This window comes from Pleurodeles waltl, chromosome 8, assembly GCF_031143425.1.
Source record: "Pleurodeles waltl isolate 20211129_DDA chromosome 8, aPleWal1.hap1.20221129, whole genome shotgun sequence".
Lineage (NCBI taxonomy): Eukaryota > Metazoa > Chordata > Amphibia > Caudata > Salamandridae > Pleurodeles > Pleurodeles waltl.
In genome coordinates, this window is record NC_090447.1 from 1133809845 (window position 1) to 1133881933 (window position 72089).

The following is a 72089-nucleotide window of genomic DNA, read 5'->3' on the forward strand; positions in this document are numbered from 1 at the left end:
CACTACTCTCCCGGTTGTATGCCCTTGCAAGAAGTGGTGGGCAAGAAATGGTGGTTTCCGGCGGTTGTGAAACCCAATGAGGAGAGGAGCTAGATTTGCAACAAACTATCTCTGGTGAGCATTGGCTGTTTTGTTGCTCCACCACTTAATATTTTCAGTGCACTCTCAGAAGAAATATTCCACAGCATTATCATTGCAAGCTGACCATCAGGTTTACCTTCAGTTCCAGTAACTTAAAAAATGTTTAAAAATATCCTTCGCACAACCTGAGCTGGGAATGTAGCCAGATGTTTACTTGGAACTAAGGTATTTTCCACCTGAGCTGAAATCCTCCTACATTACAACACTCTTTAAAAGAAAAACCTCTGCTTATCTTACACAGCAAACTGCAGAATTTTTTTTGATGGTATGGTTCTAGGTAAAAAAAATTATAGAGCAGCGTTTCCTCAACTTTCCAACTTTATGGAGAAAAATAGATTGATGTCAGACCAACAATCCAGATTCAGACCAGGTAGAGGCACAGAGTCAGTCTTTGTATCCATTGACGTAAAACTCCCAGAAGACCAGAACATAGTGGCCACCCTATTACTTCTGGACCTATCAGTGGCATCTGACACTATCCACCACCACTGACTACCAGGATTGGACTGCGGCAAAAAAATAGTCCCGGACACCAAACTAAAAGTGCCACCCCCCCCCGTTAGCAAATTAAAGAAACATAGTTAAAGTTCTTAACCATAGTTGAAGTACTGAACCTCTCACTCTCCTCGGGGGTAGTTCCAAAGAAATGAAAACATGCAGTAATTAGACCCCTGTTGAAGAAACCCCACTTAGAACCCTCTGCACCGGGCAACTACCGACCAATCTCTCTGCTGCTTTCTATGGGAAAGATCCTAGAGAAACATGTTAATCACACGCTCTCGAGCTGCTTTGAAGACAACTATCGTTTACATCCCATGCAAATAGGTTTTCGTGCACAGCACGGAGTCAGCTCTTCTAGCAGTTACAGAGGAGTATAAAATTATACTAGATCAGGGAGGTGCAACCACAATCATTTTGCTGGATCTAAGTGCACCATTTCATACAGTGGATCAATCAATTGATCTTGATCAAGAGACTTTAAGACATAGGAGCCCAAGATAAGGCGCTGGAATGTCTCACAGCCTTTGTGAACAACAGAACTGTTCAAATCACTGAACACTCATGCTTCTTGGATGTTATGTCATCCAAGTGCGTGGTACTACAGAGTTCGGCACTTAGCCTCATCCTTTTTATTATCTAGATGCGACCTTTGACGGACATCGTCCATGAGTATGGGCTGTATATAGTCTCCTATGCGGAGGATACGCAATTAGTGATATCTTTTGCTAAGGGCCTGAATCTGGAGCATCATCAGCTAACTCACTGCTTTGAAAACGTTGCTAGATGGATGGTGAATTGTTGCCTAAAACTAAAAGGTGACAAGACTGAGTTTGTGATCCTGGGGAACAACCCATTCCTTAAGCTAGTGATCAGCTGGCCAAACTGTCTGGGGAACCCTCTTGCCCCCAATTCCCCTATAAAGAATCTCGGAAGGTGGCTGGACAAAGCCTTGGTCATGGACGCCCAAGCAAAAAAGCTTGCTGCCACCTGCTCTGGGCTACTAAGAACCATTCGTAAGATTCTGGATCTCACCCCGGCGTGTTCCAGAAGAACTGTAGTACAATCCCTGTTTGCTATCCCACCTGAACTACGGCAATTCACTTTACCTTGGCTCACCAAAATGCGTCACAAAAAAATTGCAGGTATTCCAAAATGCTGCAGAATTCTTCTTAAAATGTCAAGATCTGAATCAGTGAAAAAGGCCACGAGAATGCTACAGTGGCTGCCTTAAGGGCCCTACCGAGATTGGAGAACTCGTCTCCCCACACTTTCTGACTAGATCCCTACGCTCCGCCCACTGCCACTTACTGAGGATTCCAAAAATCAATAAGGCCAGATGGGGAGGCAGATCATTCCCATACCTGGTTCCCAAACTTTGGAATTCCCTGCCCCCGAGTTAAGACATCTTGATGATGAACCCCGTTTCAGGTAAAAGCTCAAAGCTTGACTCTATCCACAATAAACTCCTTCAATGGACCTCCTGCATCGTTCCTTGCTGCTTTGCTCACTCTCTCACCTAGCGCTGGGAAGCTTTAGGGTAGCCATGTGCTCTATAAATACATAAACATAACCAGCTACAAAAGTGGCAAACATTTGGAAATCAGCCCAGATTTGAACGTGTAAAGACACACTGTATGGGTATTTTCCAATGTATGGGAGACTGCATGCATTTGTATTTACTTCAGGCAATATTTGTGGCACTCTTGGAGAAATCAACAGTAAAAACGGGCCCACCTGGCCATACAATCGGCCCACAAACTGTTACCAAACCAGCCCAAACAATAATCTGTCAGAGCAGCCCATCGGGTACTGCCGGATTGCGATACAGGCGAGACGTTTACGATTACTACAAAGACTCCATCATCTTGGAATGCGTGGAAATGCTCAAAGATGGATTGTCGCTTACCTTAAAGGCAGACAAAGCTTGGTATACCCGCCGATGTTACCACTCTGTACTCCGCCCTTCTGGGGTATGGTAAGCCCTGGCACCGCTCATTACGCCCTTCGGGGCATTGATATTAGAGCTCAAACTATTTTATCATTTCAAGCATTAGTTTCAAACGTGAGTTACTCATGTAGGTAAGCGCTTCAGCGACTCGCACGGGGATAGCAAGCGCTAAATAAATGTTACAATACATTATTGCACGCTGCTGCGTGGAGAGGGGCTTGCTTTCTGCAGACAAGTAGGCTAATTCTTCTGCACACTTGCAGACGAGGCAGTCAGTTTTTACACTTATAGACATTTAAGATAAGACGCCTGATCCCAGTGTCGCAATCTAACAAAAGTCTGTTGCAGAAGTGACACACTCTAATGACCCCTAGGGCATCACACTTGCGACAGAACCGATTCATGAATTTCCAATTGCGGTCTGGCAGGAAAATCGGGATGTTGATACCTGTGACAAAGAGGATTCGTTGAGCTCCTCCCCTCGTGTGCTGCTAACATGTTTCCAGCACTGACTGGTGTGTAATAATTAACTGTTTTGCCAGCCTCCTCCCGCAACCTGTTTTTTGAGTTTACATCACAACCCCAGCTGGCTTAAAGGCAGTGGATCAAAATTTCATCTGTCAAATGGACTGTTCCCGGAGCCAATGAGCGAGTTCCTCGTTTTGCTGCGCATCCGTGGGTACCCGAGGTAATGCGTCCTACCAGGGAGTCTGGGCTACGGGAGGAAGCGGGGGTGAAGGGGTGGGGGTGAATGGGGAGGTGCGCTGTCATTGTCTGCAGACTGCGCATACACACATAGCTTAAAGCCAGGTGTTTATCGTCTCCGGCCGTTCTCAATCACAAGCCGGAGAATCCAAGGGCCAAGGGAGCGGGTGACGATCTGGGACAAGATCAAACAGTGCGACAAATGGAGTAATCGTATCGTCCAAGTCAGTTTAACTACTAACCCGTGTTTCTATTTCAACCCTCCGCCCTTCTTGCTCCCATGTGTATAGAGTAGTATTTATCGATAACATTTATAATTGTACATTTTCTGTACTGTTTATTCATAATATTTATAATTGTACATTTGTTGTATTGTTTATTGATAACAGGTATAATTGTACATTTTTTGTAGTAATTTATGATATTTAAGTCACATGTAAGAGAGAGTCCCGAGGGCTTTTTTATCGAGCACTTAAGCCCTCCCTTTTGTGATGATCGACGGTGTGTGAGGTTTGCTGCACTGTCCGGTCTGGTGATGTTGACTCTCACACATTGAAGCACACTGCACAAAGCTGAGTCTATTCTCTGGCTGTTTTCATTCGACCGCTCCTTCCCTGGACCGCCTTCATTAGGAATGCACCCGAGCCCCATGCGTCCAACTAGGAAAACAAACAGCGTCCGATCACAGATGTATCATATTTGAAACATCAGTATGTATGCAGGGGCCTGTTAATTTAAATGCGGCAATTTGGATCGGCGCTTGTACTGACCGCCCACTGTCAAAGCACATTGCCGTCGAAGCAAACTAAAGATTTGAACCGGTCGGTAGGTGAAAATGTGGGTGAAAATTTGATGTGCACTGCAAATGTATGCAACGTGTACAATTACATTTTCAATACAATCCATATCCAACAATGCAGTTGTTGTCATTTCCTCAGTGCTAACAATCCCTTCGTCCACGTAAAAGAAACCTGCAAAGGTGACAGTGTTGTTATAGAAGTAAATGGCCTTTTTTTACAAATACATGAAATATAACTGTTACAGAGTGAATCTGACTTCTAAAAACATATAGAAGAAAATATTATGAAAAGTGGTTATTTAAAGATTCCACATTGCTGGTCTCTGCAGTACACTGGGACTTCTCAAAATCTGAGCACTGACTCAAGATATTGACTTAGGTTTATGAAATAATTTAACACTTAATGAGGCAGCTCTACAGCATTACATATACGTATCCCACTGCAGTCTGGTAAAATGCTTCAGGCATGCAGGTGGATTATTAGGTGGGTTAGACAGAGAAAGTGATTACCGGTCCAATTATGCACCCAGCATGCGAGCCCCCTTTCACTTTTAGAAACAGTGTTTATTTTAGTTTTGTTTTCCTCATTGTTTATTTTACGGCACGTCAATTTCCAAATATGTCTCCTACAAAGTCACTTACTCCACATGCAGCCCCGGTGAAAAATACCCTACAATATTTTAGGGCCTGGCATGATACTAAGGGGTGTTATATCTTCACAGAAAGAGGACATGTATGTGTTTATGTGAACACTAGGCTACACCCAGAGCTGGATGGGTGGAAGATTATTGAGTCCGCTCGGCCCTAAAAGCAGTGCACTCACCCACAGCCCACCAGAGGACTTCCTGTGACAGCGACCATTGAGACAGTCAGTGGCAGCCCCTGCAGTGTTGGGGTGGGATGAGCTCCATGGGGTCCTCTTAGCATAGCACCCTGGCTGGAGAGCTCCTGAGTGAATGCAGAGGGGGCCCATGTTCTTTGCGGGGGAGGGGGGCTCAGTTTCGTTACACCACTGAACACAGGTCTGCCATTATGCGGAAGAAGAATAACTTCTGTTTTTTAATATTTTATTTTATCCAGGAATACGCCACCCGCTCGCTTCCCCACCCCATTCAGAAGAGTGCTGACTGGAGAGTCTTGAGAATGGTGGGCTGACCCCGAGCCCTATCTGCACACTTCACACAGCCACGCCAAGCCAGCTGGGGAAGGGCCGGCAAAGTACTCAGAAATCACCACGATGGGCTGTTTCACACAAACCAGCCTGGGGCGGTGGAAGAAGGACCTGGCCCAGTGTGCACCTGAAATCCACGACATGGCCAGACCGGGGCCTTTGCTCTCCTCCATCTCTCACCAAACGGTGGCCCTGAAAACCCTCAGGCATCTGCAGCAGCAGAAGGGCCTGTGCCCTGAAGGCTCAAGTGTGCCTGCAGTGGCACTAGATGGTGAAGGTACACCTCATACGGATCGAGGTGGAGTTAACAGGTCAAGCGCGGTCTGTGACACGGTCAGCATCTTCGCCAGGGCAGAGAGCGACCCAGAGCGGCAGTGCAGTGCCATGACACCCCAGAGGAGCGCCCAGGAGGAGCTGCGGGCTTCCGCGCCCTCTAGCCGCCAGAGGACGCTCACAGATCGGCGCCTGGCTCAGCGGACTTCATCTCACCTAAGCGGCTCCAGTCCAGTGACCAGGACCCTGGCAGAGAGGGCCTCAGACAACAGACTTTCCAGGGTGACAGAATTAACATCCCAGCTTCTGTCAGTGGAGCAATGCTTGCTGAGCCTACTCGCGGAGAACCAGCCTTTCAGCGTTCATCTGAAGGTAGGGTCCCTTGCCACCTTGCTTCTTGATTTGTGACGTCGGCAATTTATCACTAGCGTGCAAAGAGTGTTCGGATATGCAAGCACACCCCCTTGCAAATAATTAAATACTGTCCACTTGCGTCTACCAGAAAATCAGTTTGCTTTAGTAGCTCGGGTAAGATTTCAGAAGGCGTTAATGATTTAACAAGTCTTCGCGATATTTGTCAGTAAGTTGCCATCTTTTCTTGTAGGCTTCTTGTACTTAACAGACTATTGTTAAACACTTAACTCACTATTAATATTGTCTTTCTTTGGACAGGCGTGGTTTAATGAATTCTTAGAACACTAATGAGAAGCTCGATGTTGAGAATTGGAAGCTAGTAAACATTCCGCATGATACACGGGCATGTTCGCCTGCCCTGAGTGCACAATTGCAGGAGTATCTGATATCCGACTTTGGCCCTCGTGTTACGCTAATTTAAGGGTGTGTGAAGACAATAGAGGCCCAGGCCTATCCATGATGTGAGGTCCTTCACCTGTCTTGTGACCATGAGGGATGCAAAAAGCGTGCCCTCTTTATGGGTATTGGACGGCTATCTCTGCCCTGGGCATAAGGCAAAAAGCGGTGGTGGCAGCGTACCAGGTTTATAGAAACGATCAGTAGTGTGGCCTGACTTTTTGGTCAGTGCCAAACGGAGTGAGGCCTGATGGCCCACTTCATTCCAGTATTGTGTGCATGCTCAGAGGCTCATGCTGGCATCTTTTATTTATGTTGAGTGTGTATGTATATGTTGTGCATGTAACACATGAATGGTGTATGTGAATGAGCCTGAGTAATGGCGGCCAGTGGAATCCATTTTGGATGCCCCTGGCAGAGCACAAGATGGAGGGTGAGAATTGTTCTCCCAGACAATGCAAGTGTGTTGCCTCCAGTTCTGTTGCTGGAGGGAGGAGAATCAGTCACTGAAGCAAGGAGAAAGGAGACAGGGCTACCTTTAGAAATTCCATGAGGGATTTTGCTAGCATAGAGCTGGTGATTAGTCTTCCTGAGCACTGCCATTTGTTGGATAGTAGAGGTGAGGCAAGAGATTTCATTTTGTCCGGTGTTAGGTGATGAAGTTTTTAGGTGTGAGTTGCTCTTTTTTCTGTCTCTGATTCCTCCTTCAGTTGAAGGTGCATAAATCTCAACTTCATTATTCCTCTTATGTGGGCGCTTCAAGAAGGAGACATGCTTGTGAGAAGCATCAGTCTGCTCAAGGCCTGTTTCTGGAGAGCAGCTTGAAATGGACGTTCAAAAGAAGAAGCACTCTAGATGGATTCTGCTGTTTGAGAAAATGGATCCACCCACCCTGTCTAGAAGTTTTGTATAAAAGTTGGACCCAAAACCACCCCACTGCACCAGTTCCAAGTCCTTTATGGGCATTGCAAGAAAGCGTTTCATAGAGTTCTCAAATGACTATAATGCAAGCAGGGCTGGTGTCTACCTGACATCCAGCCTCCCAGAGGTTAGGGGCTATCACCTGAAATTGCACTTTCTGCCGGAGACAGTGTGGATCTGCCTGAAACACCTAGTCACCTGCCTGCTGATAGAGGGATATAGTCTGCCTGGCCCTGCAGGAGGAGAAACCGTTCAACATGGCCTCAGTGGCAGAGGGACATTCAGAGGATCATGTGTTGAGGAGACTCCCCTGGTATCTCACCTCGGTACCTGGTTGGAGCTGCAACCTCCTTGACCATAGTAAGGCTGGACGGAATCTGCAACTGTTGTGATCATCAAAGGTTTGGAGTGGGCCTGCAACTACCATGACCATCAAATGCCCAGATGGGGGCTGCCACTACTGTGATCATTGTAGGCATGGGCTACAACTATCGTGAACATTGTAGGACCAATCATGTCCACAACTGTTGAGACCACCGTTGGCCCAGTCTGGGCTGTGACAGTCCTGGACCCAGATAGGTCCACATCACCGTAACCATCTGAGACTTCTGTGGCCGTGTCTGCACATCTGCTGTCAAGGCTAAAGAGACGGAGGCTGGGAAGGCTCACATATGGACAAGGCCCACACCCAGATTTTCTGGTGGCCAAGCACACTTGCTCCATGGCCTCCATAGGAGATGTGCAGGAACTCGTCCAACCCATAAATAGACAATCAGGACTGAATGATGTCTACCAAATACACTGAGGAAGTAAGACTTGAAAATGAGTGCTTATTTGACTGTGAGAGATAAGAGGTAGCACTTATGTTCAATTCACACTGTTACCCTGTTTCCCAGAAAGGAGGTGGGGGACCCATGGTTAGAGGGCCATCCAAGAGGGATTAGTGAATGGATCTGGTAGGGTGTTGTGCCTCTAAGAACAATTGCACCCAAGGACTGTAACTTGAATATCCAATTGGATTGTGTAGTATTTAGTGCAATTGTATATTTAAAAATACTTTATTTTCTCAAAAGACAAGCACTGGGCTATTCATTAGTGTTAACGTGTTGGTGAATTGTTGAGTGCCGTGCTTGAGCACTCCACACTACCTCTCTGAGAAGCTTGTGACGGCTCACCCCTGCTACACTTAGGGTCAAGGGTGGATGAGATTGTACTGCAGAGTCATAGTAGGAAGGTGCCAGGTTTACCAGTAGCAAACATCCTCTACCAGTACGGTTGAGGCACAGTAGCCCCTGCTTGCCCTGTGGCTCCTCAAACAGGGTCTGACAATAAATGCTGTATACGGTTTTATGTTTAATAGACTACGGTCTCAATAGACATGTTTGAACTGAGCTGACAATTCTCAGCATCATTTTGCAGATGTATGTTTCCCTGTAAACAGGAAGCAACCGATTAATTTTTTGGTGTATTTTCTTTGCTCTGTAGACCTTCTGATGAGGAGAATGACAACCTTAAAGGGAACAGGGACGGATCTGCCCTACAAGCCACAGTATTGGGTGACCTCTCTACGGAGGTAGATGTTTTTAGGTGTGCCAAATTGGTGTGGCAGTTTTTGTGATGGGGAGTGTACTGTATTCAAACAGGTACACCGTGCTCACCTGGATCATGGCTGAGAACATCTACTGTCATATATGTAAACAATATAATTGATGAGAGCGGTCAGTCTCAAACCTGCAGTTATAGAGCTAATGGCCTCACAAAACAGTGCTAGTTCAAGGTGAGTCACGTAGTTCCACGTGGATGTAATTTTGAAGATAGTGCAATTTACTGCTTACAGCCAAAAAAGGAATTAAAAGTCAGATTTCCATTTTCAACGTTTTACAATGACACAGTAATGAACCTTACAAGGATGAATTGCCGAATTGACCCTGTCGACATTTGTGTCTGTAACTTACAGCCCTCACACATGTCAGTAGAGAGGGCATAGGCCATTGAGCAGTCTTATTGGCAGCAATAGAATATTTTGAAGCTACAGTCTAGCTCACTTCACAAAATATTGACCCACTCGAACGTATAAAGCAACTTGAATAAAGGGAGTATAGGTCAGGAAATACGTGCCTGTGTGGAACGAAAATGGCTTGGAATAAAAGCACAGAAAGTGATAGCTGGAAAAATTGCATTAATCTCAGCTTCAAGCAGCATTCCAATCCATTCTTTTATGGCTCGACTGTACCATATGATGTAAGGTCCAACCACGTGCAAAACAATTTTGGCTCTATCCTGCACAAGGTGGTTCTCAACGACTTGCCAAACCAGATCCTTTCTAAATAGGAATGCAAGCAATCCAAGACAGGTTATGGTCTTGTTGGGCCTCATCAGTGAGGTGCAGTTTGAGTCCTATGGCACAACCCAAATCTTGGCCTTCCCATTCCATTTAGGGAGACTCACTTATGCAGCACAAAAACGGATTGATGGAATACTTGAATACATCTCTGCCACTGGTAATTGCTCTGGGCCACATTTCAGCCCATCATTTTTTAGCTTGTCTATGCCTTTGCATATAGGGGCCAACCATGTGAGAATCATTTGTGGTTCCACCCCACATTGGACTATCTGGAGCAAATTACCAGACCAGGTCTCTTCTGATTGGGAACCCATTTAAACCCAAACTGTTTTTGGCATTGTTGGGCCACATTAGTGAAGTACATCTTGAGTATTATGGCACAGCAGGCTCAAGATTCTTGTGTAGGCATTTCTTGTGTTTCCATTCCTTTAACTATACTGATACATTGCAGTGTATCTGAATTATGACTATACCTAGCAACACGGTTCTGTGATCGTAAAACAATATTATACACCTAGATCGTCTTCCTGACTTCACCCAGGCTGGATGAATGCATTAGAGAAGTGCCATATCAAAGAAGCAGGAACTCTGTGAAAAGTGTTAGATTTCTCATATCTTGGTGGGAAAAATGACAAGAAGCATTGGCAATGCAAAAAGTCTAGGTTATGAATGGACTGTCAAGCCAGACATAAAAATCCTCTCCTAGTGATTTTCACATAACAACTGCACTGTTAAGTCAGACCATAAAAAAAGAATACAAATGAGATTTTTATTACCACTGAGACACAGAGATAAACTCTCTGGACTATCCCAACAGTTTACCTGTGTAACACCCTAAAGTTTGAAAGGAAGAGTTCACAATTTTCTGCCAAAAATATATAACTAAGATTAGACAAATTTGTAACAGCGAAATTCAGATTTTTTTTTACACTTACCATTCCTGACAGGGAATTCAAACTTTAAATCATTTGTGTTATTTTATTACCACTTGTATAGCGCTATATGCCATTAGTTTTGCTGTGTACTACACCGCAGTGTTTCGGGATACAGTCAGTGACACAGCTTTAACGTAGTGTAAAAGGCCATATATTTAGGACAAGTTTGCATCAAGCAAAATAACTTTTAACATGATCAAATTAACTCCAACTTTTCAAAACCCCACCCTTTTGAAACTTCTCCCCAATCTTCCTTTTCACTCATTCCCCCACTTTTCCTCTGTTCGCCCATCTTCCACTTCCATACACTCACACATCTCCCTTTCCTTTCATCCCCAGCCTGCTGCGGTCCTCCCCCATGCTGTCATCCTTTACCTGCTTCTTTTTTCCCCCGGAAGGGTAGCCAGACCCGCATCTGACTCTCCACCCTCCCCCATCCACTATGACCTAAACCCCAATAGCAACCTGCCCTAACTGGCACACTCTAAACACCCTCACAACAACACACATCCTTTCCTACCCCTTCTAAACTCCTTATAGTGTAGGGCGGGTGGGTGGCCAAATTTCCGAGCGCGCGATGGGCAGGCACGGAAGAGGCCGTTCCCTCCCCTAAACCTCCTATATATCCCCACCCAATGATCCCTCCCCCACGTACCTACCCACCAATCCCGTCCCTCCTGTCCTCACTTCCCTCCCGAAGACTCCCGTGGAGAGAAAAGACTGCGTCTCGCCCTCCACGGGGCCCTCCATTCTTAAAGTGGGCACCTTTTTATACAGTTCTGGGATTTCCAACTGTCAGTGCTGAATGACTGTTTAGTTGTGTTATGTGTTAAAAAGTCAATCAAACAAAGTGATAAATCCATAGAGACAAAAGCGTACACTCAAGATGTAGTGTGAAGAAAAATCATAGAGTGTTTTAATAATAAGTTGAGTTTCAAAAACAAAACTGGAAGAGCCTGAAACAGGAAATAGAGCCTGTGCGTTTATGAGCAGTAGCAGGCCGGTATCTGTGTACATAGCAGGAAAACTGCTTCACAAATTTTCGGGATTGCTCATTATACATTCAGAGGTGGTTGTTCCTGGGCGCGGGTGTGGAGGCTAAATGCGGCACGCCTGGAGGGTGGAAGGCACGTGGCCTCAGAAAGCACTCCGAGTGCTTATTATCGTGTGTCTCGCTCGCCCTGCCATGTTTTTTTGCTGATTCACACATTTAGTTTTGAAGTTTCGTTTCTTTTTTCTTCAATGGACGGTGTGTTTGATATGTTCCGGGAGCGCTGGTTTCAGCCTGTTACTTCACAAGACTTGAGCAGTATGTGTTATTTTTAGGTCTTCATTTACTAACACAGTTGTTCTTCAGCGTTGCTGGGTAATTTTTTTTTTTTAGAGAACTGGGGATGGCCTTCTGGACAAACCCATTGGAGGGTTGAAGGATAAGGGGTGGAGAATGAGATGATGAACTATGGTAGTACTGGCACTCAGTATGTCGCACCATAAACCCACAGGACAGGGTGTCGTCACTCAGGATCGGGGTAGCTGGATTAGGAACAGGAGAGGGCAAAAATAAACGTCACTACCAGCAAAAAAGAATTCTATTGGAATCAGAGTAACATTTTAAAATGCGATAGATATTGGAGTCACCGAGTCCCAGTGAAGCGCACAACCCACGTTCTTAAAATGGATTGAATTGGCTGATAAAGATGAAAGGTCTTCCGCTGGCGAACCTCATTTTAGGTCTGGTTTGATCGTTGCTGTCGGCATAGCTTGTCAGCAAAACACACATAAAGGACCTTTGGCTTCTTTGGGTCAGTTGCCTTCAGGCATTAGTTCAGTGGGGTGTCCATCATATTTTGTAATTAGCCGTGTCATTTCGCAGATTTCTACATTTGTTACCATTCGTTACGTTGTATGTTAAAAAGTAGTTTGCACCCACGTGTGAAGCCATTCATCTTATCACAGAAATACACATTGCTTATATTATAGTAGCAGCATGGAGACACAATGAAAAATGTGGATAATGTGTGAAAACAGCTAACTGAAAGCTGGTTGAGTGTGCATTTGTGGTTGGCAATTTCTCATACTGTGCTCCTGATTTTGCTAGTCACAATAAGGCATGTTACCTACTGCCCCTGGCTGCCGGCTCCACTGTAGGAAGGCAGGGGTGGGGGAGCGGTGGGAAAGCTCTCCTAGGGATGTTAGCATGGACCTGAGGGATCCAGAGGAGAGCAGAGTATGGGCTGTAGCAGGAAGCTCAGCACACCGCTCTGTGATCAATGTACGTCACACACTAGATCCTTCTGAAGTATCTGGATGTCATGCAGCCTTGGTCTGAAGGCGACATACTTCGATCAGTGTCCCCCAAGAGGTCAGCCTGAAGCTCAATCAGTGGAAGTGACCTGGATGACCCATAGTTTGAGCCCGCTTAGCTGGGTGGCTCAGAAGAGGGTCCTGCCACTGGGCCCATTTTGGGCAAACCCCTTCACATTGCCAAAGGTTTCAGCCAGTTTTAGCTGGCTCAGCCAAGTTCTGTTGGGGGGAGAATTTCTTCCACCAATAAAGAATGTGCCTGAAGGTACTGGAGAATGTTTGAGATGTAGGTGATGGGAAGCTTCACGTGCTAGTCTTTCATTAAATGGGGGTGGGTAAGAGGATGTAGAATGATCTGTTGGCCTCTGTTCATAACACCCACCTAAAACCGCCCGATCCAGAAGTAGTGGCAATGTGCAGTCTTTTCTAGGAGTGTGCAAGGGCAGTGAACTGTGGATTTCTCTTATTATGACTCATGTCCAGACTTACATATGCAGACAGAGCACCATTTTGAAAGTGATTATTTCCTCTTGCCTGTCCTAGTCTTGGTTCCGAGGTCTTTTGTAACTTTCCACAGATGTCCTAATCATTCTCTTTGAATTACCACTTCTTTAGGTTTCCTGTTAACCAAACCCCTTTGATTTATACTAAATTTATATGTATAATGTACTGACTGGGGCTCTCAGCCAGCACTCTTCATCCATTGGTCTGTTATGGAGTCTTTCACATTTTCTTCCTCCTACTAGAATATTTTGTTTGGAGCAGTGGTCCAATCCTCTTCAGCTGTTGGCTAACTTTACTGTGAGTGATATCATTCTTTTCTTTCACAGGGAGCGCATCCACACAATAGGCAATGTGGAATTTTTGAGACTAAAATAATATTTTTGTTTTTAGCCATTGTTTGAAAATTGATGAGGGCTCGACAGCTTCCACAACAATAATATTTTGAAAAAAACACAAAGACACCAAAAAATAATTGATAGGTCGAAAAGACTGCCAGCCAATGCCAGTTTTTCCAATAGAAAGTTTGAGGGATGCATTCTTCAGTCCACTTGATCTACCATTGACCAAACACTTTTATTAACGGCTTAGAAAGTTTTAGAACATTCTGTAGCATACTTAGCATTCTGAAAGAAGCTTGCACATTCATTCAGTCTTCCTTGCCCCCTGGAACCTACAATTTCAGTTGAATGGATGTGGTAAATTTACTGAATTTTCTGACTTTACTGATGAGTAGGTGAAGCCTCACCACAATCAAAATAGATTATTTACTGCTTCTTTGCAGAACGCTCCTTTTAGAAAGACCCTTTATTTGGAACATCTGCAAACTTCATACGGCATTATGATATAGGTGGTTCTAATTAATCTCAGTAAAATAGAGTTCAAGCATCTGGGGCTTGGAAAGTCATCGTGCCCCACGGACATTGTGCTTCAAGAAGCTATCAATATTTTTATGGGTCCCAACTCTGCTCAGTCAATGCCGGAAATTCAATAATAATAACACAGATGATATTCTGCGCATTTCAAAGTTATCAGCAATGTTCAGAAAGGTTGCAAACCTTTTCAGGGTTGTTTATTAACTCAACTTTGGTCAAATACAATCAGGGCAGCGAGGTGCACACCACAAAGAGCCCAAACACCCCAGTCCACTGATTTTTATCGATTCCGGCCAGCAACCCCCTTGCATGAGGTGCTAACTATACATTTCTCGAAGTGCTCAAGTATACTCACTAGTCTGGAATCAAGCTGCATGAACTATAATCACTACCCTCTTTAAGTTAGAACCGAGGACAGACGGAAGCTTCCTTCTTCAGATAAATATGCCACTTAACAGGCAATGGATTGTGGTCCTTGAGATCTTGAACCATTGGCTAAAACGTCTACCAGTTCTCACCATAGCAGGAAATCTCATGTACTTCCATGAAAATTCACAGCTTTGCATGGCTTTATATAATTTAATGAGTGGACTATTTACCTCTGTTTGGTGCCCTAATTTAAAACATCCTTGCTAATTGTGCCATATATGGCACAACATTTTTTCAGATATTCCGTCCACATATTGTCCATTGAAGAGTAACAAACACAGTCCTTTATTGGGCACAGTTGCAATGTTCTCCAGGTGTTTTAGTGTATTTGATCGTCCTAATCCTCAGTGAAATATTGTTCAATCTACTAAGGAAGGGCTTCATACCATACAGTCCCACTGTACAGACAGAAAGATTGCATTTCATTTCAGGGTGAGGTGCTGTTCCTCAGTTCAGTTTTGGTGAAATATCATCCTGGTAATGAGGTACGATCCAGCATATTACTATTTAAAGCTATGAGCTGTGAGCTTTGTTTTCACTTTCCAGATGGTATTGCGTTAATTTGGTCAAGACCCTGCCCTCTGAAGTTACCGATTACTAAATGTATTCCTGACGCTAAAACAAGAACACTTTAAACTAGAATCATTTCAAATCTATGATTTAATGGGAGTAGTATGCACACACATCTTGCCTAAACCAGCACTCTGCCAAATACATCATATTTTGTGAACACTGCACAAACAGCTAGCTGTTGAGCAAGAGTTGAGAAAAGGACACTGGGGAATATATCCTGTAATGAGAGATTGTAATCTTAAATTATGTTGTCAAAGAAAATTGAGCCCACTTTAATTATGCAATTTTATCCAGGAATTAATTGGCGATAGAGAAAAATGAATTGATCTTTCAGAGAAGATGAAGTAAATTGCTGTGTTTCAAGTTTACTGTGTGTCTGTGGAACAGAAGGAGAGTAACCGATCACCTTAATGATGCAATTGTTCAAACAAAGTATGTTTAATAAAGTAGCCTCTTTATTCTTATTTGTTATCTTATTTCATTAATTGTTTGGTCTGAAACCACACGGTCATATCATGCTGTCTTGAAAGCCCTCTAGAGAGTTTTAAAGATCAGCCTGCAAAAATCTATTCCTCCTATCTAAGGCACTCCATTGTCATTCACCGAACCACCTTGAAAATCTGATTAACTTGTGTCTACTGAACAAAAGCTTCAGGCCTTCCAAACAGTGTCTTTTGTCTGCCTGACAAATCAGATATGAAACCTCTGCTGTCTGATTCTTCCGTGATTGGATCTCCTCCCCGTGTGTCACCCTACTAGCACATATGAAATTAGGAAGATCCTTAAAGACTCACCTCTTCACCTTGGCATTTGGGTTATCCTGACTTCGTCTATTCAGGTCTGTTAGTCTCTTTCCCTTCCCTGGTCAGAAGCATCAGACCAGTCCTGCTTTTTACGTTCAGGTTTTGCAGAACTCTTTTCTTCAAGTTTTTGTAAGAATTTGGGGATCATTTTAATTGAATCTCTCTCCCTGCCAATCGACAGATCAGCTTCCCTGTGCCAGTCTCCAGCTGCTGTTCTATTTTGATCCTTCTACTATGTTCCTACACAAGGAAGAGCTCTAGCGCTACCATAGAGTGGTTAATGCCACTTTATGAAAAAAAAGTACAATTAAAAAAAACAAAATAAGCACCTGGTAAATCCCCTGTTGAGAACGTTTTAAGTTCAGAAAGGCTTACAATCTGTCTCCAGACCTTTTCTGAGTATTTCTGGGTTAGGGTCCAGCACTTCTTGCCCAGATCCTTTAGTGAGGAGTATCACTTTAGCATGAACAGGAAAACTTTTCTATAAATGTTGTCTATCTTTGTTTAGTTTTTTCGTGCTATAATCAGCTTTGTGTCCAAGAATGTTCCCACTGCTTTCGTCATTGTTCAGATTCTTTTTACCAAGATATCTGCTCAATCTCTATGCCACCCAATTCACTGCATGGGGTGCTTACTATACATTTCTTCAAGTGCTCTTGTATACTCCCTGGTCTGGAATCAATCTGCATGGCCTATAGTCACTACACCTTGAAGTTAGAACTAAGGACACCCCAAAGCTTTCTGCTCCAGATAAATATGTCACTTGACAGGCAATGAATTAAGGTCCTTGAGATCTTGAACCATTCCCAAACGTGCCTACCAGTTCCCACCATAGCAGGAAATCTCATGTGCTTCCCATGAAAAATCAGAGCTTTGCATGACCTCATATCATTTAATAAGGTCCCTTTTAACTCAGTTTGGGGCCCTAAATCAAAGCTTCCTTGCCATTTGTGCTATAGATGGCACCACACATTTCCACAAATCCCACCCACACGTTGTCCATTGCAGAGGCCATAAGCAGTAACTCGACCAGTATGAAACTACACTGCAGTGCATACCCTGTGTGGAATATTGCCACAGCACACACTACCACAGACAGATAACATCTGTTGTCACTAGCATTCTATGACTGCCCAGATACAACCATCATCCATTTGGCTACCGGTTAAATCAATTTTTCAATAATTAGCCCAATGTAAAAGAGCTCTGTACGTTACTGAACATTTTACTGGAGACCAACCCAGTTTAAAAATAAGTAGATAAAGCCAATAGGTGTGACATATTTTAAGGAGGAAGTATTTTTTGTTCAAGTCATTGTAGTGACAGCATTTTGTTTTGTGATGTTTGTTTGCATTAGTTTGCAACTCTTTGAGATTAGTATGTTAGTATGTAGCTCAATTGAAGGGAATCACCACGGAAATACAACAGATACCTCATGTTTTGAAGAAAAACAGAACTAACTTTATATCAGCGTACAAGGTGGTAAGCCTTTTGGCATAAATTAAGCACCCAATGTACTGTATATATTAATGACGTAAGCTTGCACCACCCCATGTGAGGGAGGCGTGACGTGAACATCAGAGGTGATGGAGTGGCTCTTCATGCTCTTTGTAGTTGTGCTGAGAAATGCACATATATAAATAATGTCAACACAGCTCCCTGGCTGCTAATGGGATAGTCGAAACTTCTCATGTTCTAGACTTTAAAACCCAACACTTAGATAGCGTACTTGACTACTGACCCATTTCAAATGTTCCCTTCTTAGGTATTTTTATAGGAAATGTCTTGCTTCAACAATGCTGCATCCACCACATTTCCCACAGTCTACTCAACCATTAGCAGTTAGCACTGCACTCAGTGGTGACTATGGGAATGTTTCCACAAACATCATTGAGAGTTAATCGACTGGTGGCTGTCTAGAGCTTAATTGCCTTGTGGAAAAGGCGTAATTCTAAACCATCAGGTCCTTTTTTCTGTATGGCAGCCACTCACATCATCACTGCGACCTGGTCTTCAGAGATGAACACTGGAGAATTCTTGATGATGTGACTGCTGGTTATAGGAGAATAACGATCTCAGCTCTATTAAGCCACACTGGAGAAACCTAAAGAGAAAAGGGGGCAAGATTTTTGTCCATTATTTCATGGAATTCTAGAAGATTCCTAAAAGGGGGTGGTATAACTAGAAATTATTTATCCTAATCACGGATGGTGACATTTTACATGGCTAGCCCAAGATACCTAAAAGAAGATGGCAGATCCCTTCTGATATCATTTTCTGTTTAATACATTTATAAGGAGACAGGTTTCAAAGAAGGATGCATTACAACACATTTTGGAGCTGTTTTTCAATGTGTTAATTTATCTTGTTGTTGTCTTTCCCCAGTTACTTACAATCCAGCTTTTCTTCAGGACCAGTCTCCATTTTCTCCAGTAATTTCCTTCAGACTCTATTTCCAGTTTCCAGTTCATCAGAATCAAGTCTTCCAACCTTTTAGGATCTCCTCTAGCTCAGTCGTCAAACTTCCTTAATGGAGTTTTTTGCTTCAAGGCTTTTCCCCCATATTTGGTGTCTCTTCTGAGGGCCATCTATTACATGTTCATAATTCATGAGTTGGCATCATGGCTGATTCTCTTGGCTTTCTCCATATAATCTCATATTGGTGATCAATTTGGTGATTCTATTTTGATGAATCTCCTGGAGACAAATACTAGGGGTGAATAAAAAAGTGATTTGTGCTAAACCAAAAGTATGCCAATGGCGCTGTTATATTGTACAGACAAGGAATAAAAAAATATAACAGATCCACTAGCAAGTGCAATTTTGGACAGCTATGGAGAGGGGAAAGTAGACATTAAATAATGGATGGGGAAGTTGTGTTGCTATGTTGTGGTAATATGGGGAAGACATTGCTTGAGGTGGAAAGCTTGGGCAACAAAATGGGATGTGATGTGATGTAGTAAGCTAGACAGTCATAGGATATGAGGGACAGGACTAGATAAGCATTCTCAAGGAAGGCAGAACAAGTTAGCAGATGAACATGGTAAGAATAGACAGAGGGAAACTGGCAAAGGGGAAATGGGTGTACTGGGAGTGTAGTGGAGATCTGTGGAAATATGGCAGTTGGTTCTGCAGAACACATGATATTTAAGGTGAATGTAGAGTATCTGTGGGGAGCATGGCAGGGGAGCAGTAACTATTAAGAGATTAAATTAAATCGGTGCTGCAACATTGAAATTTGCTTTCCCAAGATGAAGTGGCATTTTGCATCCGCCTTCTATGGTGTATTTGTACAGGGGTAACCTAGAGCCCATGCTGGTGCAGCTATAGTACCCAGCCTTAGAGTAGCCTTGCCCTAGAGTCGGCGTGAATGGCGATGTGTGGTAAGAGGGTGATTTGGCAGGTCAATTGACAATAGTGCTGCATTGATTGGTGAAAGTCTGACTTAGAGGGTGCACAGTAAGAGGCGGAATTGTCAAGGTGAGAGGTGTAAGTGTACAATTGGAGAGTTAAGCTTTAGCTAAAGCATGTCAGACAACTGAGAAAACGGCATGTGTGCAGGAATGCACTCTACTTTTAAATATGGAACCTGACAGGTTTGGACAGCCTGAATTCCACTGGACATCTTGTCTTTCTATAACAAATATAACTATTGTCCTACATATCCATTTCACAATTACTTCTTTCTGAGTAGCATCTGACAGAGTTAATTAGGTCATATGCCAGCATACTGACTATGTATTGCATAATTAGGTTTAATTTCTTCAGTACATCCTATACGGTATTTTGAAAGTGCAGCAGGGTAATTATTAGTTGTAAGTGTACTACCATTTCTACAGCATTGTGTACACTTGAGGGGAGTAGGATACATGACTAATACATCTACTAACATACTCCATTGCATTTTGTTGTTAACCCTTGAAGTGATGGACTGAAATGAATAAGCATGCTTGGAAATGTTGTTGCTTGTTTATTCCTAACTAGTAATTATCTTGGGGTGAAAAGACTTTATCTCTGTGAGTACAGATCTCATTGTAGAAGATTAGAAGAGGGTTCTAAGTAGTGATAGAAGGCCAAAGTGAGTCATTATGCATAACATAGAACCAGTCATTAAAAATACCATTTTTAATTGGTTGAGCATCACATTTATTAAATACTGGTTGAGCTCAAGTCCTTCTGTGATGACTGCAGGTGGTGTCCCCACTATTCTCTTGGAAAGTACAACACACCCTCCCTTACGCTTCAGGATGGGGTCAGGGCCCCTGCTTATCTCTTTGTCTGAGGATGGAGAACCAAGAATGTAGGGAGGGTTGCGGGTGCCTCTGTAGAGCAGAGGGTGGGGACGGGGTCAGATGCCCATTGACAATGGTCCCTTTAAATTCTGCATGTTCATTTCTCTCATAACGTCTTCTCCTTTTGTGCACACTGAATCTGGGGCACTGAACACAGACAGCAACATTAAAACTGCAGGATGTGTGTTGCCTATCTACAGTCTTATGAAACTACAGGTGGAGGACTACCAGGGCTGAGCTTTGAGGTAACCCCTAGATGATGATGCACATTTTCTGGAGAAACTGGCCTAATTTAACTAGGTGACTGCAACTTTGTCAGAAGGAATCAAATCATTGCAGGGATGTACCACTGAGGCCCATTAATGTTGCCAGATGATCAAGGAACACTTTGTGATCAACAGTGTCAAATGCGGCTGGGAGATCTAGTAAGGCATAGTTGGTGCCTTAGTTGCTTGTGTTGAGTAGTTCTTCATTAATGTTCATAAGCATGATTTAATTTCCTCAGTGACACGTACATCCAGACAGAAAAGTATTTAACAAAACATTGGCCTAAAGATGTAGGAAGAATTTGTGGGTGACAACTGATTCTTGTGCTTTGTAAAATAATGTCAGTTGAAGATTAGTCAATCATTTACAATAGTGCTTCTTAACCTGTGGACACCTACTCAGGGGGTCACATCTGTTTAACAACTAAGTAAAAGCAGACTAATAAAGTATGTGTACATGAAAAATCAATACTTAACACTTTAAAACGCTTTGTAAATGTGAAGGAATTTGACATTTGTGGCTTTCTTTAGCTTGACTCGCGGGAGCAGGACAAGTACAGTAAACTGAATGTAGTATGGATTAGTGGTGGCCTCAATTGAAGCAATGGCAACAAAAGCAGAGCATGCTTTAAGAGAAAAAAGACAGACTGATATTCAAGAGTCTGGCATACTGCTTTTTTAAATTAAACCTCATTTTGAGAAGCTTCAACCTTCCCATTGAAATTAAAATTTCAAATCGTGTATTTTCTTGTCTGTAAATTAAATAAAATATTTCATAATTAGTATCTTTAGTTGATGTATACTTGTTTCTGTATTGTATGTGTATATTCTTTTGAGATTCAAGTTGCGGACATCACTTAGGCTGGGGTCCCTGGTTTCCAGTAAAGATTAATTAGGGGCAGAGATGTTTTAAATCATGGACAAAGTGGGCTGTGGCCCAGGACCCCAGCTTTTCAGGGGGGGGCTGATAGAGCCAGATCTGTTCTTCAGAGAGCCTTGCCCTGATGACTTAGAGTAATTCTTAATCAGATTGTTTTAAATACTGTTTTAATTTAATTTATTTTTAATGTGGGTGATATATGAGTCTATCACAGACATTTTGCAGAGCAATGTTGTGTTTCATGCAACATCCATAAAACAGCTTCTTTTAGCTCAAAACAGGACCTCATGTATGAGAAATGGGAGTGTGTCACAAAGATTACTTGCAGTAATATTAGTGAGCTGCTGCAGTGTTACGATATAAAAAAGTATACTATATAAAAATTAGACGTCACTATCTCTGAATATTAGATGTAAACGCATTTGGACTTTGGACGAGTGTGCCTGTGCACAGTCAGTGACCTGCCCAAAGGGGGTATGAAAGAGCTCAAATTAGATCATAAATTCAAAAGTATTCCTAACAGGGCCCCCAAACATATGTCTGGCCCAGGGCCCCCTCAATACTTAAGATGTCCCTGATTAGGGGCCATGGAAGCGAAAAGGTTAAAAAGTGCTGATGTACAAGATTGTCAGGACCAGTAGAAGGTTTCTTGGATGATTACATGTTTTAAAGCTTTAGGAGTGCCCACAGGGGAAAGGAAGGTAATACTTAGGCTCATGGGGATTGGTGCAAGAGCAGCAAGACCCATGTCGATGACTTTAATATTGCATGCGGTCCATGAGGTTGACGTTTTTTTTTAAGAAAGGCAAGGATTTCCTTATATCTAGTTCAGTGATATGTATGAGCTCATAGTGGATGAGAGTATAGAAACTGTACTGTGGGCAAGAGGAGGCAGAAGGTTTATTTGACATCTCAGTTATTCTGAATCACTGACACAGAAGAGGAGGTGAGCGCAATCATTTGGAGATGTGGGCACTCATTATCTGGAGCACCTTTGGAGCAGCATGTATTAAGCTTGGTTATGGTCCATCCGTACTCACGCTTGCTCTAAACTGCTAAAATGGTGCTGCACAGAAATGCTTCTTAGTAGCTCACATTTAACCGAAAAGTAGGCAAGACCTTATAACCATGCAGGTACTATGAGATACACCTGGAAGGCATTTGTTGGGCCTTTTGGCGTTTTTAAAGTTGAACATAAAGCTGCACTACCATTTGAATGCATGATCATAAACTGTTTCTTTTTTTCTTTTCATTACACTTTATTAGTTACATGTTGTGACAAATTGAAGTGCATGTATTCACAGAAGTGCACCTTAATTGCAGTGCATAATAATAACTGTGAGTCAGTGGGTATTTTCAGTTAATTAAATAAACAATGTGTCATTGTCTAACAGAATTTCTTTTGTTTTCTGCAGGATAGCATTGAATTTCGAAACATTTGCAGTCATATGGCTCTGCAGCTGGAAGGACAGCACTTCGATAGGGATCTTATAGCTGCACACCACTGCTTGAAGACCATAGTCACGAAGCTGATCCAGTCCCTGGCAACATATCCTCCAGACTTCCATGACGATGCACGCTCAGCTCTGAGAGAGATCTTGCAGAACATCCCTGACATCTAAGATGGCACCAAGCCCCACTGATGAGAACATCTGACCATCTGCATCAAGGGATGATGCAAAATCAAAAAGAAACATTTCAATGTATTTAATGTGTACAGAGGACACCTCCTCAACTCTTCTGACTCAGTATTACCTTTCCCGGGAGATCTGAATGAGAGCCTGAAACAAAGTTTGGTGGATAGGTTTCAGGGTTCTGCATACACATTTGCCGTGTACGTGAATCCTGGACCTCTGCTGGAGTTGCCTGGGGGGGCCTAGTGGCAGCTGATTTCAGCTGAGAACATACAACATGTGCATGTAAACAGTGCATTGATTTATAAACAATATGTAGATCCACACAAACTTTACTCTGAAGCTTTGCCACATTTCTTTCCGGTGGAAGGTTCTCGATCAATTCCTTTTCTGTTAAGCAATGTGCAATGCTTAGAAAAGCATGATTTATTAAAGCACATCCGATTCTTGGGACCCAAATGTGAAATGTCTCTCATTATGAATAGGGACATCACTGTAATAATTTATTACAAACAGTTCCCTTGTAGCAGAGGTGATCATACCTTTTTTGACTACTGACCTATACTTCTGAATTCCTGCTTCCTGCGTTGTGCATTCTATACTGCTACTGAGCTCATTCTGCTTACCTTCTTAGTTTATTCACTATGTTTTGCAAATACTCACCAGACAAAATCTTACAGTTCCTTTTGGCGAGACGAGCCTGAGTTTGAATGACAGATCTTGCCCGCACAGTACTGCTCTGTGAGGCATCATAGGGAATAACACGAGGGCTCTTTCTTGCCTGCACTGTGAATGTCTTTCTTTTTCAATGTGTGTGCGGAAGAGACCCACTACAAACTCTGAGATTATGTCTTACCACCAAGACACAATGGCCTCCTCTCACCTGTCTCTCCATCTCACTGGATAGTCGTGAAACTCTTTGCTTTCCCGTGTGTGGTCTCATGCAAGAAGGATGCTCTAATGTTGCAGATTATGTGCCGTGCATTCTAACATACTGACAAGCTGCCCACAAAGGGCAGGAAGCTGTGAAATTATGTTGGGCTCTTTTTGTACAATATAGTATGTAACCACCTTTACACAATATTCTTAGAAGCTGTCTCTTGCAGATCACAATTGAATATATTGGAAGTGTTACCACCACCACAACGTATTTGTTCAAGATGGGAAGACTAAAGTTTATCTTTCATTGTGTTTCCCTAAATATAACAACAGCCTCTCATTGGTGTCGTCAGGAGGTTTATAGGAAGATGTTCTTTTGCGCCAGATTTGTTTAAAAAAGTTACTTTTTCTCAACTTTATTGTTCCCTTGTTTTTATTGCCTCCTTGTTTCAGATATTGAAGGACAAAGCAAAACTATCCATTACAAGCTTTCCTTCCCTTAAATTAATATAACATTCTAAGCTTACACCCCTCATTACTAGCCAAAATGGTACTTAGACTTCCACCAGAAGGCTAGTATCATTTGCACAAATTTGCGGGAAAAGCCCTACCTCGTTAAGAAATCGCAAACACTGCAGCATTTCTGTAAGTGAAGATCAATCCATTTGTGCTTATGATCCATGTATTTTAAGAGGCTATAGGGCATGCTGGACGTTTTATAGAATGGCTGCACGACTTGTTGCTTTAAATTACTTTCATGGTTATTGTCATATCAGTTGGAACCGTTTATGAGCCAATATTTATTCATGTTTTTATGTTTACACATAGTAAAATTAATATTTATGTCTGCTTTGTCTGCATGTGGTCTCGTTAATCTATTATCTGTTATGCTACAGGCTAATTGTTTAGTTGCATGAATAATATAACTAAAAAGTGTTGTGGTTTGTTGTCTCAAACGGAGGTGTTTTAAACTTGGTAAAGTTTTGTTCTTTTAGTATCTCATAGTAACCATATTTATTGTGCAAGTTGTAATTCTTTATTTTAATGTTAACTCGTTGTTTTTAATAATAAACAACACATTTAGGGTTATATGTACACATAGTTTTTGCAGTCAGAAATGGGCCCATTTGCGACCACAAAAAAGCAATTTCTAATGTACATTTGCCACATTGCGATTCAGTAACTTGTTACCGAATTGCCATTTGGTTTAGTGAACCCGCATTTGGGTGGGATGTGTTTAGGGAGTCCCTTCCATATACAGAATCTAGTGGTATGTATACATTTTTTGCAACCGCATTATGGTCACAAAACATTCATAGTTTACTGACATCTCGAAGGAAATGCTAATTATTTGCAAATGGGAAGGAGTCTTCATTGGACTCCCTCCCCTTTCAGAATGGTCAACAAAATATTTTTTAAGAGCAGGTAGTGGTCCGACTGACCACTGCCTACTCTTAAAAAATGAAACTGTAAAGTTTCATTTTCTGTTTTTTTAAACACAAAGGAAAAATGGCTGCATTTAAAAAAAGGATATTGTTATATTGAAAAGCAATCACAGACATGATGGTCTGCTGACCCCAGCATGCCATTATCCCTGTAAGGCTACAATTCCTAATGGGTTGCAAACCGCGACTGACCTCATTAAAATTCATGAGGTAGGTCGATTTGCAGCCCACTAAGAATTGCTTTTTAAGACTTGGATATTTTCTTTCACTAGGAATTGCGATTTTCGAATTGCAGTTCAGTAAGAATCACAGTTAAGTAAGAATCACAATTAGGAGCTCGCAACCCTTAAGAACTCACAGTCCCTAAATTTTGTACATATGGCTCTTATTCTATTTGTACTGAAAGGAAGAAATCTGTAAATGAACAATCTTACTTCACTGATTATCCAGGTACTTTTCCCCATTCTAGGATTTCACAATCATGTAAATAACAATGCTGATATGGCAACATCAGTTATTATGAAACACACTGACGTATTAAAAATAGTATGTAGTAATTCAAAGCAAGTTCTCCACTTAAAAAAGTCACAGGTTTATGAAACACTTTTTGGTGTACGTGAAGGAAATTGTATTAATATTACATGAAGAGTGAGGAATCTGGGCGGTAAGTGACAATGCAGCATCACTATGTGCATAAGGTTGGTATACACTATAGTACATCAGTTGTCAAAGCTGTTGCACCTCTCTACTGCATCTTTGGCTCCCCACATTGGAGTGTTTAGAGAGACACTTTTTGTGTAATTTGCCTGGGTCGAATATCTTTTATGGCCTGATGAACCTACATCCCAAATTTGTCGACCATATTCATAATTCATTCTTTATACCTGGTTGTTCTCCCATAAAATCAAACAACTTATCAGTTTGTCCACTTGGATGGTTCAAGGTTTTATAACGGTGGCTTTGAAACTGAGGGCAAACCTTTTCAATGGCCTGAACGGTCCTGTTGACCCTTGTTAACTTACTTGCTGGTGTCTGTATTAAATTATCTGCAGTCAGACTTTTTTCTCCATTACTGGTGACACAGACAGGCGGTACATTGCTTGCTATATTGCTGTGACCCTCTATGGCTGCCTACTTCACTGGTTCTGTTGTACAATGAGATGTGGGGCTTGGACTAGGGTGACATTGCCAACCTGTAGTTTCTTAATTTCTGAACTAATATAACCCTCTGAGGAAAGTACTTGTATGTGCTGGTAATCACATTCAGAAGGTGACTGGTCATCTGTACTGGATACTCATGACAAAAGCTTAAGGGAGGCCAGACTGCAATTTATTTCCCACAAGATCTTGAGCAAGCAGTCCTGGGCCCCTCACAAAACCATTGGGTTAATATGTAAAGTGATGTCTAATGCTGGAGGTAAATCCAGCACATTGTGACCTAACACGTGCTGTGGACAGTCCCCTCTCTGGTCTACTATTGGTCTGATAATTGTCAGAAGTTTAATGAAAAACCGACTGTAACGGAAGCCTGGCGTGCTCCATGTTATTAGCAATGAAGCCAACAGATGATGTGAGCCATCATAGCAGGTATTTCCATGATAAAGGTGAATGGATAAGGGAGAGAGACACACACACACACACACACACACATACACAGAACAGCATGCATCTCTACGATCCTCTGGCAAATAAAGGAAAGTTTGGACATAGTGGAGTAACGGGTTAAGCTCAGGAATTTGGTTGTGTATGTTGTTACAAAAGGATTAGTACCATTTAAAGAGTACAAGCTATATCGCAGTAATGCCTGGTTCAAAACAACCACCTTCTTAGCGTACTTACAGGTTCTAGTTTGGCAGGGCACTGAGAATCTAGGCCTGCAGCAGACAGGAAGCGTCAGAAAAATCTCGTCAGGAGCAGATTTGTTTTGTGAATATATTTTGGAGCTTTATGGTTTGAAGCAGGAGTTGAGAGGAATAGGAATAAGTAGGAAGCAATCCTGAAATTAACCTAAAGGAAAACAGCGAGAAAAGGTGAAAACAAGTGTTGGAACACAAATTGTGGCAAGAGTGGACAAACTGCACAATGTGCAGGAGTGTAGCTTATGCAATCATTATCATTATCGAGGGGTGTGATTCGGAAATTTCCCTACAAGTAATGAGTTGTGCCAAACTACCTAGGATAGGCTTAGCTGGTGCCACTGGACCGGTGGTAATGCCCATGGTTAGGGTTATCTTTTTTAGTTTATTGTGAAAAGTAAGGCCAGTCAGCGTAGTGAGATAGTCCGGACTCTGTTCTTATGTTGTCCACTCTAGTCATTGTCCAGTCATTGTCTTCTTCACAGCAATGTAGGGCAGAGAGAACAAGAAGAGCATGTTACAATAAACCCCTCCCTAACATCAGCAAACCAGGCTTAGGATGGGTAGTGAAAGCAGACCTTTTAGGAGCCCAGGCCCAGCAACATACCACACTTGGAAGAAGAGATGAATCAGGAAGGGCAGGCCAGGTGAAAACTGCAAAATAGTAGAAAGAGCTCAAGAATACCTAGCAATGTGTAATAATGTAAGGCGCCTAAAGCATTGGTAAAGGAACTAGTGAGTCCCATGCCTTTCTCATTTTCAGTAGAAATTGTAAAATAGTATCACAGATTTTTAGATGTGAAGATTCTGTGCGTTGGTTCTTGTGCTGAAGGACATTGTAATTGTTTTCTTTTTACTTGGAGGGTACAACTCTTCTTTGCTCACCCTCAAGTAGTTATTTATTTTTGAGATATCTTTCGTAATTATGTGGCTTTGATGCCATTCTAAGTATTTGCGGATCTAGCATGTTTAATCTTACCTTTTCACAATAGCTATGTCGAATAATTATAGAATTCAATTTGCCAGTGCAACTTTAAAGGGTGCACCACTGAGGGAACAAAAGCTTAGAAAACGGTATTAATTTAAGCAGTATTGTGAATAAGATGGTTACAGGAATTTTATTTACTGTGTGCTGTTGTTGTAGGGTGGTGTGTTAGTGTGGCTTAGCACACAATCAGGCTGCCTAACTCCACACATTAACTTTTACACTATATTGCAAATTGTCTGTGTTATGCCTGGCATAGGTTTTATACTAGAAGGGTACCCTACTCGTACAAATTACTATGCTTAGACTAACTTTAAAGCTTTTTCAACTCTGGGTGTGTGCTGTACAGTGCAAAGCGGGAAAGGTGCAAAAAAAAGATTTCTCTTTTTTTACGCCAGCTTGAAAGAGGTGTTATTTTTTAGCTCTTAGCCTTGCCTACTACTGTTAGTAGAGAGGGCTTTGTATCTGAAACAGTGTTTGGTTGCACGGGAACGCTCAAGTACAACTGTTGGAATGTCGACTTGTTGCAAAGTAATGCGAATCATTGCGAACCACTATCAAGTGCTACTTTCAGGGAACTTTCCTGCAGGAAACATGTTTTGCACTGTAATTAAATCTAAAATAAACTTTTTTTTATGGAGGTTTGCATTGATTTTGTGATGCATACCCAGCACAACCTTTGTGCTGTAAACATTCCCCAGAAAATGTTATACACACTGCTATTATGGCCATTCCATAACAACAGCATGTACAGAAATGTTGAGTATTTTTCTCTGAGAAAGGTGCCAACCATTCCTGCGGGTCTTCATAGAAGACCAAGAATTATGGTCAGAACTCACAGCCAGATGCACCCCATTGCATCAAGAGACATGTACAAAACAGTGTGTGTGTGATTCATACTTCTGAAACATGACAGTAGAAGCTTCCTTTCCCCTTAGAATAAGTACAACATACCATCTGAGTGCAAGTGTCACTTACAGAACAGGCACAGTCTGGCTTAAACAGGGCAAGTTTCCCTCTCACTGAACAGATACCATGTGCAGCCGGTGACAAGCCTTCCTTCTTTACAGAAAAAGTACACCACAACATTCCTCACACAAAAGGGCCCAGCTTTGTATCAACAGCCTAGGTTTCCATTCCTCATAAAAGAGATACAGCATGGGTAGAAGTACATGCTTCTCTCTTTTAGGGAACCTGGCTATCATGGTAACACCAGGCCAAGCTTCTCTCCCTGACACTAGAGCAGTGGTACACGCTTCCTGCTGTCACAGAACAGATGAAGCTCAGGAAGTATCAGTGAAGCTTCCTCTCTCAAATAACAGGTGGAGCACAGTCTACAGCAAAAAACGTTGTCTATTAATCATATGTTTCATTATTGTTATGTATATGGCTGAGCAAGTGAAACTGTTAAGTATGGATGTTTGCAAATAAACATCTGTTATTTCAGCACCAAGATGGTCCAAGCAGTGAATGTCCACTTACAAATACACATTTCGTGTCATGTCATGTGTGGAGGGGTATAAGCTGTATTGATACATGAGTAAATGGGTGTAGAAGTGGATGGTCGTGTCAGTTGTGGACAGTTGGTTGAGTGGCAGGCTGAATTTATTTTTTGATGAATGCTGAATTTGTGTGGACAGATGAATGCTTAGATTAATGGAGAATGTGGGTGTAGTTTGTGCGTGAAAGGAAAAGGTATGTGGATTTATAGTTATTTGTTCAAGGCTGTTTGATGGTCAGTTTGTGTGTGTGGGTGGAGTAAAGGCCACTTTGTGTATATGATATACGTGTATGCCTATGGTGTGTGTATGGATGTCTGTACGTATGGATGGTTCTTGAGTGTGAGTTTTTGTGTGCGCCCAGATGAATGTAAGTGGATGTGTGCAAATGACCTTGATACTGTTGCAATTGGAGCTGGCCCCCTTGTGCACATGCCGAGCTGTAAAAAAGGGCTAGTGACTTTGAAGGGCAACAAAGCACATAAAATCTCTGTGATGGGGAAGCACTGTTCCAGAATCTCATAAAAAATCCTGATACTTCAATTACTTGGAGTTGCCTTATGTGCACATAGGAGAAATACCCAGGCAATTTAAGATTGTACAATGGCAAACACAATGTTTTTGATATGACACTGTGACTTGGTCACTGCTGGCTGTTAGAGAAGCCTATAACTGAAAGAATAGCAGTGAGCCATCTCAGAATGATGTACATTATGTTATTGTGGGGCTGTCAGTCAGCAGTCCTCGGAGGCGATCGGACCAGGCTGTGGTGCCCTCCTGCAGTTACTGCCAGCCCGTCTGCTCCACTCATGCATCTATCGAGGGTAAAGGGAGTGGAATGGCCTGAGGCAGAGGCAACCACAGGCAATTCAGGAAGGAGGTGAAATGCCACACCTCACCAGTTGACATCATGCAGCTTTGATTGCACTTGGGATTTTTGTATTGTGGTTTCTGTCTAGCCTGCTCTCGTTGTCCATCGTTGCCAATTTTCCTGGCTACACACCATGGCCATTCAGATGCACCCCATTACCCCTCATCACTCCGGCCCCCTCTCCAGTTCTTGGAGCAGTACAGTCTCACTGCCACCCCGACTTGATTCTAACAAAGACACGGACTGTCCCCAATGACTTTTGGAAACACGATCCAAACAAGCTCAGAAAAACGTGCCCCGAATATAATAAAGGTCACAGCAGAATTAAAGGGAGCGGAGAGCCGGTGAGAAACATACTAATATCGAGCGCTAATGCTGGCGAAGGTCTATTAATTGAGACTGCGCTAATGATCGCCGCCCCCAGACATGATCTGCTCGGAATGATCGAACATCAAGAGGAAGCCCTGCCTTAGGGAGCTGCCCACATACTGGCAGAGCAGGAAATACCCAACATGGAATCCGAGAATCGATGACTCAGCCGGGACGCCAGGCCCCAAAGCCCGTGCACCTGCAAAGAACTACGACGGGTGAGTAAGGGGGAGAGGAAGAGGCTGTGTAAAGGCAGGACAAGGTATCCAGCATCACTCATGGAAAACAACACAGGAAAGTTATTCCCAGTTTTTAAAGAAGAAAATCATAAGGATACAACATCAAAGTCAACGAAGGGCCAAACCATCAGGAGAAGAACAATATTCAGCAGTGGCATGATGGCTAGAAGGCAGAGATCAATTCTAGTAATCAACCAAGTTGGAGACAATCCATAAAAGAAGGAGTGCTTACAGTGGTAACAACTGGATTGCAAAGAGGCTAGGTTAAGCATGCAACCAACCAAGGCGGACGTCATCTACAGCTTCGCCCGGTGGTACCCATAAAGTAGAGAATTATCTGAGTAACCAACCAAAGCGGAAGGAATCCGTAATAGAGGGAACACTCATAATGGCAACAACTGAGTCCCAAACTGAATGGGCCAACCCTTGGGAGTTCACAACATTCGCTGGCACCGCTTCAAAAGAGAATAAGATCAGAATCACAATCTGGTAAGAGCTAAGGACAGCAAGCTTACCATGCAGATCATAAATGCTGAAACACAAATCATCTAGGGCATCCAACCAGTAGTAGAGTAGAGGGGCACCAAATTGCATGAACAAATCAAGTAATGATCCAGCTTCGTCATTTCAGAAAAATAAGCTATGGTACCCGGAATACAAAATAAAGGGCAATCACAGTGTTCTCAAATCCACCAACATCTTGAGGTTGCTGGCAAAAATACTAGAGTTGGCAGGCATAAGATCATGTGATATAGCCTCCGTAGAGTTTATCACACCACATGGACTGCTGCAAAATGGATCCACTGTTGTCACCTTCTCAACACCCCAACAGGCCACACACGTATACATGCACAAGAGCACCCACTGGAACTGGGGTACTGAGATCAGCTGGATTATAGGGCATGTATTCTCCTGCCACTGATTAATCAAGAACCATGCCATCATGGCAGATATAAAACGACCTCTGTTTTGCGAGGGGGAGTGGGACCATCCCCAGGATTTTGGTCGGCGCAACAAGAGGACTTTACTGCAACCCTGATGACCTGCCCAGTAACTAGGGGATGGATTGAGGCTCGCCCGCAGCAGCACTATCCACTCCCCATAACTGCAAGTGACCAGTCAGAACCCCTTTCACCCAGCTGCAGAAAAGTAAGGACTTAAAGTTATGCTAATGGAATTTAGGGGGCTTAAATAATAAAATTGAGGATGAAGATTTCAAACTGTACGTGTAGCAATTCAATGTTATAATATCACAGGAAGCTTGGTCCCAAAACCCTGTGTCATTGATAAGATACACCAACCGTGTTCGGTTGGCTGTCAAATCAAAGCAGCATGCCCATCCAAAAGGAGGTTGCTTCATAAATATCAACTCGGACCTGAAGGTAAAGAAATCAGAAAACGTATTATCAGAACACAGTCTCCTTGCAGTCCTCCTGGTGGGATGGAAAGCAGAAGAGAACTTGCGCCTTATGGTTGTAATCACCTACTTAAATCCCCACCCAAAAGGAAAAGGACCTGAGGTTGAAACGCTATGTGAAGCTCTAACAGATATGAAAACAGCCTACGCTGACGTTGATTTGATGCTAATGAGTGGTTTTAATTTGGACCTATATTAAAATCAAAAAGAAGAAGCGGCTATACATGAATGGTCTTTAGAGAAACAATACCAGATCAAGTTCTGCCATTAATGAAACACACCCAAAAAACTAGCTTTTGTTAGACCTGGCATCCTTAGGGTGGTCTTCTCCCAGTCTTTTTGCCTTTACCTCCTGTTTTGTTGCTGTAGCTTTTTGTTGGCTTTAGGACTCGAAGCACTTCACCACTGCTAACCAGTGCTAAGGTGCATGCGCTTCTCCCCTAAAACATGGTAACATAGGTGTATCGACAATTGGCATATTTAATTTAGATGTAAGTTCCTTGTAAAGTGGTATACTATATACCGTGAGCCTGTAAATTAAATGCTACTAGTGGGCCTGCAGCTCTGAGTGCACCACCCACAGAAGTAGCCTTTCAAACATGTCTCAGGCCTGCCACTGCAGAGTCTGTGTGTGCAGTCTCACTGCCACCCCAACTTGGCACCTAACCTCTTCCCAAGTCCTAAACTCCCCTTTTCCCACATATAAGTCACCCCTAAGGTAGGTCCTTAGTTAACCCATAGGACAGGGTGCCACGTAAGCAAAAGGCAGCACGTGTACTCTTAAGTTTTTTCATGTCCTGGTAATGAAAAACTCCTAAAGTTGTTTTTCATCACTGTGAGGCCTGCCCCTCTCATAGACCAGCAATGAGAATTCCTTAAAATACCTTTAAGCTGTAATTCCTGATCTGAGAGTAGTAGCTACATCATGTTCAGTACCACTGGGATGGTAATAATAAATCATCTTTACTGGTCAGATTTATCATTGCTATATTAGAAAGGCCACTTTTAGAAAGTGTGCATTTCTCTGCACTTACTGACCTGTGTACCCACAGCCTATCTTCAATACACTTCTGCCCTGGGCTGGGTGACAGCTACTTTTGAGCATTCCCTCCAGACACCCACCCAATTGCATCTGTATTCATCTGCATACTGATGTGTCTTCCTGGGAAGGAGGTTGGAAAGGGCTCACCCTCACATTTCAAAGGGTAGTGACCAGAGTCCACACAAAGGGGCTGATTATCCCCCACTGATAGCCTGGAGCACTTCAAAGAAATTATTAGTAGTCATTCCCCACACCAAAGGCACTTTATAGTATAAGTACTGGGTTTCTGATCCACTTAAATCGGTACACTTCTGGACTTAAGGAAACCCTGCAGGAGCAAAGACTGCTCTGTGCTAGGACCACCACTGTGCCAAATGTGACTGTTCCCAGGAACAGCTGCTCTGCCCTGTTGTGCTGCCATGCTGCCTGCTGATCTTTGCCCTGCACTTTAAGGGCTAGAAACAACTTCCAGAGTGTCTCCAACAGCTTGTTGACTTGCCCCCTGTTCTGTGGGAAATCTCAGGGACTTCAAAGATTTTCTCCTCGTGTCACTGTTGCTGGACTCTGACAAGTCATGAGTCCTGCATTTGTCTTCAACAACGTCCCGTTCCCCAGTGCCAAGGGATGCGTGCTCACTAATCAGACTAGGAGCAGCATTCTCTCTCTGTTCGCTGCAATCCTCCCCATCAGCTAAGTGCTGGCAGACTTCCCTGACTGGCTGCACCGCAGAGCGACCTGTCTCCCAGCGCCAAGGAGTGAGAAGCTGCTGACACCAGGACAGAAGGAGCACCTCCTTGAGTGCTGTACCGTAGCCGCGACTCGCCATCCAGCACCACGGGCCCAGCGTGAGAGGCTCATTGACACCCAGACAGCAGGAGCACCTAGCAGGACTGTTGACTCAGAATGATAGCCACTCTGCACTGCGGGTTCCTTGACAAAGGCTCGCCGACAACCACCACAGCGGCAACCATCCCTGTAGGTATTGAGTGAATGGGCATGCTGACCCCCGTATTCCTAAAATTGTACCGGTGAACCTAATTACCGTGAAGGCTCTAAAATGAGCGCATGCACATCTAGCACTGCTTTGATATTGATTCCTACAACAATCGTGTCTTTTGATCTGCTGATTGGATTTTTGTCATTCTGGTCTTGATTTACACAGATAAATAAGTTCTATTTTCGTACCCTTGTGTAGAGTCTTTTTGTGGTGTCTTCATTGTGGTTACTGGGTGTATGCTGTGCAAATACTTTACACATTGCCTTCTAAGTTGAGCCTGCCTGCTCTGTGCCAGGCTACACGAGGGTGAGCACAGGTTAATTTAGGTCATGTACTTAACTTACTCTGCCTATATTGTGGTCCTTACTTGGACAGGGTGAATCCCTCTGCCAACTAGATACCCAATTTATAACATTGGTGACCAGCGATGAGGATAGGACTTGTGTTTGTGCAATACCACTTAGTGATTCAGTGTACACTACAGCTCTAGACTTAGACTAATTCTTCCTATTTTTGCCTGACCTGTACTAATTAGCATTTCTTTCCTTTTGATTTTTTCAATTCTCCCTATTTGTTTTTTTCAAAATGTTTCGGCTAAATTAAGTTTTGCTCTGGAGAAGCCACACCTGAACCTGCATTAATTGACTTTGAGCTGGCCAGGTTAGAATCTTACACTGTGCAACAGCTGAAGGATTTCTGCAAGGACTTTCAAGTGTCTACAAGAGGTTTCACCAGGAAGGTGGAACTACAGAAGGTTTTGAGGGCCTTGGCGGAGGCCCAGGCTGCAGGGGAAGGCAATTCAGAGGAGGAGCAGGAAATTCCTGAGGAGGAGGATGACCTGGTCTTGGATTCCCATGATGAAGGGAAACCATCTGTAGAAACAACAGTTTTCCAGGAGCAAGAGTGCTTTCCAGACCAAGGAGCAGTGTCTCTTCCAGGAGCCTGTAAGCAGAGGAGAAACCTAGATTGGAGATTGCCAGTTTGGAGCAGGCCTGCAAGGAGAGAATACTGGCTCTTAAGATGAAGAAGTTGGCCCGTGAGCTGGACATAAGAGCCCTGGAAGTGGTCTAGTAATGGACATGGTGGCAGCATACCTGAGACAGGTGTCAGCATGAATATGGTAAAGAGTCAGCTGCTGTCCCCAGAGCAGGTGATTGCAAATGCATTCCACCAAGTTGTAGTGGCTGACAACAGGCAGGGTCACTATCAGTGGCTCTTGTCCATTTGAGTGGGGAGCATTCAGGTTCAGGACTTCTGAAGGTTGCTGTGAGCCCTGCCATGCCTGTGGACTGTTTGTCAGGTAATGACCTAGAGTCTTCTGTCTGGAAGAAGATGGAGCTCAAGGCCTATGTGGAGAGGTTGGGGTTATCTGATTGAATCTGTGCTACCACAAGATCCATGGCTGCCTTGAAGGGGAGTCAAAAAGGGTTGAAGCCTGCAACAATGGCCCAGCCCGCTGTAAAAAAAGGGGAAAGGCAGAGGGCATGGTAAACCAGAACCTGAGTGTATCCCTAGTGAGATGGATGGGGCACCCACAATAGTCACCCAGAGTCCACTGAAGAGGACACTGCTTCCCTTGGTGACTTGTCTGCACCTGCTGATTGGCATGTAAAAGAAGGACCCACCAAGGAGGAATTCTGCAGGGCACAGAGGGTGTATTCAACCTTTGAGGGCATGAGGCGATAGGTCAAAGCCCAAGCAGCAGGTGATTTTCTGGGAGCTATCGCATTTACTTGGAGGACAATGTCCTTTACAGTGAGCCTAAGGCTCCTGTGCAATGGACAGCAAGGGCCCTGGTGGTCTCCTAATGCTACAGAGCCTTCCTGCCGGGGTTGGCTCATGAGGTACCTCTGGCAGGACACTTGGGTCAGGACAAGACCTTTGAAAGGCTTGTCCCCCACTTTTATTGGCCCATGATGAGGACATCCTCAGACACATTCTGTAGGACCTGTGTGACCTACCAGGCCAGTGGGAAGACAGAGCAGAAGCTGAAGGCTCCCCTGGAATCACTGCCATTCATTAGCACCCACTTTGAGAGGGTGGGCATCGACATTGTTGGACCTATGGATTCCCCAACCACTTCTGGTCACAGGTTTAGTCTGCTTCTGGTGGATCATGCCACATGGTACCCAGAGGCTATCCCTCTGAATACCACCACTGCACCTGGAGTGGCAAGAGCACTTATGTGGATTTTCACCCAGGCGGGTTTCCCCAAGGAAGTGGTGTCTGACAGGGGCACCAACTTCATGTCTGCTTATATGCAGTCCATGTGGAAGGTGTGTGGAGTGACATACAAGTTCTACACCCCTTATCACCCCCAAACTAATGGACTGGGACTGGGGTCAACAAGACCCTGAAAGGCATGATCAGAAGTCTGCCTGAGGGCCTGAGGAGAAAGTAGGATATCCTCTTGCCCTGCCTGTGGTTTGCTCACAGGGAGGTACCACAGAAGAGAGTGGGCTTCAGCCCTTTTGAACTCGGTACAGGCACCCTGTCAGAGGACCTCTTAGTTTGGTGAAGGAGGAGTGGGAGCAAGCTCCTAAGAAAGTCCTCCAAGGATGTAATAAGCTAGAGTCTGGCCTTCCGGAGCCAAATGGCTAAGTTGTAGAAGCAAGCTTCTATCAACTTAGAATCCAGCAGGCTGTGATGAAGTAGTGGTACGGTCAAAACTCTACAGCTGCGGAATTCCAGCCTGGACAAAAAGTGTGGGTGGTGGAACCTGGGGCCCTACAGGATTGCTGGCCGTATGAGGTGTTTGAGAAGAAGGGTAAGGTCACCTATGTGGTGGACCTTAAGACCCTCACACAACCCCAGCCGGTGCTTCATGTCAATCGCCTTCAACCCCACTTTGAAAGGTCTGAGGTCACCATACTGCTGGTTACTGATAGAGCTGATGAGGAGGAGAGTGAACCTCTGCCTGACCTCTTAGCCTCCAAGGAGAAAGATAGGTTTGTGGAGGGAGTGATCCTTTTCCCTACTCTACCTTCTGAACATGAGAGGGACTGTCACAAGTATTGAAACAGTTCTCTCCTTTCTCCCTCACTCCTGGGATTACCCACCTGTGTACCCATGATGTGGACACAGGGGACAACCTCCCTGTCAAGCACAACTCATACAGGTTGTTGGATAAGATGAGGACCAGCATCAAGAGTGAGGTTGTTAAGATGCTGGATTTGCTGTTGCTAGAACCCTCCAGTAGCCCCTGGACCAGTCCCGTGCTTCTGGTACCAAAAGCTGTCCCACCGGGCACCACACCTGATCTAAGGTTCTGTGAGGGCTCTGTAACAGAGGCTAATGCTCATCCCCGGATAAACTGGCTGATCGACAGGTTGGGGGCTGCCAAGTACTTAAGTACCTTTGATCTTAAATCAGGGTACTGGCAGATCGCCCTAACTGAAGGAGCCAAGGAGAGCTCAGCCTTCTCAACCCCAGAGGGCCACTATCAGTTCAAAGTGATTCTCTATGGGTTAAAAACCGTTCCTGCTACCTTTCAGAGGCTGGTGAACCAGGCACTTGATGGGTTGGGAGCCTTCTCTGCTGCTTACTTAGATGACATAGCTGTCTTCAGAAACAGCTGGGAGGACCACCACTATCACCTCTGGGAAGTGCTTCAGGCCCTGCAAAAGGCAGGCCTGACTATCACGGCCAGTAAGTGGCAGATAGGGCAGGGGTCAATGGTGTACTTGTGAAACCTTGTGGGTGGGGGTAAGCTGCTGCCCCTCCCGGCGAAGATTGAGACTATCATTGTGACACCTGGTGGGCAGGGTTACGCTGCAGCCCATTCTGGCCAAGATTGAGACTACTGTGGCTTGGAATCCCTGCAAAACAATTGGGATCAGAGCATTCTTGGGCCTTACTGGGTACTGCAGGAGGTTTGTCAAGGGATATGACCATGCCCTGATTGTACTGAAAAAACAGTGGTTACTGCCCAAAGTAAGGCATTTGAAAAAGATTATGAATAAACTAAAATGTCAAGTAAGAGTCACCCCACAATGACCCAAATTAAAAGATGCAGTCAAGAGTCAGAGGAGTAAACTAATGAAAGAGCTCTAGAAATATAAAAAGGCAAAACACGACGACTACTGAACAAAGCTCCTCTGCACCAGCAAGGACAAAAATGTCTCAAATTTCTGGAGAATGATTAACATAAAAGAGCATTGGCCATAGAAAGGCATCAATGCAAACATCAGTAAGCAGGCCTGGACAACTTATCTAATAAATCACTTGTTGGCTACCGATGACCAACAGGGCATGCCTAATCATGAAAAACCCCGTACATGCAGCTGGGACAAGAGCATTAGCAACATAAGGGAAATTACACAAAGTTGCACTGAAGCCAGTGCAAGAAGCAGTAGGTGCTGATTGCTAAAAAAAAACTAACTAGGCATACCTGCATGACAGTGTTAGTTATCACCACAGACGGCACAATGATCTGTAGACACATAACAGCACAAAATGATATCATGAATAAGGGCATTATGGGCGGTTCATCAGAACTTAGCCAGGAAGTTGCACACTTCACTGGGTTTTCTAGTGAAGACATTGATAAAGTTATCATCAAATGACGCACTGACTGTGCACCAGGCCTGAATGGCCTACCACAGGCCCTTTAAAAAAAAGAACCCATGTTATGAACCAATAGTCTTGCCACACTTTAAACTTTAAAGACATCTTTTGTAGTTAGAAGAACTTCCTGAGTCCTGGAGAGGTTCAATATTCTACCCAATTCACAAAGCTGGGAATTCAACAAAACTGAAAAACTATCATCTGATTACTTTCATTGATATCGAGTCTTCTGTTAAATAGTCTTGAGCATTGGGCCAATTGCGGGATTATCCCTTTGAATTAAATGGGATTCCTCCAAAAACCAGGGCTGCCTATTGATCCTGATGGTCATCTCTATGTTAATAGATTGTGCGATCAACACCCACTCACTGCTGTATGCATGCTTTATTGACTTTAAGGCGGCTTTCAACCACATTTCAATAAACAGACACTGGGTAAAGCTAACAGCCTGGGGTATACCAACGGAGCTTCTGAGACTGATACAGTTATTTTACGCCGGAATCTGGTTGCGGATGAACAAACAGGAGATGGTGGCACTTTTTCAAGGAAAATTGCCATCACAGAAGGCCTAATTCAAGGATGCGTTTTGGCCCCCCTGCTTTTTAATCTATTTATCCCTCATCTAATTGGAGAGCTAGACAAAGTAAACTCACATCTCCGGATTTTCGGGAACAACCCCTTATCCAACCTACTCTACGCAGATGATCTGGTCCAGTTGAGCTGCACCTGAGTGGGTTTACAGAGGCTGATAAATGCCCCTTCTGAATATACACAGCAAAACAAATTGGAGGAGAACCTGGGGAAGACCAAAATTATTATCTTTGGTAGGAGACAAAACAAATCAGGTTTGTGGCAAATGGGAGGGGCTAAGATTCAAAAGGTGCTGGAATATAAATACCTATGGGTTTGGCTAGAAGCAAAAGGGTCTTTCCAGAAGCAAAAGACCTCAATAAAAAACAAGGTACATGCCATCCATGCCACCCTTACAACCCTAGTAAAAAAGCTGTAGTGTCCTAGCATGGAACCAATCCTGAAGGTTATGCAGGCAAAGGCCTCGCTGGTCCTTTCACATGGGAGTGAACTTATGCTGTGTCAGAATGCCAACTTGTTGAACAGTTTGACTATAAAAATCTACAAAGGTATCCTTCACCTCCCGAAGTCAGAATCAGCAGCCAAGGTCTGTCCAGAGTTTTCCTTCTTCAAAAATTGGGCTCCAATAAAAATTAATTCATCAAGCTGCGCCATAAGTTCAGGTCAGCACCATCCAACACACTCAACAGCATAATATGAAATGAGTTAAAGAACACTAAAGATAAAGCTGTCCATGCCCGGTATATGGATGCATGCCTGGATGATATTTGAAGAAGCAAAAATGAGTTTAGGAAAGTGGTGAATGCAAGCGCCTGGGTCCTGGGCACAACTGCTGACAAAGAAGTTCTGTCTTGGCGGACTCTTGCCTTGATGGTCTTACAACCATATGATACTTTGGGGAAGCAGCACTACCTAGGAGTGAACTATCAAAGACAAACAATGAATAGATTTTTTGCATTCAGACTTGGTGCTCTTCCAAGTCTGGACCATCTCCCAAAGTGGCAAGCCCATCCTCCAGAGACACCATGCCGGCTATGTTACAAAGAGCAGGAAACCCTACTCCACTTTATATGTTTGTGTCCTGCACTTCTTGAACAACACAGGTGGTTGCTTTGTCCATACTTTTACTTAATGAATGTGCGGACCAGTAGACTTGCCGTCATAGCAGCCCTGAATCCTCAAAATACACTCTTGAATATTAAGCTGGTTAAATTCTTGTCATTATTTTCCCAAATGCTGGAATCACACAAGATTGAAGGCTGAAAAGCAGTTGTTTATATGTGTACTTCCTCATTGCACTGAATATTGAGACCCCTTGAATTGATTTATATTAGGTGATCATATTACCATGTATCACATTGCACAATAGCACTGCCACTTTAAGAGAATAGCATATTTGAATAAGCTCAAGCCCTAATCATTGTTTTTCTGTTTCTATGTGACTTTTAATTTTAATTCTATGCTTACAATAATTAAAGAATAGAACTGTTCTCTTATAACATCCACACTGACACTATAAGATTGGCAAATTTGAATAAGCTTAAGCTTTTAAATCACACTTAAAAACATATAGGATTGTTGAACTGATTTTTCCACCCACTTTGTTGTGTTGAGCACATTGTATTGTAAATCTTTTAATTCATTATATAATAAACAATATCTATCTGTGCTTTAGAAAGCATCTGGTCACTATTTGGGTGCCTTTCTCTGAGTTGTATTTTATTGCATCCAGACATTTAACACAACAACAGACATTTGTCTAAAAAACAAGTGAAACCAATTGGCTTTGCCAAAGCGTTTTAACAATATCAAACAAATGAGTACCAACAATGATTTAGCTGTAAATGTTTAGAATTTAAAATGTTTCAGATCTGAAGAATTACTCAATCATTTCTGTTCCCCTTCATGCCACTTCCTTTTGCCATCTATCACTACAAAGGTATCCTTCACCTCCCGAAGTCAGAATCAGCAGCCAAGGTCTGTCCAGAGTTTTCCTTCTTCAAAAATTGGGCTCCAATAAAAATTAATTCATCAAGCTGCGCCATAAGTTCAGGTCAGCACCATCCAACACACTCAACAGCATAATATGAAATGAGTTAAAGAACACTAAAGATAAAGCTGTCCATGCCCGGTATATGGATGCATGCCTGGATGATATTTGAAGAAGCAAAAATGAGTTTAGGAAAGTGGTGAATGCAAGCGCCTGGGTCCTGGGCACAACTGCTGACAAAGAAGTTCTGTCTTGGTGGACTCTTGCCTTGATGGTCTTACAACCATATGATACTTTGGGGAAGCAGCACTACCTAGGAGTGAACTATCAAAGACAAACAATGAATAGATTTTTTGCATTCAGACTTGGTGCTCTTCCAAGTCTGGACCATCTCCCAAAGTGGCAAGCCCATCCTCCAGAGACACCATGCCGGCTATGTTACAAAGAGCAGGAAACCCTACTCCACTTTATATGTTTGTGTCCTGCACTTCTTGAACAACACAGGTGGTTGCTTTGTCCATACTTTTACTTAATGAATGTGCGGACCAGTAGACTTGCCGTCATAGCAGCCCTGAATCCTCAAAATACACTCTTGAATATTAAGCTGGTTAAATTCTTGTCATTATTTTCCCAAATGCTGGAATCACACAAGATTGAAGGCTGAAAAGCAGTTGTTTATATGTGTACTTCCTCATTGCACTGAATATTGAGACCCCTTGAATTGATTTATATTAGGTGATCATATTACCATGTATCACATTGCACAATAGCACTGCCACTTTAAGAGAATAGCATATTTGAATAAGCTCAAGCCCTAATCATTGTTTTTCTGTTTCTATGTGACTTTTAATTTTAATTCTATGCTTACAATAATTAAAGAATAGAACTGTTCTCTTATAACATCCACACTGACACTATAAGATTGGCAAATTTGAATAAGCTTAAGCTTTTAAATCACACTTAAAAACATATAGGATTGTTGAACTGATTTTTCCACCCACTTTGTTGTGTTGAGCACATTGTATAGTAAATCTTTTAATTCATTATATAATAAACAATATCTATCTGTGCTTTAGAAAGCATCTGGTCACTATTTGGGTGCCTTTCTCTGAGTTGTATTTTATTGCATCCAGACATTTAACACAACAACAGACATTTGTCTAAAAAACAAGTGAAACCAATTGGCTTTGCCAAAGCGTTTTAACAATATCAAACAAATGAGTACCAACAATGATTTAGCTGTAAATGTTTAGAATTTAAAATGTTTCAGATCTGAAGAATTACTCAATCATTTCTGTTCCCCTTCATGCCACTTCCTTTTGCCATCTATCACTCTGTTGGTCACTGCCTTTTGATTCCTAGATCTTTCCAAAAGCATATATCTCACACATCAGATTTTTTCTCTTTCAATCAAGTCAGTCTCCTCTTTTGCTCATACTTCCTTTCTTCTCACTTCACCATTTCCCTACAGACACAACCTACCAACTAACATTTAAGCACTGCATTTTATTTTCCCTTGGTGCTGTCAATATTGTGAGTTATGTACCTTCTTCACACACTTTGGCCCTCATTACAACATTGGCGGTAAAAGCCGCTTACCGCCGTGCAGAAGACCACCAACACACCGCTGCAGCAGCGGATTTCCGCCACGGTCATTATGACCCACAGCTCGGAATCCGACAAAAATGTAGACACCCACACAAGTCCGCCACACCAAAGGTCAGTGATAAACTGGCTAAAACAAAACTTCCACCGTCACGCCAACAGGAATACGCCCACACTATCACCTCCCACGAATCCACGCAGTGGTCTTTCAACTGCGGTATTCCATTGGCGGTACACACTGCTGCGCTCAAAATACACACACATTTCCAAAACACTACCACATTGGACAATTCCAAATACACACACCTGATACACATACACACCACCCAATACAATATAAAACACACACCCACATCACCCACAAACCCCTACGACCACAATTGCGACAGAAGGCCAGAGAGAGACTCCACAATCTACAACCAAGCATCCACAGGCACACAATACCATCACCCACATAACATCCACGCACCTCACACAACACACCACTAAATATCACCCCACACATCACAACACACACCACCCCACACATCACCCACACCACCCCATGGCACGGCAAAGACACCCCAGGTTCTCTGAGGAGGAGCTCAGGTTCATGGTGGAGGAAATCATCCGGATAGTGCCACAGCTATTCGGATCACAGGTGCAGCACACCTCCATAGCTAGGAAGATGGAGCTATGGCGAAGAATAGTGGACAGGGTCAACGCAGTGGGACCGCACCCAAGAAATAGGGATGAGATCAGGAAGCGGTGGAACGACCTATGCGGGAAGGTGCGTTCCATGGTATCAAGACACCACCTTGCGGTTCAGAGGACGGGCGGCGGACCCCCACCTCCTCCCCCACAACTAACAACATGGGAGGAGCAAGTCTTGGATATTCTGCATCCTGAGGGCCTCGCAGGAGTAGCTGGAGGAATGGACTCTGGTAATCAAAGCTGAACTACTATATCCCCCACCCTACCTGCATGCCATCACATACCCCCACCCTCGCCCTCACCCCCATCAGTCCAACTCCTCACAAATGTCCCACCATCACAAACCTCAAATCCCAACACCAAGCTCTGCATGCAACAACAAAGCATGGACACCAATCACCAATGCATGGCCACTGCATATACCCATACACCCCCCTAAACCATCATCACACAAGGTCCCACACAGGGATGCAAGCACTGGGATACACAGTCACCCACCCATTGCACACCATGGCACACATAGATGCAATAATCATGCTTTTACACCCCTGCAGGACCCCTACGCCTCGTCACCACACAGGAGGGTCCAGACATGTCCACACCACCAACAGAAGAGGCCCACAGTGATGACAGCAGCTCTGTCCAACTGGATCTAGATGACCAGCCCGGCCCATCTGGGACATCGGGACAGTCGGGTCCCCTGACACAGTCACAGGCCACCACAGAGCTTCCCCCCTCTGGAAACACCAGCACAGCACCCACCCAGCGGGCCCATACCTCTGTCCCAGTACACGTCAATCAGCAGTGTGTCCACCACTACAGGGAGCCCATGCTAACCCACCACCCCAACAACAGGGACCTGGGGGCAGTGGTAGTGGGCACACCGTTCAGGGGACAGAGGCCCAGGGAAACAGGGGAACTGGGAGGGCTGCTGTGCGACAGGGGGAGGACAGGCCCAGGGAACCCACTCTCCACGAGGCCCTCTCCAACATCATGGGAGCGTACCATCATTCCCAGGAGACGATGGCAACGGTACTGGACAAGTTTCAAGAGACTCAGCGGCTGCAGGAGGAACAGTATTTGGGCTTCAGGGAGGAACTCAGGTCCATCAATTCCACCCTGGGCACCATCGTAGGGGGGCTGAAGGAAGTCCTCAACACCAGGAGGGGCACTGTGGCACAACAAGAGGCCCCTGACACTAGCCTGGACGATGAACTGCCCACCACCTCCGCCGGCGCTAGTGGACAAGAGGCACCGCCACAGGACCACCACACTAGCACCCCACCCCCTGCAGAGGGAGAACCACCCCGCAAACGGTCCCTGAGATCCAGGACAAAGACAGAGAACGATGCCAAGACCCCCACCAAGAAATGAGACCACCCTGAATGTCATCCTTTTGTCCCACCTTGTCACCCTGTCCATCCTCAAACTGCCCCAGCTCCACTTCCTATGCCCCTATGGACAATGCACCTGTGAGACTCATAGACTGGACTCTGCCATGGACATTCCTCCACCATCACCCCTCACCATTTTACAACACCCTCCAATATTGAGCACTTATATAAACATCCTTAAAGCACAAAACAATCAGGCGTCTGCCTGTGACTTTGGAAATTGTTTATTAGCAATTACATTGACAAAATGCTCTTTCAATTGTAATGTCAACATACCTATGTCACACAGCTCTAGTCCATGAGTAAACAAAGCAGATGTCACAAAGTGGGACCCACATCTGTGAAATCGTAAGCGAAAGTGACAACTCAGTGACCATACACTGGGTGAAAAGGACAGACAGTAGAGAGGTAGTGTTAAAGTACATATAGTAGGCATGTTTGTCTTCTTACCTGTGTCTCACTGGAAGTATTGCAGGATTCACAGAGTTCCTGTTGTCGATGTCCTCTTCTTCTGCTTCCTCGTCTTTGCTGTCCACAGGCTCCACAGCTGCCACAACACCTCCATCTGGACCATCCTCCTGCAGAAAAGGCACCTGTCGTCGCAAAGCCAAGTTGTGAAGCATACAGCAGGCCACGATGATCTGGCACACCTTCTTTGGTGAGTAGAATAGGGAACTACCTGTCATATGGAGGCACCTGAACCTGGCCTTCACGAGGCCGAAGGGCCGCTCTATAATCCTCCTAGTTCACCCATGGGCCTCATTGTAGCGTTCCTCTGCCCTTGTCCTGGGAGTCCTCATTGGGGTCAGTAGCCATGACAGGTTGGGGTAACCAGAGTCACCTGCAAATGGCGAGGGATAACTGTTAGACACACACTAACTCTTAGGGATATCCCCAGACCCAGACAACTATTCCCACTGAATTGGTTCGAGGTGCTCACCTAATAGCCACACACTGTGCCTCTGGAGTTGCCCCATCACATAAGGGATGCTGCTATTCCGCAGGATGTAAGTGTTAAGCACTGAGCCAGGGAATTTGACATTAACATGGGAGATGTACTGGTCTGCCAAACACACCATCTGCACATTCATCGAATGGTAACTCTTCTGGTTTCTGTACACCTGTTCACTCCTGCGGGGGGACCAAGGCCACATGTGTCCCATCATCGGCACCTATGATGTTGGGGATATGTCCAAGGGCATAGAAGTCACCTTTCACTGTAGGCAAATCTTCCACCTGAGGGAAAACGATGTAGCTCCGCATGTGTTTCAGTAGGGCAGACAACACTCTGGACAACACGTTGGAAAACATAGGCTGGGACATCCCTGATGCTATGGCCACTGTAATTTGAAAAGACCCACTTGCTAGGAAATGGAGTACTGACAGCACCTGCACTTGAAGGGGGATTCCTGTGGGATGGCGGATAGCTGACATCAGGTCTGGCTCCAACTGGGCACATAGTTCCAGGATTGTGGCATGATCAAGCCTGTAGGTGATGATTACATGTCTTTCCTCCATTGTCGACAGGTCCACCAGTGGTCTGTACACCACAGGATGCCGCCATCTCCTCACATGTCCCAGTGGACCATGCCTATGAAGGACAACAGCGGCACAGAGTCAACCAACTCAGAGGTACGTAAACATAGCTTACTCAGAAAACCATTCATAACCCGAATTTTGCCTGTATGAGTGTTGAGCCAAGGCCTAGGTATGTGTGACGCAGTTAAAAATAAAGCCATGTGGGCCCTGAAATGGCAGCTGCCTGACCTGTAAAGTGGGACAATGGGATGTGAGGTAACTGCGCTGGCATTGTACACCGTCGTGGTAGGCAGCCGAAGACCGCGGCGCAGTTCTGCGTTGGTTAACATTGGACCCTATGGGTCCCAGGAGCCAATGACGATGTACGCCGGCGGTAACGGTATGCACCACCGCGGACGTGACCGCCATTTTCTATCTGTTCAATCACTCGATGCCTGATCTTCGACAGGAGAGGACCTACACTGCAAGTGCTGCTGTGACCTCAGTCTGTAAGAGACAATGGGCCTGATTCTAACTTTGGAGGACGGTGTTAAACCGTCCCAAAAGTGGCGGATATACCACCTACCGTATTACGAGTCCATTATATCCTATGGAACTCGTAATACGGTAGGTGGTATATCCGCCACTTTTGGGACGGTTTAACACCGTCCTCCAAAGTTAGAATCAGGCCCAATGACTTGTGCATCTGGGGAAAGGGCCCCTGCCTTCAGCACGGAGGAGTTGGAGAAACTCGTGGATGGGGTCCTCCCCCAGTACACGCTACTCTACGGTCCTCCAGACAAACAGGTAAGTACACTGTGAGCATTCTGTATGGGCAATGCCTGTGTGGAGTGGTGTGGATGAAAGATAGGGGGGAGAATTATGGCCCTCATTCTGACCTTGGCGGGCGGCGGAGGCCGCCCGCCAAAGTCCCGCCGTCAGGTTACCGTTCCGCGGTCGAAAGACCGCGGCGGTAATTCTGACTTTCCCGCTGGGCTGGCGGGCGGTCTCCTTCAGACCGCCAGCCAGCCCAGCGGGAAAGAGGCTTCCACGATGAAGCCGGCTCGGAATCGAGCCGGCGGAGTGGAAGCTGTGCGACGGGTGCAGTTGCACCCGTCGCGTATTTCACTGTCTGCGCAGCAGACAGTGAAATACATTTAGGGGCCCTCTTACGGGGGCCCCTGCAATGCCCATGCCAGTGGCATGGGCACTGCAGGGGCCCCCAGGGGCCCCGCGACCCCCCCTACCGCCATCCGGATCTCGGCGGTCCGACCGCCGGGATCTGGATGGCGGTAGGGGGGGTCAGAATCCCCGCGGCGGTGCAGCAAGCTGCGCCGCCGCGGAGGATTCAATGGGGCCGCGGTACACTGGCGGGACCCCGCCAGTGGTGCCGGTCCGACCGCGGCTTTACCGCCGCGGTCGGAATCCCCATTGAAGCACCGCCGGCTTGTCGGCGGTGCTCCCGCGGTCCTCCGCCCTGGCGGTCAAAGACCGCCAGGGTCAGAATGAGGGCCAATGTGTGCATGAAATGACAGTGAGTGCATGTGCTACATGGCAAGGGTAGGGATGCGGGCCAATGACTGTGATGGTGCAGTTGGTAATAACTTCTCTTTTTCCCCTGTACAATTCATGTAGGTCAGCACCCACCAGAAGAAGGATATTTGGCGTGCCATTGCCAAGGACGTCCGGACCCTGGGGGTCTACCACAGACGGAGCACCCACTGCCAGAAAAGATGGGAGGACATTCGCCGCTGGAGCAAGAAGACGGCGGAGGCCCACCTGGGGATGGCCTCCCTATGTGGGAGGGGTGCCCGTCGCACCATGACCCCCCTGATGTTCAGGATCCTGGCGGTGGCGTATCAGGACTTGGATGGGCGCTTGAGGGCATCACAGCAGCAACAAGGGGGTGAGTACACTCTCATTCTGCTGATTCAGCGCGCAGTGGAGGTGTCAGGGTGGGGAAGTTGTGTTGTGGGTTTCCCTAGGCCAGGGCGAGTGTGCTAGTTAAGTCCCCTTTTTCAGGCAGACCCTGTGGCACCCCACCCCACCTGGGTAAAGTGCCAACTACACCTAGTCAGGCTCCTGTGACATCCATGTGTGCAGATATCGGCCATAGCCTTGTAGGCCATGTCCCAGGGTTTGAATAGTGGACCCCAAGTGCGCGGCGAAGTGCAGGGGGCTTCTGTGTCTGTCGTGTCCGCCAACCGTAGCAGTAATGCATGCACTCAACATGTCTTTCTTCTGTCTCCCCCCCCCTTTTTCTTTTTGTGGTCTCCCTGTACATGTGTGCATTAGCATCATCAGGCGGAGGAGCAGTGGCACCGGAGCAGGAGGGAGCTGCATCCCACATGGCCCTGGAGGGCGACACTACGGAGTCTGATTTCACCAGTGGGACGGAGGGCGAGGGGAGCTCCACGGTGGGGACAGGAGCTGACACCAGTGATACAGACTCGTCCTCTGTTCCCCCCCGCATCTACAGGTACAGCCGCCACCCCCCCTCCAGCACCGCCCTCCAAGCAGCCCCTCAGCCTTTGCCCCCTGCCCGCTCACCCAGGAGGGTGGGCATCTCCTTTGCCCCAGGCACCTCAGCCCCTGCCCCAGTTACCCCTGCTGCCCTCAGTGAGGAGGCCATTGACCTCCTCAGGTCCCTCACTGTTGGGCACTCTACCATTTTGAATGCCATCCAGGGTGTAGAGAGGCAGTTGCAACAAACTAATGCATTCCTGGAGGGCATTCATTCTGGTCAGGCAGCCCTTCAGGGAGCTTTTCAGACTCTGTCCTCAGCACTGATGGCAGCCATTGTCCCTGTCTCTAGCCTCCCCCCTCCAACTTCCTCCACCCAGACCCAATCCCCTGTACCTCAGCCTATCCCAAGCACACCATCAGACCAGCATGCACACACCTCAACACACAAAGGAACCTCAGACAAACATAAGCACCACACATCCCACAGGCACTCACGCAAGTATCACACACATGTAGACATAGCAACATCCACTGCCTCCACTGTGTCCCCCTCCTCCTCGTCTCCCTCCTCCCTCCCAGACTTGTCTCCACTCACACCTGTATGCACTACATCTACAGTCACTACTTCCATCACCAGCACACTCACCACTACACCCCACTCACGTGCACTCACCACCCCCACTACCATTCACACATCCCCTGTGTCCTTTCCCAGTGTGTCTGTGAGGCCACCTCCCAAGGTACACAAACGCAGCCACACACCCGCCCAACAGCCATCCACCTCACTACAGCCTCCAGCGCATGCACCTTCACCCGAAGTCACCAAACGGACACCTCCTACAACCACAACCTCTACCTCCACTCCCAAATCCCCTCCATCTACCCGTCCCAGTGTTCCTAAGAAACTTTTCCTGGCCACCCTTGAGCTCTTTCCCTCACCTCCCCCACCCCTTCAGTCTCCTAGGGCCCGACTCTCCAGGTCCCAAAGTAGCACCTCAGCCACAACATCGGCGGGACCAGTGGTGCCAGTAGTCACCGGATTCTGGAGTGCACCAGGCAGCACGGCAGCCAGTGTGGCAAGGAGCCACAGCACGGACAGTCCCCCACCTGTCAAGCATCAAAAGTTGGCCAGTGCCCGGTGGGAGAGGGGGAAGACAACAGCCACCAAAGCCGCTCCCAGGGGTACAGGCGGGAGTGTGGAGTCAGCTGCGACACCTTCCAAGGTGGGGAAGGGGCACAAGAAACCCGGCAAGTCTGGGAAGATCAGCACGGCGGAGAAGACCACCATCAGCCCTGCTGGCCCAGACGGGACCGCCAGCAGCAGCCCCGCTGCCCCAGACAGGACCGTCAACAGCAGCCCCGCTGCCCCAGACACGACCGCCAGCAGCAGCTCTGCTGCCCAGGAGGCGACCGCCAGCAGCCCCGCTGCCCAAGACAGGACCGCCAGCAGCAGCCCCGCTGCCCAGGAGAGGACCGAAAGCAGCCCCGCTGCCCCAGACAGGACCGCCAGCAGCAGCCCCGCTGCCCAGGAGGTGACCGCCAGCAGCCCCGCTGCCCAAGACAGGACCGCCAGCAGCTGAAGCACTGCCAAGGACACTAAGACAACAAGCACCGCTGCCAAAGACACCGCCGCCACAAGCACCGCTGCCAAGGACACCGATGCCACAAGCACCGCTGCCAAGGAAACTGCCGCCACAAGCACTGCAGGCCCATGATCGCCAAAAGCACTGACGCTACTGAGGCCGCGACAAGCAGAAAGCCCCCTCCAGAACCAGTGGAGATTCACATCCACTACCTCTGTCCTTGGCAGGATGAAGCACTCTGGGCACAAAGCCCCCTCCAGAACCAGTGGAGATTCACATCCACTACCTCAGTCCTTGGCAAGATGAAGCACTCTGGGCACAAAGCCCCCTCCAGAACCAGTGGAGAAAGACATCCACTACCAGAACCAGTGGAGATTTACATCCACTACCTCTGTCCTTGGCAGGATGAAGCACTCTGGGCGCAAAGCCCCCTCCAGAACCAGTGGAGATTCACATCCATTACCTCAGTCCTTGGCAGGATGAAGCACTCTCGGCGCAAAGCCCCCTCCAGAACCAGTGGAGATTCACATCCATTACCTCAGTCCTTGGCAGGATGAAGCACTCTGGGCACAAAGCCCCCTCCAGAACCAGTGGAGATTTACATCCACTACCTCAGTTTTTGGCAGGATGAAGCACTCTGGCCACAAGGCCCTCTCCAGAACCAGTGGAGACTGTTATCCACTTGAGAGACTGTGGCTTTGCACTCCCCAGGATTGAGCAGTGGGCAAACCACCCACTGTAGAGAGTTGAGAGACTGTGGCTTTGCACTCCTCAAGATTGAACAGTGGGCATGGGGCCCCCTCGTGGATTTGGCGTCGTGCACTCAACCAGCTGAGGTGCCCACCCTTTCCCTCCCCCTGAGGTGCTTGTTTTATTTCTATCTGATGCCCCTGCATTGTTCTCTCCGTCGTGTTCGGGTATCTTGTGTGGGCCTCGCCCATGCAGTGTGGGCCCAGTGGTCCATGGACTTTAAGGGTGGAATATCTTGGACTAATGTTCTTGGTGTATATATTTGTAATGTGTATGTATATTATTTGACTACTGAATTTTAATATATTACAATCGTTCACCTCATTTCCTTTTGTCTTTGCATTCTTCCAGGGGGGTTGGGGGGTGTAACTGTAATGTATCATGCTGTATTAGTGTGTGTGTTGTCGTAGGTGAGGGTGGGGGTGAGGGTGTTGTGTGTGTGTGTCACTGTTTTTTCCCTCCCCCTCCCCTGTGTCGTAGGTACAGTACTCACCATGGTCTTTGCCGCCGGCGTTCGTGATCCTGGTAGAGGAGCAAGAAGATAAAGGCTGGGAAAATGTGGAGCTCTGGTTCCATGGCGTCCTGGTTCCTCGTGGGGTGTGCAGAGGTGAGTGTTTTCCCTTCGAAGACCTGTTTCCGTCGTGTTTTTGTTCTCAGTGAATCTGCCCCGGAAAAGGTGGCGGATTGGTAGGTTGTGATACTGTGGGCGGTATATTGTCCTCTGCCTGTCTGTTGGCGGTGACCGACATGCTGTTTGTTTGTACCGCCGTGGCGGTCGGAGTGTTAAAGTGGCTGTCTTTGTTGGTGGTTTCCTCCACGGTCGCAATTCCATTTTTTTTTCCGCCGGCCTGTTGACGGTCTTACAGCCGCTTTAACACCGACCGCCAGGGTTGTAATGACCACTTTTATCATAAAATCACAGTTACAATTGGCACATCAATCAAACATTTATAGAGTGCGGCAAATCACCCGTGAGGGTCTCGAGGCACTGGAGCTGTATGCTGCTGCGTGGAGGAATGATCATTTGAACAGCCATGTCTTTAGTTCTCTTCTAAATAGCTGGAGTGAATGTGTGGTCCTGAGGTGCAGGAGGAGGTTGTTCCAAGCCTTTGCTGCTAGGTGCAAAAAGGAGTGTTCTCAGCTGTTGGCTTGATGGATCTGTGGGGTGTCTGCGAGGGAAAGGGAAGATGATCAAAGGTGTCGTTTGGTGGAAGGTCAGGCGTTTGTTGATGTGTGCTGGTCCTTTGTTGTTCAGAGCCTTGTAGGCATGGGTCAGCATCTTGGACTGGCATCTCTTCTGAATTGGGACATATGAGACCATCATTCTGTGTACTGTGCAGAGAGGCCAGAGACTGCATATGGATTCAGTATGAACACCTTTATGACCCACTGGCAGAACTATGAGGAATTCACATTACCTCCAGACTCATGAATACTCACCCACAACTAGAATGCACCCAGAAGCCTAGAGGTGACTCGGTTTATGTAAAAGGGACATAATGTTCCACTGAAGAAAAACTGAAACACAACCTATGAGAAAAATAAAGTCTAAGAGCCTGTAACTGGCATTTGAGTTCTGATAAGTACTCTAACTTCTCGTTAAAAAGGGCTAATTTCCGCACCAGAATTGATTACATCCTATTGGACTTATCATCTTGGTGCTATATGATTGATATGATGATAATTGAAGGCAAGAGAGTGATCATAATGCCTTGGCCCTAGAAATAGACAATAAGTGTATCCCTTTTGATGTTCAATCAGTGAAAGTAATGGTTTTCTCCTTACCTTTAGGAACCCCTTTAAAACAAGTGTCTCACAGCAGAAAATTCCAGACATTTTCAAAAGGAACAAGAAAGCCTTAAAACCTCTACCTAGTTCCACTATCTACTTGGAAAGTGATAACAAGAACCAAGGACCTATTATTGAAAAGGACGTGGGGTTCACAACTGTGGACTCATTGGGGGGCACGGATTGAGTGACCCCAGTAATTGTGTCTGGCAGGCCTGGAAGAACTGCATCTAGTCCTAATGCGGCAATTGAAATACCTTGCTTTAACCGTTTCCCCCCCTTGATGCAATTAGAAAATGAGTGTGTAAATGATGCTTGAGAGAGGGGGCTACTAATACAGGGGAAGCTGATCCTTGAGCAGTTGGGAAAAGGGATTACCAACCCCAAACCACTGGTAGCACCGACAAGAGCAAATGTGGGTCCTGGTATCACCACAGCCAGGAATTCCTGCACCAGTCTAAAAACTACTGTGAGCATGTTAAGCAATTCCCAGTTATTGCAGTAAATGTAGTTAATGAAGTGTGGAGCCAACACAGTGAACCCGTACTAGCCCCTCAACATGGGGTTATCAAAAAGTTATTGATACTCTCTTGGAATTTGGCATTAAGCCCAAGCTCATTTTGTAAGGATTGGGGGACTTCATTGATAGTCATGAAATTTGTCTCTTTCAGGAGACGTGGGCCACTAGTGTGGTTCATTGGTTAGGGTTTACAACTGTTAGAATGGAAGCAGTTCCCTCTCCTATGGGACGACTAAAAGGGGGCCTCACTATCTGGGTTAATATACATCTACAAGTTAAGATCAAAAAAATGAAAACTGATTTGAGTGACTTATTGGCTATCAGTCTCCAAAGTCTGAAGGGAGGTCAGTCAGTCTTAGTAGTCCATTTTTATAATAGATTTCCTACCCACCACCAGGATTCCCACACTGTACTTGCACTAGATGATTTCCTGGACAGGGTGGAGGGTTTTGATCACTTGCTACTTGCAGGGGACCTAAATACCACATATGAACTCTTGGAAGTGTTGGCTGATGTGAATGAGGAGGAGGAGGAAGAGTGGGGATTCCCCAGATTAAGACATGTGAGCCCCTCCAGAAATATGAAAGTTGCATTCCAAATAGCCTTCCTCACTGTGAAGCACAGACTAAGAGCGTGTAACTGGCATTTGAGTTCTGATAAGTACTCTAACTTCTCGTTAAAAAGGGCTAATTTCCGCACCAGAATTGATTACATCCTATTGGACTTATCATTTTGGTGCTATATGATTGATATGATGATAATTGAAGGCAAGATAGTGATCATAATGCCTTGGCCCTAGAAATAGACAATAAGTTTATCCCTTTTGATGTTCAATCAGTGAAAACAATGGTTTTCCCAATAGTCACTAGTAATAACAGGAACTGACCCAAGATTGAGGGGCAATAGGGAAATCTTTGCCCAGATATACGAGATAGTAGTGCAATTACTCATTGAATTTGGAAAACATGAGGGTGAGGTACAACTAACTTTAAACACTTATACAAATCTGATGGGCAAAATGAAAACCTTCCTCTCTAAAACAGTGAAGCGAACCGCCACACATAATAACAAAGACAAATGGTTTGATGAGCACTTTCAGAGAGCAAAGAGAGCTCCATCAAGGTAATTACGCCAAATAAGATGGGGCCAGAATGGTGAGCTTACGGAGCGCATTACCATGAACAGAAGGGTAAGACGGGGTGTGTATTGGCACCAAGGCCCTCATTCTGACCTTGGCGGGCGGCGGAGGCCGCCCGCCAAAGTCCCGCCGTCAGGTTACCGTTCCGCGGTCGAAAGACCGCGGCGGTAATTCTGACTTTCCCGCTGGGCTGGCGGGCGGTCTCGTTCAGACCGCCAGCCAGCCCAGCGGGAAAGAGGCCTCCACGATGAAGCCGGCTCGGAATCGAGCCGGCGGAGTGGAAGCTGTGCGACGGGTGCAGTTGCACCCGTCGCGTATTTCACTGTCTGCGCAGCAGACAGTGAAATACATGTAGGGGCCCTCTTACGGGGGCCCCTGCAATGCCCATGCCAGTGGCATGGGCACTGCAGGGGCCCCCAGGGGCCCCGCGACCCCCCCTACCGCCATCCGGATCTCGGCGGTCCGACCGCCGGGATCTGGATGGCGGTAGGGGGGGTCAGAATCCCCGCGGCGGTGCAGCAAGCTGCGCCGCCGCGGAGGATTCAATGGGGCCGCGGTACACTGGCGGGACCCCGCCAGTGGTGCCGGTCCGACCGCGGCTTTACCGCCGCGGTCGGAATCCCCATTGAAGCACCGCCGGCTTGTCGGCGGTGCTCCCGCGGTCCTCCGCCCTGGCGGTCAAAGACCGCCAGGGTCAGAATGAGGGCCCAAGTCTGTTAACCCTGTATATAAATGGGTTAATTGACTTATTGTTTGTTTGTAATGGGGATTTCCTCAAGATGGTTGGTAGTCCTGTAGTGTCTCTGATGTTTGCCTATGACACATTACTTGTATCCAGAACACCGTCCAAAACGTATTGATTACCTTTTTGGAAGCTTTAAAGGGTAATGTGAAAATGGGTGGTACCTAGAACAAGTTAACAATTTGGCTATTTGTTGGTCAGGATCACAGATACTCTATCTCGGACCACACTTATCTCCAAAAGTCAACTAATACTCCAGCAAGGCAGTTCTGCATTAGTCAAAAGGTTAAAAGTATGTACCTACAGGCTGGCTGCACCACCTATTGATATTTATTGAGCAAAAGGGGTTGGAGCAGGACTTATGTAGTTGAGATTTGGGGTTTCCAGAACCTAGAGGCAATAGTAAAAATAGAAAATATCTGTATGAGATCGATTCTGGGGTTGCCGCTGAAATGTGCCCTTGATTCCTATACGACTGGACTTGGAATTAAACAGCATATCCAAGATAGCAGCATTCAGACCCTTAGCATATTGGATCCGAGTCTGGTATAACAACTCACTGCTCCCAATTAGAGAATCGCTGCAAGAAGTGATGCTACTTGATACAAATGAAGATTACCCAGGCTCAAACATGTCAAGTCATGGATATACAGACTTGGCATAAGTGAATTCTGGTCCAACACCACTGGCATTTGGGAGAGCAACCTGGTGTCACTGAAGAAGAGTTATTGGTCTTAAATTTGTGGCCTATGGTTAAATTTCGGCACAGTGGGTGTTTTGACAGAAGGTTCCTGCAGCTTAAAGATAACTTGGATTGTGAGGAATTTATGGACCAAATCGAACCTCTTCAAGCGAAATCGTTATACTTTTCATTTGGATATGGCGTTTTACCAATCAATAGATATTGCTGCAGGTGGAAGGGGAACAATCCTTCCTCCTATTGCCCATTTTGCTTGTTCCATCTTGAAACAGAAAAGCACTTCCTATATCTGTGTCCTAAATATTCTGCCCATAGAAGAACCTGGTTAATTCAGATTTGCTGCATTTTGTCACCAAATCAAACTAGGTCAACAAATAGAATAAACGAAAAGTAAAAAGGAGGGACCGGGAGGTTATGTGGTCCAGTGTACAATCTCCCAATTATGATACAGTAAATAAAGGTACACTGTTCCAAGGTTGCATTGGTTTTAAAGAAGACCTGAACTATCAGGAGCAAGAGCCCTCATGCATCACAATGGATGACGAGCATCATCATCGGGCAGTGCTTCTCACCAAGCTGGCTCTGCAATGCTTGATGGGCTCCCCGGAGGGGGCTCTTATGCCATGTTGTTCAACTAGAGTAAGCGAGATAGTTTACGCTAGGAATGGAATACTGGAGAGAACAAGTGATAGTTTAAAATTGGTTATTCATCATACCTGAAAAAACTTTAATCAGTACAGCTTCGATGAAGACCAAGGTTAAAAACGAAAAAATAAGGGTCAAAAAGGAGTACAATGCTCAAATGACTCTCCAAAGCAAACAAAAGAAGAGCTGTAATTTACATAGCTCCTCTACATATCGAGGCCAACATGTTTCGCGTCCTTACGGTCCCTGTGGATCCATAGACGCTTCATCGGGACCAAAAAAACAATAATCTTCTCCACAAAACAATATAATAAAAAAAAATCTGTATGTAAGACTCTTGTGCTCGAAGGTGAAACAGTCACTTACATAATAATCACCTAGTCAGGTAACCCATCCCTTATAATAGGAATAGGCACAAACAGAATACTCAAAAGTGATACCATACCATGGCTGTTTTTTGCAATGTCTAGATATTTGCTGTATGCGTGGTGTCTCAGATGCAAACATTTGCCAAGCCATGACACAGATTGTAGTGGCTGACTACTCTGACTAATTTGAGAATCAGAACATATTATGCTTTTTAGTTCTAGAGTAAACTGTTCTTATGATACATTTTATCCTTCTTTTAATTGACTGCTTTAATGTCACATCCAATTTGGATATTTGTATTGATGAATAAGCTTTTTATGCTGAGATTTTTGTTTCTTTATTTAGTTATTTGTATTTAATGTAATAGATGTTCTTCCAATTGATTCTGTGTATAGTGCTAAATTGAAATTGATAGAAGAGGATATCATGATATATGTGCTTTTATGGTTTTTGTCATCAAACCGAATAAAGACTATTCTACTCTACTCTACTCTACTCTACTCTACTCTACTCTACTCTACTCTACTCTACTCTACTCTACTCTACTCTACTGCAAGTAGCAGAAGATCATAGACTATAAAACACAAAATTACCTTTGAGTGCCACCCTCTAAAATGATACCAGTGACTAGAAGTGGTTTCTGATTCCTGTACATTTGTGATGGGACCTGGAGACACACTATGGTCTAGGCTTGCCACCAGTATCTCTTACCATCCTACTTTGGTAATAAAACTGCATATTTAGGATGGCAGCACCACCCAGGGTGGGAGACTGAGTCAACCCCACACCACTTTGGCCTAATCCCTGGCTAACTGGCAGTGCCTCACCCAACCCTATCAGGCAAGAGGCGATTTGTGGCAACCTAAACCTGACACTCTGACTCCTCAGGGAATTTGTGGAAACAGATTATACCCCTTTCACTTGGTTAGTCATGCATGCCAAGGCAAGACACAAGATGCAAGCTAGATTTCAATCTATTTATTGAAGCAATTGCATCCTAGTGTAAAAAGCATGTGCTGCGATAATAAGGCAGATGAAACATAGCACTGTAATGATCATTAAGCCAAAGTGAAGTGAATGAACAGCCCCATTATTTTATGTGAGTCTGGAGAGTCTAGAGGTTCTTAGAAGTTCCTACCAAGTCCCTGCACCTGGATTTGAGAGCATAGTGGTTGTAACCCTTCTGCCTGACCCGACCTGAGGGATCAGCCCCATACCCGAATAGAATAGCAGGGGTCTGTCTGTTGTCTGCACGACAATCCACTTGGGAAGCTGAAGAGTCAGCACCAGGATCAACAAAGCTGTCTTTTGTGTGGTATGCATCTCAGGATGGTCATGACCGGAATGGCCTTCAACTCTCCTTGGGCCAGTGTGTAGCTTCTATAATAGTCCATACCGTGTTCGGGGAACAGGTCTGATGTAATTCTATGTCTCGAGGATAAAAACTGGCTCCTGGACTGGCAATGCAACTTAGCATATCGTGTACTGTACATGGCATCCTTAAACAAAGGTACAGATTACATGTGGTACAATCGCTAAAAAAATGTGCAGTGCAAACTCTGCCTTCCTAGAAGAGGAAGCTGATAAAATATGTAAAACAATTGCTAAACACAGACTTGCTGAAAATATGAATAAAGCATGAAAAACGTGAATGAATGTAAAAGGCATAAACCGGGGTACTAGGCTAAGCTAGGGATGCCCAACCCAGGTACTAAAGGGCCCTTACAACAATCCTGCTATTAATTACAATAGTGGTGTTTCATAAACAAAAAGTACCATTGTTAACATCGCTTTAATCAATAGACATGAAAACAAAACACCTTTATACCTGAACAATACATTTTCATACACTATGGTGGTCATTCTGACCTCGGCGGTAAAAGGCGCCTACCGCCGGTCAGAAATCCTCCATAATCCCGCCGCGGTCGCGGAAACCCGCCACGGTCATTCTGACCCGCAGAAGGCAAACCTCCGAAAATCCGACCGCCACAACAGACCGCCAGACCAGCGGTCGGCGGAAAGGTGGAGGTGACCAAACCTCCACCGCCACGCCAACAGAAATACGCCCATGCCATTACGACCCACGAATCCACGCGGCGGTCATTCAAACGCGGTATTCCATTGGCGGGACACACCGGCGCGGTCAGAATACACACAAACGAACAAAACTCAGCCACATTGGACGATTTGAATCCCACACACCTGATACACATACACACACCACTCCCACACACACAATACAATATAAAACACCCACCCACATCACCCACAAACCCCTACGCTTAAAAATTCGTAAAGAAGACAAGAGCGAGACACCAGCATCCAAAACATAACAGCCACAGCCACTCAACACCATCACCCACACACTATCCACACACAAAACAACACACACCACCACACTCAACTCACTTAAATACACATACTCCACCCCACACATCATACACACCACCCCATGGCACCCCAAAGACAACCCCGCTTCACAGACGAAGAACTCAGGGTCATGGTGGAGGAAATCGTTCGGGTAGAGCCCCAGCTGTTCGGCACACAGATACAATACACCAGCATTGCCCGGAGGACGGAGCTATGGCAGAGGATTGTCGACAGGGTGAACGCAGTGGGACAGCACCCCAGAAATCGGGAAGACATCAGGAAGCGATGGAACGACCTACGGGGGAAGGTGCGTTCCATGGTATCCAGGCACAACATCGCCATGCAGAAGACTGGCGGAGGACCCCCACCTCAACCCCCACAATTCACATCATGGGAGGAGGAAGTCTTGAACATCCTGCATCCTGACGGCCTCGCAGGAGTCGGCGGAGGAATGGATACTGGTAAGTTGAAGCTTCAATACTGCTTCCCCCCCACCTGCATGCCAAATCAGACCCCAACCCTCACCCCCATCCTCGAACCCCACCCTCACTCCCACCCCCATCCTCACCCCCACCCTCACCCCCACCACCATCCTCACCCCCACCACCATCCTCACCCCCACCCCCAGCACACCTATTCCCCGCCAATGTCTCACCATCACAACCCACACATCCCAAAACCTAGGCCTGCATGCGTCCACTAAGCATGGACACCCATCACCAAAGCATGCCCAATGCATATACACATCCCCCCCACAAGCCACCCTCACCAAAGCCCCCACACACGAATGCCAGCACTTGGGGACACGAGAACCCACAGATACACCCATATGCGACACATTTAAACTATAACCATACCTCTATACCCCTGCAGGACCCGACCGTCAACACACCGCGGCGGAGGGGCCAGAATTCTCCACACCCCCCACCCAAGAGGCCGTCAGCGATGACAGCAGCTCTGTCGACCTGGACACCGATGACCAGCCCGGACCATCGGGGACCTCTGGACAGTCGGTTCCCCTCACACAGGCCCAGGCCACTACAGACCCAAACCCCTCTGGGAACACCAGCACAGCTCCCACCCAGCGGGCCCATGCCTCTGTCTCCAGGGCGCGTCAATCTGCGGTGTGTCTACCACTACAGGGCACCCAGGATAACCCACCACCCCAACAACAACAGGGACCTGGGGGCAGTGGTAGTGGGCACACCGGCCAGGGGGCAGAGGCCCAGGGAAACAGGGCAACTCGGCGGGCAGCTGTGCGACAGGGGGGGAGGAGAGGCCCAGGGAACCCACTCTCCACGAGGTCCTCACCACCATCATGGGAGCATACAACCGCTCCCAGGAGACGATGGAGATGGTACTGGCCCGGTTCCAGTAGATCCAGGTGCTGCAGGAGGAACACTATCGGGGGTACAGGGAGGACATCAGAGCCATCAACACCACCCTGGTTACCATGGTAGGGCTGCTGCAGGACCTCGTAAACAGCAGGGCGGACACTGAACAACACCCAAGGGCCCCTGCCACTAGCCTGGACCAAGAACAGCCATCCACCTCCGCCGGCGCTAGTGGACAGGAGGCCCCCGCACAGCAGCAGCCCACCAGACCCCCACCTCCTGCAGGAGAAGAACCACCCCGCAAGAGGGCCCTGAGATCTCGCAAGAAGACAGAGTAGGATGTCAAGACCCCCGCCAGCAAAGGATACCACCTGATGTCATCCCACTGTCTCACATTGTCACCCTGTCCATCCTTGAACTGCCCATGCTCCATCTCTCCACAGGCCTCTGGACAATGCACCTGTGTGACTGTTACTCTGGACTCTGCCATGGACATTCCTTCACCATAGCCCCCACCCACTTGAAACCACCCATCCCATTTTGAGCACTTCAATAAACACCTATTTTGCACCAAAATATCAGGAGTCTGGCTGTGATTTCAATAGATTGTAATTGACATGACAGTGCAAATATGTCCTTGTACATGGTGAAGTCAACAAACAGCTGCCACAAAGCTGTAGTCCATGGGGAAACGAAGCACAGGACTCGTAGTGGGGACCCCAGATCTGAAATAGGGAGGGAAAAGCCAAAACTCAGTCATCATACACTGGGGCAAATAGACAGGCAGCAGAGATGCTGCAGAGTAGTTAACATTTACTAAATTATCTTTGAAATGTTACCTGTGTCCTATTGGAAGTACTGTTCAATGATTCTGTCCCTGTTGTCTGTTTCAGCCCCGTCGTCTTCCTCCTCGTCACTCTCCTCAGGTTCCACCGCTGCCACAACACCACCGTCTCGACCATCCTCCTGCAGGAAAGGCACCTGGCGGCGCAAAGCCAGGTTGTGAAGCATGCAGCAGGCCACGATGATGTGACACACCTTCTTAGGTGAGTACATTAGGGATCCACCGGTCATATGCAGGCACCTAAACCTGGCCTTTAGGAGGCCAAAGGTGCGTTCGATCACCCTCCTAGTACGCCCATGGGCCTCATTGTACCGTTCCTCTGCCCTGGTCCGGGGATTCCTTACTGGGGTCAGTAGCCACGACAGGTTGGGGTACCCAGAGTCCCCCAATAGCCATACACGGTGTCTCTGTAGCTGTTCCATCACGTAAGGGATGCTGCTATTCCTGAGGATGTAGGCGTCATGCACTGACCCTGGGAATTTGGCATTTACATGCGAGATGTACTGGTCAGCCAAACACACCACCTGGATGTTCATTGAATGGTAATTTTTTCTGTTCCTGTACACCTGCTCCCTGTCTCTTGGGGGAACCAAAGCCACATGGGTCCCATCAATGGCACCAATTACGTTGGGAATATGTCCAAGGGCGTAGAAATCACCCTTCACTGTAGCCAATTCGCCCACCTCAGGGAAAATGATGTAGTTCCTCACGGATTTCATCAGGGCAGACAACACTCTGGATAACACCTTCGAAAACATGGGCTGAGACATTCCGGAAGCAATTCCCACGGTTGTCTGAAATGACCCACTTGCCAAGAAATGTAGTACTGACATGACCTGCACCAGAGGGGGAATCCCTGTGGGTTGGCGGATGGGGGACATCAGGTCGGGCTCCAGCTGGGCACACAGTTCATGGATAGTGGCACGGTTAAGACGGTAGGTCAGGATAATGTGGCGTTCTTCCATTGTCGACAGGTCCACCAGCGGTCGGTACACGGGAGGATTCATCCGTCTCCTCGCCCAACCCAGCGGACGGTGCCTAGGAAGGACAACATGGAGCACACAGTCAAGCAACCCACAGGTACGTACTCACAGCTAGCACAGTATACGATTCTCTATGCAGTGAATGGCGTGTCTGAGTGGCTATGCAAGGCCTAGGCCTGTGTGACGCAGTTGAAATTGAGCCATGTGGGCCCTGGAAATGGCGGCTGCCTGACCTGTGAAGTGTGACAATGGGATGTGAGGTCAATGCGCTGGCGTGGCACACCGCGGCGGGCGGCGGGCGAAGACCGCGGCGCGAAGCCGCATTGGTTAACATTGAAGCCTATGGGTTTCAGGAGCCAATGGCGAAGGGCGCCGGCGGTGGCGGGACGCACCGCCGCGGTACGCACCGCCGCGGACGTGACCGCCATTTTCTATCTACTTATCCACTTGCGACTTGAACTTTCACAGGAGAGGACCTATACTGCAAGTGTTGCTGTGACCTCGGTCTGGAAGGGACAATGGCTGCTGCGACTGGGGAAAGGGCCCCTGCCTTCACTGGAGAGGAGTTGGAGAAACTTGTGGATGGGGTCCTCCCCCAGTATGCGCTACTCTACGGTCCTCCAGACCAACAAGTGAGTTTAATTCAATATGGATTTGGGGCCACTGGCTGGCTTGGGGGCCTGGCGGGGATGGGGGGCATGTTGGGGCTGGCGGGGGGCCTGGCGGGGATGGGGGGCATGTTGGGCATGGCGGGGGGCATGGCGGGATGGGGGGCATGTTGGGCATGGCGGGGGGCCTGGCGGGGATGGGGGGCATGTTGGGCATGGCGGGGGGCATGGCGGGGGGCCTGGCGGGGATGGGGGGCATGTTGGGCATGGCGGGGGGCCTGGCGGGGATGGGGGGCATGTTGGGCATGGCGGGGGCCTGGCGGGGATGGGGGGCATGTTGGGCATGGCGGGGGGCATGGCGGGGGGCCTGGCGGGGATGGGGGGCATGTTGGGCATGGCGGGGGGCCTGGCGGGGATGGGGGGCATGTTGGGCATGGCGGGGGGCCTGGCGGGGATGGGGGGCATGTTGGGCATGGCGGGGGGCCTGGCGGGGATGGGGGGCATGTTGGGCATGGCGGGGGGCATGGCGGGGGGCCTGGCGGGGATGGGGGGCATGTGCGGCATGGCGGGGGCATGGCGGGGGGCCTGGCGGGGATGGGGGGCATGTTGGGCATGGCGGGGGGCATGGCGGGGGGCCTGGCGGGGATGGGGGGCATGTTGGGCATGGCGGGGGGCCTGGCGGGGATGGGGGGCATGTTGGGCATGGCGGGGGGCCTGGCGGGGATGGGGGGCGTTGGGCCACTGGAAAGGAAAATGCTGAGAAACTTGAACGTGGTATTTCTCCCTCCCTGTACGTGTCACATAGGTCCGCGCCCATGAGAAGATCGGGATTTGGCGTGCCATCGCCAAGGAAGTCCGGGCCCTGGGGGTTCACCATCGACGGGGCACCCACTGCCGCAAGAGGTGGGAGGACATCCGCCGCGGGACCAAGAAGACCGCCGAGTCTCTGCTGGGGATGGCCTCCCAACGTAGGCGGGGTGCCTGCCGTCAACTGAGCCCCCTGATGTTCCGGATCCTGGCGGTGGCCTACCCTGAATTGGATGGGCGCGTGAGGGCAGCACAGCAGACACAAGGGGGTGAGTACAAGCATTATCTACTCTGTTGTCGCGCAGTGGAGGTGTCTGGGTGGGGGAGGAGGGCTGGGGGTCCCCCTAGGCCAGATATCGATCTGTAGGCTGGGCACCCCCGTAAGCCCCTGTGTCCCCAGCCACCACCCTCAGTAGTTTGTCAGTACAGCCATCCCTGGGGCGTGTCATCCATGGGTGCAGTTGTCAACTCTAGGCGTGTAGGCCATGTTCCACGGAATGCGTAGCGTACCCCAAGTGCGCAACTTAGTGCAGGGGGCATCTGTGTCTGTCATGTCCGCTAACTGTACCGGATATCCATGTACTCAATATGCCTTTATTTCTCTCTCCCCCCCCCTTTTTGTTTGTCTTTCTGTGCTTGTGTGCATCAGCATCATCAGGCGGAGGAGAAGTGGCATCGGGGCAGGAGGGAGCTGCATCTCACATGGCCCAGGAGGGCCATGCCACAGAGTCAGACTGGACCAGTGAGACGGAGGGCGAGGGGAGCTCCACGACGGGGACGACTGGACCCTGCAGCGACACGGACACGTCCTCGGAAGGGGGCTCCCTTGCGGGGGTGGCACCATCCGTGCCCCCCGCCATTACAGGTACAGCTGCCACCCAGCGCACCATCTCCGCCCTTCCAGCAGCCCCTCCGCGTTCGCCCCGTGCCCGCTCTGCCAGGAAGCCGGGAATCTCCTTCGCCCCAGGCACCTCAGGCCCTGCCCCTGTTACCCCCGCTGCCCTCAGTGAGGAGGTCATTGACCTCCTCCGAACGCTCATTGTTGGGCAGACTACCCTTTTGAATGCCATCCAGGGGGTGGAGAGGGAGGTTCATCGCAGCAATGCGTACCTGGAGGGCATTCATTCGGGTCAGGCTGCCCATCAGCGATCGTTCCAGGCTCTGGCCTCAGCACTGACGGCAGCCATTGTCCCTGTCTCCTGCCTGCCTCTACTAACTCCCTCCTCCCAGTCTCCTGTTCCTCTGCCTGTCCCACCCACACCATCAGACCAGCCTGCACACACCTCAACACCCAAGAGAAGCTCATCCAAACATAAGCACCACAGATCACGCAGACATTCACACACGCAACATTCCGATGCAGACATGCCAACAGTCACTACCACCTCTGTGACCCCCACCTCCTCGTCTCCCTCCTCCCTCCCTGTGACGTCTACACTCACACCTCCATTCACCTCACCATCAGCCAGTGTTTCCATCACCAGCACACCCTCCACTACAGTCCGCACACGTGCAGTCACCACCCCCACTGCCATTTACACGTCCCCTGTGTCCTCTCCCACTGTGTCTGTCACCCCCTCTTCCACACCACACAAACGCAGCCACCCACCCACCCAACAGCCATCCACCTCACGACAGCCTATCCCTCCTGCACCTGCACCCAAAGACAGCAAACGTGACTCACCTACAACCACATCCTCTCCCTCCACTCCCATTCCCACTGTACCTACCACTCTCCATTGTCCCAAGAAGCTCTTCCTCGCCACTACTAACTTCTTTCCTGACCCTGAGCCCCCCCCTCCTTCTCGTCGGGGTAAGAAGAGCACCTCAGCCACCACCAGCCCTGCAGCCCCCTTGACAAGGGTGCAGGGGTATTGGAGCCCGCCAGCCCGCATGTCTGGATCTTCGCCCAGCAGCAAGGGGACAGCCAGCCCACCCCCTGGGAAGAGGAGCAGAAGGCGGAAGGGGCGCCGCAGGAGCCCGCCTTCTACATCCCCCCCGGACACCACCCAGAGACAGTCACCAGCCACAGCTCCAAAGGGAGGAAAGGGCCACAGGCCGACGACTAAGGAGGGCAAGGGCAGCAAGTTGGAGAGGTCAGGCAGCAGGCCTGCTGCCCAGGAGGAGCCCACAACCCCCATAGCCGCTGCCCCGGGAGGAACCGGCACAGCTGCCCCGGGAGAGCCCACCACCCCCTTAGCCGCTGCCCAGGGAGGACCCAGCCCAGCTGGCCAGGAGGGCCCCACCACCCACAGCCCAGGTGGGCAGTGAAGGAGCACCATCCCCGCTGCCCAGGAGGGCACCACCAGGCAATTAGCAGTTGGCCATAGACTGTCCGCCGTCTCAAGAACTGCTGAACTGGGCCCTTCAAGGCAAGGACCGCTGAACTGGGCCCCGCCGTCTCAAGAACCGCTGAACTGGGCCCCGCCGTCTCAAGAACCGCTGAACTGGGCCCCGCCGTCTCAAGAACCGCTGAACTGGGCCCTTCAAGGCAAGAAGCGCTGAACTGGGCCCCGCCGTCTCAAGAACCGCTGAACTGGGCCCCGCCGTCTCAAGAACTGCTGAACTGGGCCCTTCAAGGCAAGAAGCGCTGAACTGGGCCCCGCCGTCTCAAGAACCGCTGAACTGGGCCCCGCCGTCTCAAGAACCGCTGAACTGGGCCCCGCCGTCTCAAGAACCGCTGAACTGGGCCCTTCAAGGCAAGAAGCGCTGAACTGGGCCCCGCCGTCTCAAGAACCGCTGAACTGGGCCCCGCCGTCTCAAGAACCGCTGAACTGGGCCCCGCCGTCTCAAGAACCGCTGAACTGGGCCCTTCAAGGCAAGAAGCGCTGAACTGGGCCCCGCCGTCTCAAGAACCGCTGAACTGGGCCCCGCCGTCTCAAGAACCGCTGAACTGGGCCCTTCAAGGCAAGAAGCGCTGAACTGGGCCCCGCCGTCTCAAGAACCGCTGAACTGGGCCCCGCCGTCTCAAGAACCGCTGAACTGGGCCCGCCGTCTCAAGAACCGCTGAACTGGGCCCTTCAAGGCAAGAAGCGCTGAACTGGGCCCCGCCGTCTCAAGAACCGCTGAACTGGGCCCCGCCGTCTCAAGAACCGCTGAACTGGGCCCCGCCGTCTCAAGAACCGCTGAACTGGGCCCTTCAAGGCAAGAAGCGCTGAACTGGGCCCCGCCGTCTCAAGAACCGCTGAACTGGGCCCCGCCGTCTCAAGAACCGCTGAACTGGGCCCCGCCGTCTCAAGAACCGCTGAACTGGGCCCTTCAAGGCAAGAAGCGCTGAACTGGGCCCCGCCGTCTCAAGAACCGCTGAACTGGGCCCCGCCGTCTCAAGAACCGCTGAACTGGGCCCTTCAGGGCAAGATCCGCTGGCCCTTTGGCAGACGTGGCAGGGCAGGATCTATCTCGGGCAGGGCTGCAGGATGTCCTCTGGCCAACTTGCCTCCTCCAGTGGCAGTGGGGTCTGTTATGGACTGTATGGACTGTGGCTTTGCTCTCCCCAGGATGGCCCAGTGGGCAGGCCACCCACTGTATGGACTGTATGGACTGTGGCTTTGCTCTCCCCAGGATGGCCCAGTGGCAGGCCACCCACTGTATGGACTGTATGGACTGTGGCTTTGCTCTCCCCAGGATGGCCCAGTGGGCAGGCCACCCACTGTATGGACTGTATGGACTGTGGCTTTGCTCTCCCCAGGATGGCCCAGTGGGCAGGCCACCCACTGTATGGACTGTATGGACTGTGGCTTTGCTCTCCCCAGGATGGCCCAGTGGGCAGGCCACCCACTGTATGGACTGTTTGGACTGTGGCTTTGCTCTCCCCAGGATGGCCCAGTGGTCATGGAGTCCCCTCGTGGATCTGGCGTCGTGTACTCAAGTGGCTGAGGTGCCCCCCCTTCCCTTCCCCCTGAGGTGCCTGTCCTATTTTCTTTCTGATGCCCCTGCAGTGTTCTCTCCGTGGAGTTCTTGTCGTGGGACTGGGCCTTGCCCCTTTGCACAGGACCCCTGTGATCCACGGACAGTGGTTGGACTACATTTAGTAGCTGTATATATTTTGTACATAGTTTATTTATTTATTGGGATTACTGGTGTACATATTTCAATATATCTGCCCGTTTATGATCTCTTCTTTTGGTCTTTGCATTATTTCGGAGGGGGGTGGTTTGTGGGTTGTGACAGTGATCTGTGGGAATGCATTGATGTGTGTGTTGTAGTGGGTGTGGGTGGGTGGGTGTGTGCCGGTAATCTTTTCCCTCCCCTGTGTCGTAGGTGCCGTACTCACCGATGTCTTCCGCGCCGCCGGGCGTGCTCCTGGTATATGAGCAGGAATAGGAGTGCGGGGATGACCTGCAACTCTGGCTCCATACTGCCGGAATCTCGCGTGGAGTGCGTAGAGGTGAGCGTTTTCCCGTTCGTAGTCTGTTTCCGCCGTGTTCTTATCGGCGGTGCTCCCGCCCCGGAAAAGGTGGCAGATTGGTGGGTCGTAATAGGGTGGGCGGTACTTTGTCTGCCGCCGGGCTGTTGGCGGGAACCGCCGCGCTGTTTGTTTGTACCGCTGTGGCGGTCGGAGTGTTAAGTTGGCGGGCTGTGTTGGCGGTTCCCGCCAGGGTCAGAATTGCATATTTTAGACCGCCGGCCTGTTGGCGGCTTGGCCGCCGCTTTATCACCGACCGCCAGGGTCAGAATGAGGGCCTATGTCACATCACCCCTGTTGGATTCCCCCATCATGAACTTTCCGTCAACACCAGCACATAGGAATGTGGTTAGACAGCTTCTGCGACCCAGGTCTGAAGGTTAATGACGGACAGGTTACAGGTGGATGAACACTTAGCTGACAGCCAAACACAAGCTCAGATCAGATCCCACAGATAGGCAGCAATACTACAATGGTCCCCAGAGATTGGCCCCAAAAAAGCACAAATGGAAAGAGGGACAAATGCATTCCAAAGTACCATAAAGTAAGATGCCACATGTAGCTAGGTACACTCAGCCAATCAGGACACACAGCACACAGCACATGCAGTGACCACGCGCCCCTCAGGCCGGACATCTAAACACGTACTCACTGGCCTACATGGTGTCCACAACAGATGGAGGCTCGCCTGTATTCCTTATCTGGAAATTGTATCCATGCTTCCTCGTCAATAGTTGGTATATTTCACCAAGAAAAGAATGTTTATGTGTTTATTGCCCTCAAAGTGATATATAAAAAATGGACCAATTTGCTGTTCTATGAGAGACAGTCCTCAGACCACGGTGCTGTAACTTCTCTCCCGGTGGTAAAGTTTAATTAAATGAACCATTTCCTGTTTTGCCAGACGCCTCTTGTCTCTTGTTTTTTTAAGATAAAATGAAATCTTATTTGTGTAACATTTTGGCGAGCCAGCCAGGAATCTATTGGTTCTTCAAACTTGACTGCGACCAAAGGAAGGAGACCCCGCCAAGACAAATTGAAATTTCCACAAACAAGATAGGTGAGTGTAGGAAAGTACCATCTTGCCTGGCATGTTACCCCCATTTTTACATGTATGTGAGTTTGTTTTTGCCTGTCTCACTGGGATTCTGCTAGCCAGGACCCAAGTGCTTATAGTTTGTGGCCTGAATGTGTGTATCTGTGTAGTGACTAACTGTGTCACTGAGGCTCTTCCAACCAGAACCTCAGTGCTTATGCTCTCTCTGCCTTTAAAATTGTCACTATAGGCTAGAGACCATTTTTACCAATTCTAATTGGCACACTGGAACACTCTTATAATTTCCTAGTATATGATACCTAGGTATCCAGGGTATTGGGGTTCCAGGAGATCTCTATGGGTTGCAGCATTTCTTTTGCCACCCATAGGGAGCTCAGACATATCTTACACAGGACTGCCACTGCAGCCTGAGTGAAATAACGCACACGTTATTTCACAGCCATTTTCACTGCACTTAAGTAACTTATAAGTCACCTATATGTCTAGCGTTCACTTGCTGAGGGTTAGGTGCAAAGTTACTAAGTGTGAGGGAACCCTTGCACTAGCAACTTTGCCCCCACATAGTTCAGGGCCATTTCCCCAGACTTTGTGAGTGCGGAGACGCAATTACACATGTGCACTACATATAGGTCAGTACCTATATGTAGCTTCACAATGGTAAATCCAAATATGACCATGTAACATGTCTAAGATCGTGGAATTGTCCCCCCATGCCAAATCTGGTATTGGGGTGACAATCCCATGCATCCCCGGGGCTCCACTATAGACCTCGGGTACTGCCAAACCAGCTCTCTGGGGTTTTCTCTGCAGCTACCGCTGCTGCCAACCCACAGACAGGGTTCTGCCCTCCTGGGGTATGGGCAGCCCAGTCCCAGGAAGGCAGAACAAAGAATTTCCTCTGAGAGAGGGTGTTACACCCTCTCCCTTTGGAAATAGGTGTTAAGGGCTGGGGAGTAGTAGCCTCCTCCAGCCTCTGGAAATGCTTTGAAGGGCACAGATGGTGCCCTCCTTACATAAGCCAGTCTCCACCGGTTCAGGGAACCCCCAGTCCCTGCTCTGACGCGAAACTGGACAAAGAAAAGGGGAGTGACCCCTCCCCTGTCCATCACCACCCCATGGGTGGTGCCCAGAGCTCCTCCAGTGTGTCCCAGACCTCTGCCATCTTGGATCCAGAGGTGTGAGGGCACTCTGGGGGCCTCTGAGTGGCCATTGCAAGCAGGTGATGTCAGAGAACCCTCCCGATAGGTGCTTATCTGACAAGGTGGCCAATCCTCCTCTGAGGGCTATTTAGGGTCTCTCCAGTGGACTTTTCCTCAGATAACGACTTGCAAGAATTCACCAGAGTTCTTCTGCACCTCTCTCTTCGACTTCTGCCAAGGATCGACTGCTGACTGCTCCAGGACGCCTGCAAAACTGCAACAAAGTAGCAAGAAGACTACCAGCGACATTGTAGCGCCTAATCCTGCCAATCCTGCCGGCTTTCACAACTGTTTCCTGGTGGTGCATGCTTTGGGGGCTGCCTGCCTTCAACCTGCACTGGAAGCCACAAAGAAATCTCCAGTAGGTCGACGGAATCTTCCCCCTGCTCCAGCAGGCACCAAACTTCAGCGTCACTGGAACTCTGGGACCGCTCTCATCCTGACGAGCATTGCCCCTGGAACACAGGTTGTGGACCCAAGTGACCCAGACTGTCCAGTGCTCCAACTGTCCAAATTTGGAGGAGGTAAGTCCTGCGTCCCCTCTCCAGACAGTAATCCTGTGCACCATGTGAACTGCAGCTGCTAGGGCTTCTGTGCACATTTCCAAGGAATCCTCCATGCACAGCCAAGCCCAAGTCCCCAGCACTCCGTCCTGCATTGCTCAACTCCCTGAGTTGACCTCCGTCTTCGTGAGACCCTCTTTTGTAGTGTTGAGACAAC

At 47.3% G+C, this 72089-nt stretch overlaps 1 protein-coding gene across 3 annotated transcripts; it reads left to right on the top strand.

The window, feature by feature from the left end:
- The first annotated feature begins 3144 nt into the window (after positions 1–3144).
- Positions 3145–24833, top strand: DLEU7 (deleted in lymphocytic leukemia 7). 3 transcript variants are annotated; one of them, XM_069205349.1, is made up of 3 exons: positions 3145–3278; positions 5175–5910; positions 22887–24833. In XM_069205349.1, exons 2-3 carry the CDS (start codon positions 5332–5334, stop codon positions 23091–23093), a joined length of 786 nt encoding a protein of 261 aa, XP_069061450.1. In that variant the 5' UTR covers positions 3145–3278; positions 5175–5331; the 3' UTR covers positions 23094–24833. The 3 variants fall into 3 exon arrangements, with proteins under 3 accessions (XP_069061450.1, XP_069061449.1, XP_069061451.1); XM_069205348.1 differs by lacking the exon at positions 3145–3278 and adding an exon at positions 3315–3519; XM_069205350.1 differs by lacking the exon at positions 3145–3278 and adding an exon at positions 3315–3502.
- The last annotated feature ends 47256 nt before the right edge of the window (positions 24834–72089 follow it).

Excerpts from the sequence above, each read along its gene's own strand:
- DLEU7 (XM_069205349.1), top strand. The coding sequence starts at position 5,332 with ATGGGCTGTTTCACACAAACCAGCCTGGGGCGGTGGAAGAAGGACCTG. Across the intron at positions 5,911-22,886 it reads CTTTCAGCGTTCATCTGAAG|GATAGCATTGAATTTCGAAA; the intron begins GTAGGGTCCCTT and ends TGTTTTCTGCAG.